The following is a 72,089-nucleotide window of genomic DNA, read 5'->3' as shown; positions in this document are numbered from 1 at the left end:
GGTTTTGCAAAGCTCTGCAGCAGAGTATCCACACATCACAAATGATGTAACCTGACAGACATAAAGTGGAATTCAAGTGAAATACATGTACTGGTTAAAACAAAATCATCTCTGTCATGAATGGGAAAAACAAAACAGATGGAACTATGTACTTGGTCATGCATCAGAAGATTCTCAGGCTCTTGTAATATAGTGTAATTTAATAAAGGGGTAAGCCTTTCAATATTCAAAATGCAATAAAGTGAAAAATGTGATTTTGTAATCACGCTGGAATTTAGTATCAATAACTGCAAAATAAAGAGTCCATTGATGATATGACATTAGAGCTTAAGAAGAATGTACACATTGATTTATGAATGATTGAGTTGATATACACTTCAATTGTAGTGTCACCAGCATGCTGACACAGTGGCAAACCTTACTGACAATATTAGCATACTCCATGCTAAAAGGAAGATTATATTGTTAGTGAGTAGAGCTGTGGTTAAAAGAAAGGGCAGTGTCCTAAGGACTTGGATAGCCAGCTCTCCCCATCTACAAAAGTGCTCAGGAAGAGTTCCAAACAGGAATTCTTCACACGCTCTTTATTCCCTACCACTGCAAGATGAAGCAGTTTGGGGTAGTGGTTTTTCTGGAGTGGGTAGTCAGCATCTTCATGGCTGGAATGCTAAGGTTTGGTGTCACTGGGAACCTTCCAGGGGCAGGGAGCAGTGCACACAGTGATGGTTGGCAGCTGCAGGGGGAGGGTGTGCATGAGAAATTATTCACTGTTAGGCACAGATTAAGCAAGATATGGCTACAGGCTTTACAATTCTGCTGTTTCAGGCGATTTGTACAGAGGTGATTGTATGCAGATGCTCCTACCTAGGGATCGTTTCAGTACCTGACTAATTTCTGCTCTGTGTATTCTGCTTTATTGCTGGGCAAGCAAAGCCTGTACTGCCTGTACTGTACCAAACCCTTCTCAGCACAGAGTAACAATGCAGAATTGAGGGAGGATAAATGCATTTGAACTTATACTAAACCTCACAGACTCACTTCAGGTGCACCGGTGACAATTTTATCCAGCTCTTAATATACAAATATTTTCTGTGTTCTTTTCCTCTTGCAGTACTAAATACAAATAACAAAAGTCCTTTCTGTACTAGACAGTTTAATCACAGCAATATGGTCGGGATCCAGGAAGAGGAGGTCTGAGGTACCACAAGTCCTTGGGGATTTTTATTACTGGAAATGGGATCTTTGCCAGAATCTGCAAACTATTCTTCTAGAGAAGACAAGATAAAATGGCCTCTCAGCATAGGATTGTGCCAGACTTTTAATTTTCAGGAATCTGTTGGTGTTTTTTTTTTTCCTACTTAGAAGAAAATCAACTTAATTTGTACATCAGTTGAAAAAGAAATAAAAAAAGGAAGGGGGGGGGGGGTAAAACCAGTGACATTTTAAGCTGTAGAAACCTCTGTAGAAAACAAATTTCTCTTGGCAATCAAGATAGCTTAACAACCATACGCACATTGTCAAAGGAAAAAATTACATTTTTCCTTAACACAGATCATATACAGGTGACTGATTTCTCTTTCAAGTTCAGGCACAAAGGGGCTGTTTATTTATATTCAGAATCTGACCTAGCTCTTGAAGAGAGGAGGAATGGTGGCTAACAGGCTCTCAAAATGCTTCCTGGCAAGGAGCACAGGATAACAATCAGTGTAAGTATAAATAGCTCAGAATGGTGATAACAGGAGTGAAGTTGTTGCTCCAGATAATTTGCAATGCTTGCCCACTTAGATGCAATCAGAAAGGGGTTTTTTTACAGTACATATCAGTTTTAAAGCTGTTTTGGATACCTGCTACTTTTCCTCTGCTTGGGATGTGCTAGGAGTCTGTCTACAGAAACAGAAACCATCATCTTCTTCTTCCTTTAATTAGTACAAATAAAACTAAAATGCTCTTGCAGCATGCTCAGTTTTAGTGATCTACTGCTCAGCTGTGGCAGCTATATGTGTGTACTTGCAATATGCACCAATCCAGGTGGTTTGTGTCCTGCCCTGCATTCACACAGCGTTGTTTAACTTACAGAATCATGCAAAATCTGGATGTGCTCAGCGGAGTACAACTTATACCAAGAGGAAGGTAATGATGTGTAAAGAACTGCATAAGAATGTTCTTATAATGTTTTTTCCCCTCAAGGCTTTGTACTTCCAGTGGTGCTGCCCTGACAGGATGTTTGCCCAGCTTTGACTTGCCTTTGGAGTCTCCTTTTGGTTGTGTTCTTTGCTAAACTTGTGTAATTTGCTATGTTAAATTTTCTATGTTAGAAAAGAAACATTGTCCTTGGTTGGTCCCACTGCTGTTCATACACCTTGCCTTGCAGGATTGTGGGTTTTTTGGAGATTCATATACAGTACCCCCATAATGGCAGAGGAAGTGGTGGCTGTGTGAGTTAGTCTTACACAGAAGAGTGTAACTGGGTTCTTCAGCTCTAAATCCAGTATCACCCTATCTCTCTAACCTTTTGACAGTCCTACTGATTTGATAGGGATCGGGGCAGCAAGGATGTGAAACTGCTAATACTACTCAGCTGCATTCAAATAAATGTACAGTTGACAAATACTTTTTTTTTTAATGTTGGGAAACCTGATATTACCTTCATAAATAGATTGCACTGGTCAGTCTTCTAGTCTTGCTGGTCCCTGCATGCTTTATTCCTCTTCCAGAGCTAACAAAGCTGATAGACCTAAACTTTGGAAAGTATAGCATGACCTGGAAACCCCCTGTATTATCAAGTGAGATGAACAGATGTGCACCACTCAAGGAAATTGCAGAACTGTAAAGAGCAGGAGCCTTATTTCGAAGGGAGTCTTCACTAAGCTGTTTTCTGTTTGTGTGTTTAATGTTATGTGATCTAGGAGCCTAGGTTTCTCTTGGTTGACACCAAGACTTCTAAAACAAGCTTGTGATTTGCTGGTGCCCTGATCAATCTGAGTGACTTTGTGTGTTTCTGTCTGTCAGCTACACTGCAGGAATCTGTGTGCTCTTTGCAAAAAGCACCACAAAATGTTAGTATATCTAGCTAGAGGTGTCTTGAAAACTAGAGCTTTGCAGAGCATTTGTAGAAGGCTCTCTGAAGGCTGTTGTTCAAGCCAAATACTTGAAAATGCAGATTTCCTTCCCAGAACAGTGGAAACACACATGGCAAGGCAGCTTGTTGATGTCCTCTTGGAAAAAGTTACTGGGTAAGGGTTGGACGATGTAATGGATGTGTTTCTAAAGAAAGGCTGAAACAGGAAGGCTTCTGAGTACCACAAAATTAATCTTCAGGCACTTCTGAAGATTTGTATTTTCAATACAACTCTGCTGATGAAATAGGAACTACAGAAAAAACAAACAAATTTGAAGCCTAAGGCATGTGCAACTGGGCTGCTTTTTCCAGGCTGCTTCCTGACTTCGTTTTCTGGTAAAACTACTTACACCTTGTTTTTATCTTGCTAGATTAGAAGAACTTTCTGTCCTGAAGCACTTAATTAAATGCTGGTTTTACTGTTAGTTTAATACCATGTCTATTAGCAGTTTTAAGAATGGAGACAGAAGATTGAGCAACAACTCAAACTGAAAAAGTTTGTCACAGCTTACCAAGACACTGAAGAAAATAAGGCTTTTAGCTTAAGAAAACCTGAGAACACATTAAAATGCTTGATCTGTTTTTTTTTTTTTCTGTCACTGAAGGATTTCTTCATTTACAATTTCATCAGTGTAGTGCTGGATGAATCAGCCACAGATTTCCAGTGAACAAAAAGTAAAGGAATGTTCTTTATTGTTAAGACAGAATTAAACCCACCAGCAATAGAAGCTGAGAGAACTTAAAAGCAAGTGTGAGTTAAATGAATGTGTAGTGTAGTCTTGCTGATGAGACATAAAATGAAGGGCCTGACTGCTTATGGTTATTAACAATCCAATGGCTCTTTTTGTAGGGCAGGGCATAGTAGCCCCAGTGTCCTGGCCCATTTCCAAATATGTGTTCATTCTCCTTCAAATCTCCCTGAAGTATCAATTTGATATGGTATTCTCTCCTCTCTTTCCTCTCATAAACCAATATGTACTGGGGCTACTGTTTCCCAATCCAGGGGCAGAACTTGGGGATTCTCCAAAATAAATAAAGGCTAAAAGTTATTTTTGTTGTTATAGTGCAAGTACTTCCTGACATACCTTTCCCTTGCATCTGTGCAAGGAAGTGCAGTGATTTCAGTGCTCACCCCTCTGTGGGATCCCAGTATATTGGAGAAAGTTGATTTGCTCTGAATCACAGACTTTTGTTTGTTCATGCTCTCCTTTTCTGGCGGTTTGACAAATGATCTTGCTATGACCAACCTTCAATTCAGTATGAAATATTCTGTTTGTGTGTAGCAATATTCCTCCCTCCTTTCTTGCTGTATGGATATTTATTACTGATGAAAACCTCAGGATCTCTCCCTTAAACCTGGAGACTGGTATGTACAATTTTAGGATTTGTGTTGAGATGCAAGGAAAGTGTCTGTCTTGGTGTTGGTTTCTTCCCTGAGATGCAAGAAGATTTTTCTCTGTTTGTATCAGCCCAGTCACTTTTCCATCAGTGATCAGCAAGTGCTGGGAGAGCTCAGCAGGGATGTTCAGGGGTGCTGCATGTGGCATTTAGTCTGGGTGAGGATCTCTGCTGCTGGATTTGGTCACAGGGCCAAGGGGAACCCAGTGCTCTCTCTTTGTTTTGATTTTCTTCTTACACATGCCATCACAGAGGCATTACCAGCCTCTGTCATTGGCCCAGTTTTGGCCAGCAGCATGTCCATCTTCAGAGCCATCAGAGATTGGCTCTGGTGGAAGCTTCCAGGAGCTTTTCTGTGGCCCCTCTTCTACCCAAAACCAGGCCATGCAAAACCACTACAATATTAGGGGATGTTATCTTTGGTGCACTTGACAGCAGAGCTGGAGTGAAAGGATGAGTCCTTTCAAATGTGCATGTATATTAAAAATACTTAAATGTGTATAAAGATATACAGCTTTTGTGCATTTTTTGATGAGAATGTTGTCAGATCTGTTAGGCTGGGGCTGTCAGCTGATGAGCAACAGGATCTGTGTAAGAGCAGCATCAGCCTGGAATGTCAATGGAGACATCCTGGTCTCAGTTCAGTGATCTAAAAGTGCTCGGTGATATTTGAGGTGTCCCAGTGATGCAAGGATTGCCCATTAGGCTGCAGGTACAGCAGGCCTGCAGAAACTCAAACACTCCCAGCTGAGGCTGGGTGGAGGCCCCCAGGGCATCTCACATGGCACCAGCAGCTGTGCTGGGGCTATGCATTGAGCCTTTCACTCATGTCAGAGGCAACATTTCTAATGACTTCCCTGGGACCCTGTTTTCCTTTGTAATAAGAATTAAACAGTGCCAAATTAAATCTCACCATTTTCTTGTAACAGCTTCTGAAAGCTGCTCATCCTGGGATTATTCCTGCATGCTGCTGACTGTATTGGAAGAGGTATATGAGAAATCCCCTGAGCCTTTCATTGTTTTCACAATTTGTTTCATGAGTTGTTTCTTTTAATGCAATAACCTAACTTCAAATTGTATCAAAGAATAAGTAAAGAAAATCTCTGAGAAAAAATGTGGAAGATGATACAACACTGTCATGTTCTTGTTTTTAATAGCTTTGAAAATATATTGTTGGGCTTTCAGAATTGCTGTACTCAGTAAGCAGCAAACACAATTAAAGCCAAAATATACTGCATCACAACATGTACTAAATTAATTTATCTTGACAAATTTCACATAGTTTAAATAATTCATACTGTACTTTTATTAAAATCTGAAAGGAAAAGTAATGAATTCTTGGTTGCATGGTGTCTTACTGTAAACCTCTTACATTATTAAAATTATAAATGTAATCACTTGAAACAGTTGCTTTTTTTTCCCTCCCAAATAAAACTGTTTGAGGTGACTTTTTGTAGAGAATTATGATATGAGAAAAGTTAGAGGTAAAAGGAAGTGCTTAAATGTGATATTGCACAGATCCCAGTGCAAGGCCAGGGCAGTCAGTATTGTCTCCATTCTGCACAAATCAGGGACTGGAGATGTGAAAGGGGTTAAAGGACTTGCAAACAGCCATCCACAAAAACAGTGGCACAAGTGGAAACAAGACTTTAACATCTATGTTCTTTTTCAAATTCATTTTCTTCCCTGCACCAGCACCCCTACATTCCTGTGCAATGATTTTTTGTCAGTACACAATATTTCTTTCCATTAGGATTTCTCTGTGGCTTTGTCTCCAGTGACTGTTGACCACCATTGTACATGCTTGTGATGAATGTCTTCATCCTGCTTTTTAATCTAGTTCTAGTTTATGGTTCTTGGAAAAAAAAATAGGTATTTCCTGTGAGAAGAGATTTGAGCTCTCTGGCTGCATGAAAACTTTACCCTCTCCTCTGTACAGTCTCCTGAGCATAAGGATGGGAACAGAAGATCATAACCTCAGATGCAATAGAAAGCAGCTGAAGAAAATGATTCTTAACAAAGAAAAGGTTGGTTTTGTGGAAATTCTAACAGACTGATACAATATTAGCTGAAAGCATGTCTTATAGCAACAAAACTGCTCCTGAAGACTGCGTTTGACACCCATCATTGAGCTTAGATTTGCTGAAAAATTCTTTCTTCCTAGAAGTTCTCTTTTCCTATTTGAAGAGTGGGATTGTGAAATAGCTGAACCATAATCATCATCATAACTATAATGTAAACCATTTTTCCCTCCTAACCTCTTCTGAGAGCTGTTTTTTTGAAAGCTTGTTCTGGATGGGAGGGCAGGCTGTGTTCCCTCTGCATTCCTGGTGCTGCTGTGGTTCTGCTCCTTCCCAAGGCCCTTCTCAGTAGTTTAGCATGAGGGGGGTTTTGCTGTTCACTGTGACAGCACAGTCTGCTGACCTTCCAAATGACATTGTCCTCACTCTGTTTCCTCTCACCATGTCCCAGTTCCTTTGTCTTCTCCCCATTTAGTTTGGAGGTGATGATTTTAGCCTCATTACAAACCCATTACAGGATCCAGTGTCACTGGCAGGAATTCAAGAAAGGCTCCATAATGCAATAGTTGGCCATTTGCAGAGGAGTGTCATAAAGACATGCTTCCCCAAAGACCAGTGGGTTCCAGCCTCTTTAATGCTCTGTTCATTTTAATGGGTGCCAAATTCACATGCAGTGTTTAAACTATAATAATAACCTCCACATAAAACATGACTAAAAGATGTGTACACTGTAAAACGTTGCAGACTCTACATTCAACCATGTGAGCAAGCTTTGTTGTAGTTGTCCACTTAAATACAGAGTCTTTTGAGTGTTTTTTCCTGGTATTGCAGAGTTTTTGGAGGATTTTTGTGTCCTACAAGTATGTGTGAGGTTTTTCTTCTCATGTCCCTCCCGGAGAGGCTGACATTCATAGGACCCCTAAAAATCAGCTGGAATGTCTGATACTGACAGCATTCAGGCATTGTGATAAACCAAAATCTTGCTAAGGAGGTCACATCTGCAAGAGCTGACAGGCAATTTCAGACCCTGCAGATTGCAGGTAAGTGGGAAAACTTTTCAGATTTTGTTCTTATTAAGGAAACCAACTAAAAATAGCCTTTTGTCTATTCTTAGGATCTTGGTTGTATGCACAAACAGAGAAACATGAACTCATTTGTACAGATTCTCCTCTTGCTGTTGTTTTTGCTCAAAACTGTAGTGCTGCGGGTATAGCTGGATCAGCAGGCTGGCAGAAATGAGGTAATAATACCATTGGGGAAAAAAAAAAAAAAATCCAGAAGAATAGGATAGTCTTATTTTTCTCACTTTTTTAAACCAAACATCTTTCAGATTTCACCATATTTCAGATGTGTTTGGCTGCAATGAATTTTATTATCTTTATGCCACCCAAGTGAACTGACTGACCTTTGATCTTCCAAATGTGTCACCATTGACACAGGCAAGTCCAGGAGAGACAACCTGAGGTTGTTTACTTTCTACAGGTGCAGTGCCATAGCAGCTGACAGGCTGAACAATTTCTTCTTGAGGTCAGGAGTTGATGAAATTGTCTCCAGTCTGTGAACTTTCCTTAGATTTGTGTGATGGTGCCTCATCTCTGACTGTTAATCAGAATCTCATTAACTAGTTGATGTGTTGCATCTACATCCTTCTTCAACTTATTTTGTTGTTGTTGTTTTGTGGTTGTTTTTTTTTTTCCTTTAAACTCTCTGTTAATTTTCTTTCTTACAGTTGTAGGTAAGTTCAAATCGTATCCTGAATGTGTCTTTGGATGAGTTATAGCTTCTTCTTGAGAGACTTCTACTGTTTTAAATCACAGCAAGTCCATCTGGCTTTAAAAATGCCCATATAGTTTGCAACATGTGGACTAGATGATGATTTTCTTCTGGGATTGTAGACACCATCATTCATTGGCAAATTTTTAAAACTTGTAATATTCTCTTCTTAGCTGTGCTGAGAGGAGCCAATGAAGCATCCATTTATTCACTGTGGACGGGAACATGCAGTTAAAGCTGTATTCATGAGGTTTTCTTGGTTTGACCAAAAATTATCTAAATCCCAATTGTATCCCTTAAAGCTCTTCACACAAGACAAATCACTGAATCAGTGAAATGTTTGATGAATCATGAATTAGTGCTTTAAATGCAGGCAAAATTTTCCCTGGAAGGCAGGCATGGCTTGAGCAAGTGAATCAGAAGTAAATTACACCCAGCTTGGTTGGTTTGCAATCCCATATGGTAAAGATCTGAACAAAGCATCAGACTGGGAATAAGCCATCTAAACCATCTAAACCAGCCTTGTTTGAGCTTGGCTGGACTATTGTGGCTCATTGTTCCTCATGGCATGCTCTTCCTCACCTAGGCTTTTCTTGTGTTAGCTTTCAAGCACATGAATTATTACATATTTAGTTATGCAATCTCTTTTTATTTTATCTCTAGAGGATTTTTTGTACTGCATCCCCAGTCCATAAGGATTTGATCTTTTTTTACAAGTAGAATTCTTTCTCAACTGCAAGCAGGAACACCTAGCAACCATATCAGTCCCAGAAGTACCAATATTTTGGGTGTTTCTCAGAACATTAATAGAAAACTTAGTTAAATGTGAAAAGAAGTGAAGATGCTTTACTCTGCCTTATACAATAGATATATTTTCCTACTGTAACGTATCCTGGAACTGTTTCAGAAACAAATAACTTGTTCAAATGTTTGTTCAGCTAGAGGTTGTTCATGGCTGTGAATCACGCAAAGCATCATGCTGATAAAGTCAGTAGAGTTAGCAGCAGTTCTCTCAAAAAATCCTCCAGCTTTTATTCAACACTTCTATGAAGAATTTTTTCCATTCAGTCCTTCCTGGCTCTAATTAGCTTCTTCCCACTTATTTTCCACCAATCTTTTGTTAGTTAAAAATGAAATTATTCATTTTGATAAGCTGTTGCATGATTTTGAAGTACCTGTCTCTGACAAAAAGGCTATAAACTAATACATCAGATTTCTGTTTCAGTAGCAGATTAAATGTATTTTGTAGCATAGATTATTTCTGGAAAAATAATCTAGGGAGAAATCTACTATGTTACCCAATGTACCTGTTAAAGTACATTTCTTTTTCAAAAACAACTATGACCTCTTGATATATGTGCATTAGGAAAGTTAAAGTGAAACATAAGCCATTGGAATTAAATGCAGATTGCCTAAATGACATCAGTTCCTTCTCCCAACCCTCATTCAAAATTAAAGGGGCTTTTATTTATGTTAGAAATAGAAGTAAATTCAAATGTATTTGGTTTTCTTTGTATTAATTCTGAAGGAGAGCTTCCTCTTAGCAGTTTAACATTACTAGTTTTGAAAATTCTGTCAAAGAAATGAAAACATGACAAAATGCAGAGAATTTGAGTTATGCTACTTCATGATTTTCTATAGCTCATGCGTGTTCTCATAGTTTTCTGCTTCAAAAATAAAACAAGCCAGCTTGAAACATGTTCAAGCTTCACATAGCTCAAAAAGCTGGCTTTTTTTCCAAAAGCATCTGATTTCTATTGCTGATGATCTAAACAGAAGATAAATTTGACAGTCCTCTTTGCAGATAAAACGGGAAAGGTGAAGCCATGAAAAAGAATGATGGCAGCATCTGCTGCTGCAAAAATCACCAATGAGCTGAGAGCCAATCACATCCTGAACTCCCAATTGCCACAATAAATGTGGCAGCAATGTAGGCATGTGGGGAGCTGCTGAGGAGGAGGGAAACAATCTGCATGACAACAGGGAATGCAGGAATATTGCACTGGGAGATGTTATTTGTGTGCTTCCTTATCAATATATTCTCTTGATATCAAAGAAACCCTTCTCTGAAAGGGAGTGAATCCCACCCCGTGGCAATGGTTGTGTGGTGCCTGCATCACAGGATGTGCTCATTCACATGCAAGGGCTGGAGGCAGCACAGCTATCCCTGGCATTAGATCAGCAGTGTCCTGCAGCTCAGCAATAACGAGCTGCAGGGGACAACCATTTGTGCTCCTGTGGCCAGAGTGTATGTACAGCCTGCTCACACTTCAATTGAGGCAGAAAATATAAACAAATATTTTTAATAAGCTATGATTATCCAAATGTTGTCTGATCTGAAAAGAACAGACTGTACAGTTGCAAATTGGGATGTATTTGCCTTATAATAAAGACACAAAATAACAGCCAGGAAAACCAGTTTAGAAACTTTTGCTAGGTTTTGATGAACATCTTATCTGAAGAATATGATGGGGGAAATTTTTTGCATTCTCACTAGAGTTAGTCAGTAGGAAAAAGATCCTTGCCATATGAGGTTAGCCAAACTCCAGCTGGGCCAATAAACTCTTCCTCCAGGGGTACCCTCTAAGAGAAGTTTTGGGGATTTTTTGGCAGGAGTTGGGGAGCAAGCTAAATAAAGAGTGGAATGACACTTCTCCCTATTTACTCTTCCAAACTCCTGTATCCTGTGGTTTTGGCAATTCCAGAGCTACAGATAATGTTTGCTTTATTGATATAATAGGCCTTGGTGCAAATCTATTGTCTAGATTATGTGGAGATTTTTTTGGTTTTTGTTCTGTGGGTTTTTTTTTTTTTTTTTTTTTTTTTTTTTGTGTGTGTGTTTTTTTTTTTTAACTGGCCTATGACTTTGGCACACACAACATCCTGTGGCAAGGAAATCAACAATTAAATTATGCATTGTGTGAAAAAGTACTTCCTTTTGTTTGTTTTAAACCTGTTGCCTGATAATTTAATTTGGCGCCTGCTGGTGTTTTTATGCCTAAAGAATTAGTAAGAACCTTGAAACACCACAGAAATCTAGTGTAAAACAGGACATTAAAATATATTGACATGACCTATATATACCCAGCATTCAAATTCACTGTCAATGACTAGGCTTGCAATAAAAAGTATATTTTTATAGCATTTTATAGGAGTCTGTTGTGCTTGATTCTGTCCACTGTAATAAGGTCATATCTGTCTTCAGGATTATTAATGTGGCGTCTTTTAATGTCTTTCTTCTTTTTAATTTAGGATACATTGGCTCACACATCTGAAGCACGGGTCCATATTTTTTCAGAATGATTATAAAACATGTATAGTATCAGCTTTCCAGCTTTAGAAGAATACAAATGGCAAATTTAAGCACAATTTATTTGAAAATTCTAAGGTTGAGGAAGTTTATTTGCATTTCTAGTGGTTATCAGATTTTAGGTACCCAACTTGTGTAGTTAGGTTTTATACTGGTCTGGAATTTTCTGTCCTACTTGGCTTACCATTACATGTGTACAGGCAGAGGAACATTTGTGGGTATATTTGAGCAGGAGATTAATTTTGAGTCCTTTGCTGACCTTTGCTCTGCAAAATTTATTGACTGGAATCACACCAAGCTGGTCCTAAGTGCAGCCTGCTCCTGTGTCATGGACAATTTGGCATAGAGGAGCAAAACTCTGAATATATTGTTTTTCTTTAAAAAAACCCAAGATGCACATCCAGCCAGCATATTGCAAGTTGTCTCTGCAATATTTTGTTTGTTTGTTTTCTTAACAAATGTCGTCTTCTGATGGAAATGGATTTCATTCCGAGCCTTCACCCAGCAGTGCCAGGCTGAGGGCTGGGTGCAGACACACTCCTGTGCAGTCCCTGGGATGGAAACTCATCTGGCTTGGGCACAGTGTGTTCCCCAGGCTTCAGCCTTGGACCCTCTGGGCTCCTGAGACCAGACAAGTCCCTGACTTGGTCCCTGTGTGTGGGGGTTTGATGAGTGCATCCCTGGAAGATGAGCTTGACTTGAACAGGTATGACACATCAACCAATGTAATAATCTGGTTAATTAGTGAAAGCAGCTTAGTGAAGGGTGGTTTCTGAACATAAGCTGGAGCTGCACAGCCAAAAGTAGCCGGCTGAAGAAAGAGCTGCATTCAAAAGGCTCACAGTGAGTTTTCATTTAGCATTGCATGCAGTGCTAATATGATTTCAATTCCAAGAACTAGGAGATACATGCATACAATTTCCTTAACTTTAATTTGTCAGGGTAGTCCTGCCTACAAAATTTAGATGCAGAAATATGTGCTTGTGGAAATCAACTAACAAAGCACAGGCTCTGCCTTAAGAATGCTGCTTCTAATGTTACTTTGTCATAAATCCACAGCTGTAAAGCAGGAATTGCTCACCAGTTGTGGAGATGATAAATAGAGGTTATTATTGCTCAGTTGGCTAAACATTTTGGTAGAACATAGTAACAGCAGGCAAGGTCTGCCAACAGCCTTCCTGAGATGCACAGCCTTTCCATGATGGGTGTGCTGTGCACAGAGCAGCACTGCAAAAGCAGCTCAGAAGACCTGAATTTGTCCTTGCATTGTATTGCTGCTTATCAGAAACAGAGCTTGGCTTGGCAGGCAGAGCTCGTGGCAGTAACACATAAATGAGCCTGGAATTCACTGTCCATAACACCTGAGATGCACATTCCCTGCCATGATAGATCCTGTGGAGGGCTTGGGCTTTTTCCTTCTCCACGTGTGAGAGGAAATGTAAGTGATGGTGTTGGAGTGGAGCTCATGGAGATCATGTCAGCGGCTCAGGGCTAGCCCAGCAGGCTGTGTTCAGGGGAGCGTGGAGCAGGGCTTCCTTGCCTGCAGGCAGATGGGGTTGATATGCACACCCTGGCCAGGGAGCTGCAGCGCTATGAAAGGAAGCGCAGGGAGGCTCAAGGGGAGGGAGATCAGAGAAGTAAATAATCATGTGCAAAAGGCCTGCTGGCTCCCCATGAGCAGGGTGGAAACAAGAGGAATTGTTTTTTAGTGGCACAGGTAGGAAGTGTTTTGCTGCCACAGTGCTTAACCCTGTGCTGGCTGGAGCTTTCTCACTGAGCTGTAACAGAGAGGCTTGCTACTTTAGTTTTTTAAGATTTTCCAAGCTTTCTGATGTTAACATTCTTGTAGTGAACTTTCTCACACACTTTCTGTAAATAACTCGTTGTTTTGCATTCCTTTATAGAAGAAAAGAAAGTTGATAGACTGTTGGTTTGACCAGTGTCATTAGAGAGGTGGCACTGTCACCCACCAATCCGCTGTCACTTTTAGAAAACTATAAGTGTTGGAGTCAGAAAATAAACTTCCCTTTTTTCTTCATCTTAAGAACAGTGGTGTGAGCTTGTGCTCTTTCGTGTCCTATAGTGACAGAGACTGTTGCAGACCATCCTCTAATGTTGGTTGCTAACTGTAAATTTGGGTTAGCATTGGATTTTGCAGGAGATTTGTAAATTTCTAAACATATTTATTTCTTAGCTCAATATTAGGGAATAGAGCATTTCAGGGTGACTAATACCAAAAATCATCAATTCAGCTTTGTTTTCTTAGTGCCAAATAATTTCTAAACTGCAACATCTATCAGCTATATCCAGAAAGGTAGTGAAGAAATATCCAGTTGTTTTACCCACTATGAAACAAGTATTTTAAAATTAAAATTGCAATATTTCCTTTTTAAATATAGAAGTAGTTTTGGGTGAGAATATTTTATTTTATTCAAACTATTTCAACTTCTGGTATAAAAAATACTGATAAAATTGATGCAGGAAAAATCTTATTACAGGGATAAGCATGATGATGATGAGCAATATATTTAAAGATGTTGCTGGCAGCATGAAAGGAAGCCTTCTTTAGTCTCACATTGCATTGAAATTATTCCATTATAGTAAGAAAATTACATATATAAACATTAAAACAACCATATATAACAGATAATAAAATCTGGAACGTGACTTTGTATTTTTTACAGAGCTCGGAGAAATCCCCTTGTGGGATGTGCTATAACAGCTTGGGAACGGGGTCAGATTTGCCATGTGCATTCCCAAGGGTCCATGTTGATTGAAGGCCTGGCCAGCACTACCTGGGAGCAGCCAGCTCTCCCCTTCCAGAGCCTCAGAGTGCCCTGCTCCAGTGCCAGTGGGGTGTTCAGCACACACTCCTGTGAGAGGCATATTTGCAGCTTAAGGGAGTTCTTAGAAAAGTGGTAATCCTGGAGCATGAACAGCTTTTTGTAATAATTTCTGAGGGCTTTTCAACCTTTCATTCTTCACCGAAAATGCCTGTGGAGCTAAATAGAATATGATAACCAGTCTCTGAGATTTCTGAGTCGTCTTAGGGAATTGTGGCCTCAATTCCAATAACAGGAGCTCTGTTATCAACTTTTATGGGCCTGCATGCCTTCTATGGAATAGTTCCTTAAATTTAATAATACTAGAATGAAATGAAATAAAACATTCTCAATTGAATTCTTCTATTTTGGAGGGTAATTTTTATAGGCTCCTATTAAATTCTAGGCAACGTTTCAATGATGGAGGTTTATCTTGTCTTTCAATGATATTAGACATAAAAGATCTCAGGGGGTGTCTCTGATGAATAATGCTTGCTCTCTCCTGGTTCCAGAAGAAGGAGGAGTGCAGCAGAAAGGCACGTAATTACCTTGGTGCAGAGCCATGCTGCTGCCACAGAGCTCCTGGCAGGAGAGTTAATGGTGTTCCTTGGTGCTGTGCTGATAATCCAGCTCACACAGAACTGGGTGGGGTGCTTTAAGATGTCGTCAGATTATGCAAGATAGAAATGCTCTGAGATCTTACCAGCAGCTCTTTTTATGGAATCCTACTTGAAAGAATGAAGGATGCTGTGGTAGGAATGCCAGTGCCCAGGTACCGTGGTTTTAATAGGAGTACTACTGAATCACCAGCCTGTTTAATTAGACCTATAAAAGTTATTTAGCAAGGTGTGGATTGGGGCTTGGGGGAGGAATATCAAGAGCACAGCATGTCTGGAAAAGTGTCTATAAAAATCCATCTATAAAAGTCTCTTACTATGTGGTCTAATTAAGGTCTGGATAGAGCCCATGCATTGCTCTACAAAACAAACAGGTTGGTTTCTGTTTGACGCACTTTATTTTTATAACCTGATTACAAACTGAAAGAGTTTGTTAATTTAGCCTCAGTTTGGGTATACAGCAGAAAGCAGTGCTTGTCACTGGTTTGGATCAACCCTTCTCAAGGCATTCTTTGGAAATAAACACAAGCAAATCGAGTTGTATCAAATAACTGCTCTTTCAAACAGCTAATTTGCTTTTTCTTGTTGGTGTAAGGTTAGATTATAAACATATCAATGGTATCCAGCTTTTGCCTGCTGCCTGAGGAAAGTTAATGTATGCTCATGTCTGGAAGAGGGAAAATAATTTCTGAAATGTGGAAAAGTGTAGAAGCTTAATGGTGAAACTATACAAGAATATTTTGAGTTGTAACTGCATTGAAGGGAATTGTGGGATGGCCCAGCTGAGAATGGGAGAATGGTGACCCCATATTAGTGCTGTTCAGTGAACACTTGAGCAGGAATTTGCCACAATTATTGTGTTTGTCATTCTACTGCCACCACTTTCAAGCAGAGTCTTTACATAATGAAATTATTCAAAACTTTTGACAGTTTGTTGCTCTTCTTTAGGTCTTGTTTTCACTAGGGTATTTCTTAAGAATGGCCATAAGAAATGTTTGTTTTTTACAATAAGGGTGGTCAAACACTGGGGCAGAGCTTCGACAGGCTGTTCAACGACCCTCCTTGGAGCTGCTCTGAACTCACCTGCACTAAGCCCTGTAACAGATATAGTTACAGTCCAACAATGAAGTTAGTTCTGCTTTGAGGAAGATCTTTGTCTTCAGGGCCTCTTCCTACCTAAAATATTGTATTATTTTGTATAATAGGGCCAACCTCTATGGCCAGCCTATGAAGCATAAGCAGCTGATAAAAAGACACAGTATAGAGCAGCACTGATTTCTTGGAACATGGGTGGTGGCTGCAGTCAGTTCAGTCAGCTCCAAATAGAATAAGCAGTCTCTGGAGCTGTTTTGGTGTTGCAGTCCTTGTTCAGTGAGTTTTAAGGGTGATAAGGTGACACTGGCTGCACTGGCTCTCCTTGGTTCTCAAAGGAGTAACCAGCTCCATGGTGAACTCTCTGGTTGTGCCTAGTGTACAAAGTGTGAATAGCATCTCAAACACTATGAAACGTCAATAAAAGTACCTGATGTTATTGCAGAAATTCATTTGAAGTCAAGCAAGCCTAAATCTTACACAGCTGATCTGTGTTTTCCAGCACAGAGGGGCAGGTTATACTCAGCTGCTCTGTTGGCTTGTTTTAGTGTGTTCTCAGCTTTATCTCCTAAATTCATCTCCTTTGCTGCACTGCTCTTATCTGCTGAATAAAAGTCTGAAATATACATCTCAGTGAGGTACCAGATGTCTCAGTAGCTTCTCAGAGTGAATGAGAAATGCATTGTGCAGGTGGGAAACAGTACTTCTGTTTCATGGAATAGGGAAAAGAAATTGTAACTTAATCTATCTGTGACAGGCTTCAGAAAAAGTGGGGATCAGCGGGTGGTGGGTTACTGGGTGAGAACAAATTTACGGTCTAGGAAAAAATAATGCTGGTAGGATGTAGTAGGATTATTGAAAATGACAAGATACAAGGTTCTGCTGGATATTTTTTCATTATGGTGAATGCTGGCTCTGGTTAAAAAGATTGTCTATCTGGCTCTACATCAAAAACCTGGCATTTGCTTTTGCAAGCTTGTAAAATTCAAAAAAGAAGAAGAAAAAGCAAGGAAAAATGCCTCTACTTTTTTTTTGTTTGCTTGTCTTTCTCCCTTCTTCCAGCTTCTGGAATGGTTCTTTAGTGCACAAGAACTGTTCTACCCCAATCAAGTTTTTAAATCTGAGTCAGTGAAAGTCCTATCAGTCCTTTCCAGCAGCTGCCTTTTCACGTTTTTCCAGCTATTTCTCCAGCACAAGAAGAAGGTTTCTAATAGTGAGCTAATGCTGTTGCCACATGGTTTCCTGAATGCCTGGGAGGGCTGTGCAAGTTAGATTCTGACTGATGTTCGTGCTGGCATTTGGGATTGTTAAGGAGGAATTTAATGGAGCTATGCTGATTTATATATGTGAAGGTCTTTCATATGTCTAGTTTCTACTGTTTTATAGTTACTTTTTATTTTATTGCTGACCAGCAGCCAAAGTGATTTCCTTTCATCTTTTTCTGGCCGAAGTCTGAGACAAGTGTCAGGGTGGTGTGACAGGGACATGCCCATCCCAGGATGGACAGAGCCCTGGGGCTGTGCAGTGCCCACTGAGGGGTACCCAGGAGCAGAGGGCTCTCAGGGCATTGTCCCCAGCCTTGGGCACAGCAGGAGGAGCAGCAGTGTGGCACTGATGCTGTGGGCCAGAGGCAGAAGCTTCGGCTCTCCCCCAGACCAGGTTTGCTCTGGATGCTGTGGGAGGTTTCCCAGTCTGGTGATCCTCTTCTCTCCCCCCTCGGTTTAAACCTGTTTTAACTCCTTTGGCACCCACAGAGCCTGCCTCTGCCACGGAGAGAAGTGGCTAAAGAACTGGGCATTTCCAGCCCTATTTTCTCTTGTTATTTTTCCAACCTTCTGTTTAACCCTCCTTGCCAAAAGCAGTGTTTGGTGACTGGCAAACTAATTGGCCGGAGGAGGTGTCATCAAAAATTCATCTCAGATAATTAGACATTGAGCTATCATTATCCTTGAGGTTCAATTCATTTTTGTTTTCATTAGCTCTGTGCTTCCCTGTGGCAGATATGTCTGATAATTTCTGAGCACGGAGGGGGTCATGAGTGCTGGCATTTTTCAGACATGCTTCTCTTGCATGTCCTTGCTTACATAGCAGGAGTTGGGGGAAAGAGCTGTGTTGGTCAGGCTGCAAATTCAGGATTTTATCTGTTCTACAGGGCATCTTGTGTAAGGAGCAGAAGCTTCACTTAGGGTTTGATAGAGAGCTCACAAATTCAATGCCACATAGTTTGTGAAGCAGCATTTCTGTTTTTCCTGCATTTTAAAATAAATGTCATTTCAAACAGCTGTTGATAGTGTTGAGAAATCCAATTTGCATTTTCTGTCATTCTAATTACATAGTTATTAATTTCTAATACAATGGCAAATTAATGTTAGAGTGAGGTCCTCAAAATTTTATTGCTTTATGTGAAGCTGCACTTTTGGTTATGAGTCCTTACATATGAAAGGAATATAACAAGATTTCTGCTAGCAGAGCCTTAGCCCTTTAGTGCAGTGTTTTTAATGCAACATTGAAATTTGAAAAAAAAAATATTACTGGGAATTCCATAGTGAGGAATAATATGCCTTTGTCTCTAGTAGTAAAAAAATCAATTCTTTCAAAACTACTGTTCTATATTTTGCAATAACAAATAATTCTGAGTATTAGAGATAACAAAAAAAGGAATCTGTGTGATTTTTTTCATTGTTACGCATAATCAGAAATAATAAAATAAAAACCAAAACTATTTCCCCAAAATACACACTTAAAATTTTTCTTGAATTAACTGAAATAGTCATGGGAAAGTAATTTTAAAAGGGAAGCTGTAATTACTTGGCATGATTGAAAGAAAATTAATTTAGAATCAGTATCATCTTATAGAAAATAGAGAAGCTGATAAAAAATTCAGTATTTTAATTTGAGGAGTTTTCCTTGTAAGTATTTGTCATATTTTATTAGACACTTTATGTCCTGGAAATGTAATATTGTTGGACTGCATTTATGTATTTAAAATTTATAAATATTTGAATGTATCTTAAAAATGTATTCATATTTTCTGAACACCTGCACACTCAGCCTTTTCCAAAAAATTATATCACCTGTCTCTAGAAACCTAAAGCAGCCAGTCACAGTAATTATAAGCCCTGATGCCATTGATTAAAATGCTTCATGGCTTTTCTCTCTGGCTGTTGATTAGTTCCTGCTAAGAGAGGAGCTGCTCGTGCCTTAGAGATGTGGAATTGGCTGGGAGAGAGCAGTTAATTTACAGCCTGTCTGTACTCTGTATGTGCCTCTCACAAACTCCAGGTTGCATTTAGGATGCAGTGGGACACAAACAGGCTGTGGTCGGTCCCAGCCTGTGCTGGTGGAGAGCAGCTCAGGGTTTGCATTCTCCAGGAGGACTGGGGAGTGCTGCTAACAACGCCTGCCTGCAGCAGAGTAAAATAAACAACAGCCTGCAATAACTCCAGAGTTCCTGTTTGCTTTTCATCAAATCTAGTTTAGTTTCTTGGGTAGAGATGTCATTTATTGAAAGATTTTGGTGAGCACAGAGCTGGTAGGAAAGACAGGTGGGTTACTGTATTTGCTTTTTGTTTTGCAGGATAGCTAATCGGTTTTGGCTCATGACAAAATAAATCTGTGGCATCCCAGCATCTTTTTGCAGACTTTGAACACAGATTATGTGATTTTTAGATAGCTTTAGTGTAATTGGAAATTATTAGGTATTTTTAAGGATTAAAAGTAGGAACCCAGAGATTTGCTGTATTTCCATGTAACCTTTGGAAAACGTAAAGCTTTTTCCTCTAGGCTGTTTTTCTATCTATCTATCTATCTATCCATTAAAAGCAAGCTCAGCACCATGTTACACATCTCGGGTTCATCCTGCCTGTGGCTCATCCCCACTGGCTTTAGTGCTGATTCCTGCTGGCACACTCACTGCCTTGAGCTCTGCTCATGGGCACCAGCTGCAAACAAAGCTGAGGAAATGGGAGCTTTTTAAAGCTGTCTTTATTAAAATTACTTATCTTCCTGTTGTCTCTGGCTTTTACTTCTGAGTTATGAGCAACAGAACCACACACTGTGTAGGCACGTAGATTTCCCAGAGGTTGTATTTCATATTTTTCTATTTCACATTTTTCAAGGATATGTCCTTTTTGCCTTTTCTTTCTTTATTTTTTTTTAATAATAAATCTTCTAGGCTCTCTTCTCCATGATGAGCTGCTTTATCACATTACCCTGGGGGAATAGTATGTTCTTCTGTAGGCTTAAACTGGATGGAGAGATGAGTGAGGGTCACTCATTCTCCTCTTGACTAAGGAAGCAGAGTGACCCTTTTACTGGTGACTTGAACCTAGTCAAAATTTCATTCTAGTGTATTATCTAGATAGATTGATAATTTAAAATGTCAAGTTCTTTCATCAGTATTTTCATATATATTTGCAAGCCATCTAATGATGTGAAAATATTTTAAGGAATAACAAAGTGAACTACTGTGAGTATTTTCATTCTTATTAAAAAACCAGGTTGAAATTAATAAAAATCACCAAATAAGTAAAATCTCTCTTTTAAAAATGTGGTATCTTTGTGTCTTGAGAGAAAAGCAGCCTTTAGAGTAAAACAATATTGAAAAATTCATGGGCATGTTCAGTGTTAAATAGCATGGTGAAAGGACATGGAGACCTTCATCTTTCTTTGATAAAGTAAAGTATTTTTGAAATGAACATCTTATCAGATCAGAAAAGCTGGTAATATTGGCAGATCAGCACAAGTTGGTTATGTCAATCTGACATTTGATCGTAAGTAATGTACTTTTGGTAAGAAAGAAAGTCAAATTGAAGGACATCACAACTTTCATAGGCAGTGTTTCAAACTCAGAAAGATGGTATTTTACAAATATTTTCTTTTTCCATTTCAAGTACCAATTCTACTCTTAGATCCTCACAAAATAAATTCTGTACTTGCCTCAATCTCTTTCCTTGATCCAGACATTTGACTCTGTTAGCTCTGGAGAACATGGCACAAGAGAAGTTTGAGGTTTTTTTCCAAGACATTGCTGTAAAGAGTTTTGTATCCAAGCTGTTGAGTTGACTGCAAAACTTTTCCTAATTCATTATTTTAATGATCTGTGATTTAATTTTTTTTAAGAAAATCTTGTCTTTTATTCTAATCATCACTGGTTAAACTTTCATGTCTGATATCAATACATGTTGATTGATAAATGAGAGAGCCTCTTCTTAGACAGGAATTTCACCACTGTTTTCTTGCACTACAATCAAGTTTCCTATGCTGGTACACTCTGCATTTGGCTAAACAGCTGCCCTTGAAGGGTGCTATATATCTGTAAAATATAGATAATAATTTTTTTCTGTGCCTGGTTATGTCTTGTGCCCTGCTTGTCTCAGCTTCAGACCAAGTGTGTTGTGAAACAGGTCAGTGTGTTGTGGAATAGGTCAGACATGAGTTAATATATCAGGCAAAGCAGTCAGGCTCTATTAATTCTATCTAATCAGTGGCTAATTAATGGCTTTTGCCTTGCAGCATAGGTGAGGCAAAGCTTGCATTTGCCCACAGCACAGTGTACACACACTTTAACCTGCATCACAGCAGGTGAATTCAGTATGAATTCTTGTTTCATTGAGATTTCTACTGTAGAGTAGAATTGTGTCAGGCAGTGTGAAGCCTTGCCCTTTAACAAGAGGCAGTTTGTTTATGCTGCATTAATGGGCATTTGTAGTGGGCTCACTTATCAATTTATCTTGGACACAAAGAATAGGTACAGGATTTTGCAAATTATAAATTCAATGTACAGGTATCTCCAGCTCAGACCAATCTATTAGCTGACATTCTTGCTTCAATGACAGTGATTGGAACAGCTTTTAAAGCAGTTTATAGACATAAATCTTGAGGTTTAGAATGGCAGTCAGATACAGTCCAGAAGCCCTGTGAAATCAAGTTGCCTCTGAATTTTCTTCTACTACTGGGGAAAATGGTCTTTTTCTTGTACTTGCTTCAGGCTGAAAGCAAAAAGAATGGAAGGATAAACTCATATACTTTTCAACTTTAAAAGGATATTGTTCATTTTATTGTGCTTGTTTTCAGGTGTGCTGTATTGAACTGACTGCATTGCAAGACTGAACCTTTGAAAATGAGAATAATAACAAGTGACAAATGAGGTAGACTTTATAAATCCTTTTGTTTCTGCAGTTACCAGCCCCCATTGTGAATTTCAAAGGCACCTACAGCTGGTGTGCATCTTTAGGAGCTCACCATTTGCAGAGTGGGTGCTGTTTCCTTTTGCAGGACAGGTAGGGCTACAGCCCCAGGGCCAGAGGAGATCCATGGTTTGATTCTGCTGTGCCTTGGTACCCAAAGGAAGCCCCCAGGACTGGCTCCTGTGCCTGGTTGCATGCTGGAGCATCTTGCTGAGCTGGATTAGGGTGAGCAGACAGTTCCAGGCTCTTCCCAAAATCCCTAAGGAGCTTGCTTTAAATGGACTGTTAAAAAGCAGAAGTTGTGGTGAAAAGAACTTGTCTTTCTACCAGAACACATAATATTTGAGATGAAAAGACTACAAGGGGCCTCTGAAATGTTCCTAAACACTCTAAATTAGGTTAGTGGTATTAAAATTGTTTTGTATTGTGCTCCTCTTGTGTTGTGTCTCCCTCGAACAGGAAGATTTACGGTGCTTGATTGGATAGAAGAAGAGTAATTTGGTACTTATGAGTCACAGGCACCACAAAATCAGGATAAAGCATGAGAAATGTCTTACCAGTTATATTTGTCAGGGTCCCAATGGTTCTGACTGTATTTATATTCAAAATGTGGATAAACATGTATGGCATTGACTTTCTGTGGCATTCAGCAATGGCAAGGTTTAGGGGAGGATGAGATTAGAATATTTTCATTGGGACACTTCCTGAAGGTTGTTGGGAACCTTTAGCCCAGAATCTGGTGCTACTTCTTAATAAGTTGTAAGTACACACAAAATAGAGTAAACCCTGAAATTCAAGGTTTTTTTTTTTTTTTTTTCCCTCTCTCAGATAGAGTTTTACAGGAGACATAAAATATTTCCCTAGGCATTGCTGGACAGCCTGGTATGAGGTAGCAGCACTCAGATCATCTTTTCAAATATGGATATTGAAACAAAAAGAATAATTTTTGGAGAATATTTTCCACTGTCATCAAAATTTACCATATCATCAAAAAAAAATTAGTAGAATTCTACTCTTATCTGCTAATCCAGCCAAATAATTTAAAATGCATCTCATTCTTGCCAATGCTTTTATAACATATTAATTATTTTATTTTTCTACTTATCTTAGATACTGTATTCTTCTAAATAATGATCCTGGGGCTTTCAAGCTGGTTGGCACATTTTGTTTCCTTGGCTGATATTTGGGGTTTTTGCTTCTCCTTTTTGTGTCTTCCAGGCACTGCCTGCTGCTTCTCTGCTGTGAGCAGTTATCTCCCTCCTTTCAGCCATATGGCCTGGACACACAGGAGGGCAGGGCCCTTCCCCATGGCCATGGTGGGAAAGGGGAATCAATCAACCAAAACTGGGAAGGTGGAGATATTCCTCCCCCCATTTTCCTTAGTAGTAAGATGTAAACTTTGCCACCAACCTTTCCTCCTTTAAGAGAGATTAAACTGAATTAACTGGAATGAAAATTCACAGCCAGTTTGGTTCTGCCAGATGAATACTTGTATTTACTCAAGTAGCAAAAGAAAGCTCCTATAAAAAACAGGAGAGGAAGCAGACTGGATGGAAACAGGAGCAAGGTGTGAGAGAGGGGAAGCAGCAGATGTGGCAGAATACTTGGAGTCCAGCTGCATTGAAATCTTAGTGTAGGAACATCAGAAGTTCTTGATCTAAAAGGCAGAAGGTAACATCTACTGTAACTAGGGGTAGATACTTTTACCTGCTGCAGATCAAAATTACATTTATTTTGTAAAGAGAAATCATATCCCCCTCTCTGAGAAAAGTGGTATCTAATAGTTGTAACCTTTTTTAATAGAAAGAGTGAGGTTCTCGTACATGGAACAAATGATCTTGTGGCCATAAATTTAGTACCACTAACCTAATTTTTTGGTCGCAAATAATTTATTAAATTTAGGGTCTAACTATTACTGAGAACATGTGCTTGGCCTGAGCTAGATCACACTGATCTGCCAGACCTTGATCTATGTCAGCAGGTTTGCAGGGCTTGTTTGTGTTTCAGCATTCCTAAAGTTTGTTTTTGCTGTTTTCCTGTGTCCTGGCATTAGATTATGTCTGAAAGATATAGTGATCCCCTGAAATAGCATTCTCTACATGTACATTGTCTCTTTATGGATCTTCAGTTATTTTTAAGGTAAACCAAAATGGGATTGACAAGAATTTTTTTCTCCTTTCTATCTACATTTATTTGGTTTGGATAGGAAGATCTCTTAAGGAATAGATGCAATAATTTGGTAAATAACATGGAGGACTGGGAAAAGAGATTATTTTTAAAATCAAAAGCAATACATTTTTTTTATGGTAATGTCTGGCCTGGATATGAAATGAATCAGAGAACTGAAATACATACACAGAAAACTTGAAAATAAAGGTCTCATGCAATTAGCATCATAGAATCAAAGGAATTACTTGAGTTGGAAGAGACTTTAGAGTTATTAGTGAGATTAGTGGGAGCTATATTTATTTATCATTACATCTCTCAAATGACTACTGGATAGTGATTCTGTGAATTTGTATTTTAAAAATGGAAGAATGAGTCTGAGATAGGTGTCAATTTTTTTTTAAAGACAGAACTGAAGACCTGATCTGGGAAAAGAAGGTGATGGTTACATTATTTTTTTGTCCAGTTGGATAATAAATGTAAATACTATTCTTAAAGAAGGCCAGAGTCATTCCTGTTAAGCAGAACAGCTACGTACTCCATTTTTTGTCTCCCTTAGCCTACTATTTGCTATTTAGAAGGCATATTTAAGAGTAGTGGTGTTTCCATTCTTCTCAGAGAGCATTTAGCCTGTCTTAAAGGATAGTAAGAACAGAACTCAGAGGTATCCAGACCATGTGCAGCCCAGAAATCTCACCCTAAGAGAGCTCCTACCTATTCTGCAGCCCTGTGTTCCAAGATGCAGACCTGGTTCTGTAAGGAACTCCTGCAGATCCCAGCAGCAAATGAAATTCTCAGCACCCAGGAGGATGCCAGGATCTGTTTTTGCAGTCCCCAGCTCACAGCACATGAAGGTGTAAGTGTGCTTTGCAAGGACCTATTCTATTGTTTGCAGTACAGCAGAACTGTTTCTTTTGGATGGACATGAGTATTTGACTTGGAAGTCTTAACTCATTGCTCCTTTGGATATCAGGTTATTATGGGAGAAAACATGTCCTGCAGAGCTAGCAAGAGAGGGACAGTCCAGTGTCATCCTTTGGCCTACAAGCATAGTAATGCTTTCAGTTGAAATGATCAAACATATTCTATGTGTTGAGGATTTTTTTTCATCTGATTAAAAGCTAATGAGAAATATGAATACCAAATATGAGTTGTCACTTGAATCAGTAATTAATAATCACAGACTGAACTGTCTTTAAACAGCTAGTTCTAAATAATCTGAGTTGAAACGATGTCAGCTTTAAAAATCAGCCAGATTTGAAATGGATATCAAGGGTGCTTTCAAAAAGCCTATTGCAGGAGTAACTGTATAAGACAGAGCTAGGTGGATGCATTAATATTTGAGCTGTCAGATTTGCTATTCAATTTACATGTCAAGTGTCAATCTGATGGGCTATCTTGATAAATCCCTATAAACTATACTCCTACTTAGTGCAGAAACTTTCTTGTTTGACAGTTCACATTTAGAGTCTTCTAGAAAGGCTCTTTATCCTTTGTAACTATATACAAGGCTGTAGGCACAGAGTTTGTGGTGATTGGGAGTGGGGCCGAGCCTCATCCCCAGTGGGCACAGCTGTGAGCAGCAGGTGAGCAGCACTGACAGCAATGAGCCATGGAGTGCCCAGGGGCACTGACCAACCACCAAAGGGAGCAGAGGGCACACAGGTGCAGGGCATCAACAGGAGGGGATAAAAGGCTGGGCTGAAGAACGAGGAGGGCAGGTGCTTGTAGCTTTCTGGTTTTGTGTGCTGGTGCGGCTCTGTGTGTCGTGGCTGTCTCAACTGTGACAGAAGGTAATGTCCTAGGACACAGAAAATGTCCTTACACGTTTGTGTAAGGACAGACAGACTCCAGAAGTCACCAGGTGAGTGGTGATATGTGGTAATACCTCATCAGCCAGGGGTCTGGGCTAAGGGAGGACACACAATGGCACTATGTCCTGTGTTATGAACCCTTGCTCCTCTTAAGGGGATTATTTTCACTTCTGCTGCAACATTGGCTTTAATGGGAGTTTTCTCCATCAGCTGCAATGATTTTACTAGGCCCTAACAAAGGAGGTGTGTGGGCTTTAAGACATTTTACTTATCTTTTTATGTACTTTTATAATCATCACCTATAAGTGTGTCTGGGGTATTTTCTCTTTCCACCAAAGATTCTACCCAAATCTTGCACTGTTTCATAGAGGCACAATTATGTCCTCATAGTGAATTAAGTCCAGAGAAGTTACACTTCTCTCCACTGGTTGAAGCTGCAGGCATTGGAGCAATATTATCCTATCATTAGGTCATATTACCAGCAACATGAAGGACAGCTCTTTGTCCCAGATCAAAAGACTAAGGCTATACTTTGTACTTTTTTGTGTCATTCTGTCAGAATGTGAAAACTGAAATACTTCACCTTGCATTTAAAAAAAATTCTCTTTTTAATCTTAGAGTTGACATCCTTGTTAAACATTCATCTTCAGACAGCAACATCTCTTTCACTTAAATATTCTGCTGTGATGGGTTAAAGAGATAACAAAGAAAAAAAGAAAAGAGCATATATTTTAATATTTAGTATAAGTACTATGTCTTTTTTTTTGATTGATATTTTAGAATATCAAATAAATTACAAGGAAGTGTTTATTATTTTATGCAAGAAATTAGGTAATAAATTTCTGCTTACAAGTCAATATGTAGATTTGTACATGACACCATTTTTATTGCATCTTGTGAATTTATGGTTACTTTTTTTACTTGAATCCCAGGTAAGCTTCTAGACTAAGGAGTTTAATTATTACTACTGAATACTATTATAAGCAGAGATTATTATTGGAATAAAGTGTAGCTCATTTTCTTTTGTAGAAAAAAGGAGAGGTTTTGCTTGATAACAAGGGCAAGTTTAGTCCTCTCTTCTGTCAGAGAATTCCTAGTAGACTGAATCAGAAAGGAAGTGAAGGGAAACAGGGGGGTAGGGGGTGTAGAAATAAGGAAGAGCAGAGGGAGAGAGGAAGGAAAGACAGGAAAAAAGGAAGGGAAAAGGTAGAGAAAACAGGAAAAAATATTTAGGCACTGAAAGTCAAAATTGACATCTTAATCCTGACTAAATCCACAAGTTAAAGTTTCTCTATCCTCTATATGTGCATCTAGCCATGAAAATTGTTCTGCTTTGCTGAAAATTCCTTATATTTTACAATTCCTGCTTTCATGCATGTCCATGGCTGCCTTGCTTTAGCTCTGCTGTGACCTCTTGATGATGTTCTCATAGTGATGGTAATGGATTATGTGATGGGTGATTGTGTGATCAGGACATGTGTGACAGAAAATTTATACCCACAAACAGAGACAAGTGGGACTGTGGAACTGTTTGAACTTTAGATTCTCCTGAACCAAGCTGGGCCCAGACTGTTACTCTCAAAGGACAGCACATCAACCCCTATATTAATTCAGTCTCCTCCTGCCAGCTGGTTTTATGAACTACAGGAGATGATGGCATATCCTTAATATTCTTTGACAGTGCAATATTTTTACTTAGGCTGTCTATTCCAGAATGATGCTTCTCTGATAGAATGGCCAGTCAATCTCACAGCATGATAGAAAACAGATGTAAGATTAGGATGCAAAGTAGTTTTCCAGATACTTGGTCCCAGCATGCTGTACAACCCAGCCCTAGAGTTAACCAGGCAAGTGCTGACACATGTCTTATAGCAAAATATCACTCACAGCCACAGTTCAAAGGCCTTGCTACCCTCCAGGGCAATTAATACAGCATCACATTCAATGGTGCTTGAACCAAATCCATGGGACTCTCAGGGGAGGAATAGGGAAGCAATCTCAGGGCTCAGACATGAGCAGCACGCTGCTGCAGCTGAAGTTTCAGTCCCTAGGAACACAAATGTTCCTTGAGAATGCCTGTGTGACAACGCATTATAAAAAGCAGATTCTTCTGCCGTTAACATTTTTGACAACAGTCTCATTAGGTTCACTAAGTAAAAGTTCAGACTCTAGGTGTGGATCTCCACTTTTCAAAATATTTATCACAAAGGAAGTGCCAAGTGTTTGGAAACTGTCTTTTGAATGAGGAATTTAAAGACCATTTAGAACAAGTAAATAAGAGGTTTGTGCTGTACATATGCATTTTTTAAAATTAAGTGATATGTATATATGCAGTGATGGTGCTAGTAATAGTAACAGCCAACCATAACAACTTTTGCTTCAAGTACGTACCTGAAGTGATCACTTTTCATTTTAGAAATTATAGGAAAATTTGAATAGTAATGCCTGTATTATGCAGCATTTATCCAGCTAATGATGCCATTGAAAGTGCTGAGGCATCTCCTGGTGTAATTTAGTGCTTGGTGTGAATGGGATTTGATGGCCAGCCTGTACCTGGGCTGCCTGAAATTAACTGTGCCTATGATATAATTGTGTTGTGCTGTTGAGTGCAGGGAATAACAACAAGTGACTTTTAGCTCCTGATTTCTGTTCAGCAGCTGGCACTTCAGTTTCTGTTTGTTGATGTATGGATGATGTGCTCCCCCTGATCCTGCTGCACTGCTTGTGGCAGTTCACAAAGCAAGAGAAGCCACGTATGGAGGAGTTTTGCACTCTGCTGAATGTGAATATTGAACTGAATATTTTTATTGAGGCAGTTCCTGGGAATTCCCACACTGGTCATAACCAACAGAAACTAATAAGTAGTTCAAGTTCCATTGTAATTAAATGTAGCATATGAAAATGAGCAAATGAAAGAGTAAAAACTTAGTGCTTTTAATAGTTAAGAAAATTAATATTTTCATGATGATTCCATGTGCCATATTTTTTTCTTTAAGGAGAAGCTCTGCAATTCAGTAGGAGGCATGTGTACATTCTCTCCTGTAGATTAATGGTTTATGGCGATCATTTTATTATCAATGTGCATACCTGTATTTATTTTTAAATTCCACTTTAAATGGATAAAAAATTTGTGTATGAGAACAGTGACTCTCAGAAAGTATGTTTATTTGCTTATTTGTTTTGGTTTTTTTTATTTAAAAAAATTTTTACTTATGATCTGCAGTGTGATCATAAATAAATGAGATCTGAGTCTCCATATCTGTTTTTGTCCTCCATTAATTTCTCTTGGGTGAGTTTCAAAGTTCTCTAGTTCTCTTGTAAACAAGCATGATTTCTCACATTCCCATGTAGTTCTTATGGATGTGGACAAAGGTTGCTGTTTCAGAGTGCTAATTACAAGAGAGGTACTGGAGTTTCAGAAACCATATTCAGCAATAGAAGTGACATCACTTAGCCTTTCTAGGAAGGAAATGGTTGTGATATCAAATCATTTTTCAGACCAGTGTAACAATCTCTTGAACCCATATTGGTACTAGGAAGATCTGTCTTTACATTTGCAGATTATGTGATTTAAAGGTAGGAATATTACATAGAAATGAGTGCTTTGATGGTTCTAAATATTTTAAGGTGTCTTATTAGTGAGCATAGCTGAGGTTTTTGGCTAAAATATTTTCTCCTGGATTGTTTTTACCAGCAAATAGTTGCCTTCTTCCAGTGGGAAAGTTGGTTGCCATCTGTAGACCATCCTTCCTATAACCATTACTTTGATTATTTGTGCTGTCAGTTAGGCAAATTCATCCCTGCCTGGTCACTCTAAAACAATAGTTTGAGGATCTATTGTGAAGTACTTCCTTCTTAATCTTTCACTGTCAGAAGTTCAATGCAAAAAGACTTTTTATAATTAGTGGTTTGGAACAAGTAGTTGATGGGATAGAAATTGCTTAGAGAAAGTCTTTATGCAGTATTAAAGAATACTGAGATAGAATATTTTTGCCATTTATAGATCTTGTTATACATTCTAAGAAATCACTGTTTTTCTGAAGAAAGTAGCCTAAAATTATTTTTAAAAGTCATGTTTAAAAATTTAAAATGGAAATTTTTTCCTTTGTTCATGTATTGTCCTTCATTCCATGTAACTGATTTTGTTTAATGGGCCTCTGATGCCTCCCTTTTATATGATTTTCCTTTCATAGCTCATATTACTTTTATTGCCTCTCTCCAGATCAAAGGCATAGGACGAAAAGAAAAATGGTGACTAAGACTGATGTCTGCAATCTTTCACATTTTGGCATTATTTTTCTAAGTATTCTTACCTTGATTTAATGCAGCTTTTGCTAGTTATAATTTTAGGAGTCACTGTAGATAATTCTTCACCCTCCTGGATATCCCAACCTTTCATACATTTATGTTAATGCTTTGCAAACCACAGTGATAAAAATTGAAGCCAAATATATTTAGAGATTCTAAATGCATTTCAGTTGCTTCCTTTAAATTTTATTTGCCGTCTGGCTATACAAGCTAGTACAGTTTGCTGGTTTTTTTTGTTTTGTAATTTTGAAAGCTAGAGGCACGACTGTTTCTCTAAAAGAATGCCAAATTATCACATGGCTGCAGGCACTGATGATTTTAGGAAAAAACCACCAAACATTTTGAATAGTAACCCACCTCTGTATTTCACACATTGGGTTTTGAAGCCCAGTTCTTGGTGTCTGCAGTTCTCACAAGGAGTGGTTTTGTTTCCTTGTAGGTATTAGCATGAACTTCTCCACAGTGCTCTGATGTTTTGTCCTCCATCTCTTCCCATGCCAAACCTCTCCCCCACCCACAGGTTAGGCCTCCTTCAGTAGTGATGTCCTTACTAAAGCAAAGTTAGTAAAACTTGGGATAGTATAATTCTTTTTTTGGTAATGATTGCATAGCTGAATATCATCTTCCATTAATCTGTCAGTAATTATTCTTGTGTTTAAAAATAATAAGAGTAAGAGGATATTGAAAATTTTAATGGGCCTGGAAATGCAATTTAAAAGGGAAATTGTACATTGTTTAAATTATTTTTGAAGGTACAGCTCTGTTGAACAAAGCAGGGAGAAGTCCATGTGGGACATGGTTTAGAATTTATAAAATCCTGAAAACCCTGGTTGCTGTATTTTCCTCTAATTTTCAGCATACACATTGCCACGGGTACTAGTAGCAGCAAAAAAAATGGATAAATTTAAGTACTTCTGCAGCACTGCATCATTTTCCAAGAAATGTGAAAAACTTTCAGAAGTGTTATTTCAACAGCACAGTTCATTTCTGTAATTGGTCAGACTTCTGAAAAGTCATGGATTTGGTGTCTAGTAACAGCCTGAGCTATCTTCCAACTAAATAAAGCAACCTGTTCCAGGCTTGACCTCATTTTCATATATACATTAGAAAAGTCAGTGATTGTAAACACAGATGGTCCAACACATCATGTCATGCTGCTGCCCTTGTGTTGGAATGAGGCTAAATCTTGCATTGAGAATGAGGATTATTATGTCAAACGAAGCACTTAATTAAGAACAGATTTCAATATTTAATGACTACACAGTAGCTTATTAAAATATTTGCACTTGTGTTTACGATGTTTGCTGGATTAAATACCAATATATTTGTTAACTGTAGAACAACTTCCATTGCTCTTGCATCATTCTTGCATGAAATCCAAGTATTACTGCTGTGATGCTGCAGAGACTCCCAAGCCTAGAAAAGCAGATTTAGTCTTTGTGCATGTGGGATGGTGTCTGGAGAACTCAGCATGGGCTGGGAGGCAGGATACAGTGAGAGGGTACGGGGGAAGCTGAAAGGACAATTTGGTAACATTTCTGGTAGGAAGGCTACATTCCTGAATCACAAACAAAAATCTGGGTAAAATCTGTGTTTGCAGATTAGATTAATGCTTTTTTCACTATTTAGCGTTTGGAGGGTTAAGGGGGTCTGCAGAGATTCCCACAGTCACACAAAGATGTTCTCATGCTCACAATCTTCTGCGATTTCTTCTCTGAAATCATAGGTTGAAGCCGTGGGTGGTTTATCTTCCTGAGTTTAATGTATGAAACTTATGAAGTCTGTTATGTTTCAAATGGAAGGGCACAGTAGCAATTTAAATAGATATCATTTTAACTGAGGCTCTTGTAGAACCAACCAAATTTCTCCCTCATTTAAACTAGGGGCAAGAGACACATTTCCTCCTCCTGCAACACCTGTATTGTCTTGGTCCATGGTGAAGATCCCTTGCTGCATTCATGCCATTGGCTTGCTAAGTGATAAACATAAAGACCACAACATCTCTCCTTTCCAGGACAAAGATGTTTCAGTGTTCTTTTTCTAGAAGCTCATTTCAAAATTATAAACAAATATCTCATCACTCTTTTCCTTTGGGCCCTTTCCCTCCAGATGAAAGAAAAATTCCACCACTCAGTTCCCTAAACAATGCTTCTCCTGAGGAAGTCATTGTGGCGTCAAACTCTTACATATGGAATTGTGCACACATACTTAATGCTGTGGTCCTGGGAGAGATGTCAGCAATTTATATCTCCATCTGCAATAAGTTATGAGCACCTGCATCAGCTCAAGCGTGCAGAGTGTGCAAGCCCTGCTCCATCCTGCTGCCTCCCCATGCTGACATTTATGGGGCAGCCCAGTGCCTTTGGACACTGACATCAGGCTCTTGTCCATGGCCTCCCATGGGAAATGTGGGCAGGGGTGGGTCACCCTTTGGGGGAAAAATGTCATCTGTTGGTGATTAACTTGAAAAAAAACCAAAAAAGAAGCATAAATATTCATAGTCTGAATGAGTTCTTGCAGGCAGTCCAGAGAGAGCTCTGCACAGCATCATGGTTCCTCTGCTGCAGGTTTTGCATGCTATGATGGTAGGGCTGCTAGGTGGGGCCTCTATCAACAAACACAGCAATCACTTCACATGTGTATTTCTGGTTAAGTCTAAGTTCAAGTCTCATTTTAAACAATTTTAAATGAGATTGTAGCTTGTTGTCACCAAATGTTAAGCTATCATAAAATAAATATTTAAATTTCTGCAGCAAAGGTTAAAAGCTTGATGGAATGATAGTTTTGGACAGCAGGAAAATTTGAATGTTTATGAAATTCAGCAATACTTCTCATAGAGTTACACTCTTTAGAGCAGTTGTTTTCTCAGTTTATGTGGAATTAAATGTGGCTCTGTATATCTGATTCTTCCCTCTGTCTCATTTTCAAAGGAGTAAAAGACATTATGGTTTCTCATTGTCAAAGGAGTAAAAGATATTATTGCTGCTCAGTGCAAAATTCTAATTTTTTCATTTCCATGCTATCTTCCACACAGAAGTCTCAAAGACTGCTGATATTAGTGATGCAGCTTTGTAGCACCCTTGGAGACCAGTAGCATCATGATCAGTGTGTGAACAATAAGACAAGTCAGACAAAGAGAATTTGAATAACTAAGCAGACAAAAAAGCTTGTGGCATAGCCAGAAAGAGAATACAGGGCTGTTTTATTTAGAGGGGAACTGTTCATTTTTAATTTAATTTCTTAGCAGAAAATAACTCCCAAAGCAATACAATTTCGATCATTCTGAAATGATTTCTGAGTTTGACTAGGATTTATGAAGCAGTTTTAGATACAAGTTCAAAAAAGAGATGGGTTTGATTCCTAAGTGCTGAAATGCAAAGTTTTCACTGTGTAGAAGGTGAGGTGTCTCCCTCCAGCTGCCATAAGCAGGAGGGAAGGAGGGCTGTGGAACCCAGTGTGCCCCATGCTGCAGGGTGCAGGGAGAGGGGCTCATGCCTGCAGGGCTGCAAGTGGGTTCCTGACCAAAAAATGACAGGAATTTTATTAACTGAATGCAATTTTTAGTTTGTTAAATTATCTGCTTACAGTTTTGCTCCTAAACTTCACTCATATGTACTTTGCTATCCAGCTTGCCCTGGGTGCCTTGTCCCCTAGGAGCACATGCTGGGGTGCAGTGAGCTGGTTTGGTTACTATTGCTGAAAGAAAACAGCAATAACATTTTTGATTTATGTCCCCTGATTGGGCCAGATTGTTCTGTAATGTGTAAGTCACTGCTGTTTGTGAGTACATCTGTAAGCATGAGCCAGGTGTTACACCTCACCTGCAGCTGGACTGATACTTCTTCACCCCTTGGAATCTTGAGTAGTTTCTCAAAAACAGAGTTGAGGATAATTCTTTGTGGATGACAAAAACCAAGACATTTGGGAAATCAATTTGAGTTTAAAAGGAATGAGAGAAGGGCAGATTTGTCCTATCATGCTACAGATGTATGATGCATTATATAAGTTGTTGCACAACTGGAAGCAAACTCATGAAGTTTCGCTGTTGATTTATCCCTAACAGTGCAGGCAATCATTATAGTAATGAAATATTTCCTCTATTTATACCAGTTCTGTCATGAGATCTCAGCTTGATTTCCAGACCTTGCATATTAGTACAAAGTTACTGAGGTATGTAAGAATTACTTTGGAAATCTAATTATTTTTCCTGCTTAAATGGTAGAACACACTGCAGTGCTGAAACTTGGGAGCAGAGCAATTCATAGCAGATAATTTAAGAGATTGTTGCCCCTTTTTCTGTGCAAATATTTTAAGCATCTTTTGCTGCAATTTACTTGCCTAGTTTATCTTGTTATGTAGTTTTTTTCTGTGTGAACAAGTTCAGGCCGATTGATTTTTAACAATCTGCTCCATGTAGATGACATTCACATTGGTTTTTTTACCATGACTGTCTGGCAATCTGCTCTTTTCTAATTCTAATGCAGTGTTGTAAATGGTTCAGTACAGGGCCTTTGTTCTCTCAGGCTAAGGGAGAAAGAAAAAGTAGAAGATGAGTTAATCTTGGAAGTTTGATGTTAGTATTTCTTCCTGGTCCTTTCTTAAGAAAAAACATAGGACATATGGAGCTGGTGTTCAAATTTTCCTGGATCTTTATCTGGAGGAGGATATGATTTAAGCTTAGTAGCTTTCAGGAAACTTGAGGTTCCTTTCTCTGCTATCACAGTTGTGCCATCTGATTGCAAGTGCATTCATTCACATGACCCTGTCTGAAAGATCTGTCAGATCTTTCACTGGTTTATTGACTTCACCTGGGTGCCTGAACTTTGAAGGTGGGTATAATTTTCTTAATCTCTGCAGCCCCAGATCAGGAGCACAAGCTATTACATATAAGTGCCTTTTTAAAGGCTGCTTTTTTATTTTTGAGGAAAACTACATATTTTTAAGTGTCTTTTTCATTTCAGATGGAATAAAACCGCTTTCTTGGGCCTATAAGCAACCTGAAATGAATTCACTGTCCTTCTTTTTGTAGGATGTGTTTATATGTTTGCATTTGTCACAGCAGTTCCCTCTTCAATGCTTGAAGGAGTATTTGCACTTTTGTTTTTGTGGAGACAGTGCTGAACAGAAGTTAAAAATGACTAGCACTCAAGGGAGACAGCAGCAATAAAATCACAGGGTTCAGAGTAGCAGTATTATTTTGGCTAAGGAATTTGGAGAGAATTTAAGCTGTAAATTGTGCCTGAGGGCTGCTTCTTATGTCAGTTGAAATCTTGGAGAGGTAAAGAGGTAGTCACAAAAGTAACTGGAGAGGAAACATGAGAGAATTGTGAAGGATCTCAGAAGGAGCTTAGATGTTGGGTGAAATGGCTTTGGACAGTCAAGAAGCACATTTGGCAGGCATCAAAAGGAGGGGGCTGCATTTGTTGAACAGCAGTTCCAGAGATGTGTATCAGTTGTGTTAGAACCTGGTTGAGGTTCCACAGGACAAGTAAGCCCTGGGGAAAATACAAAAGCCACATTTTCCATGCTGGTTCTGAAGTCTTTTGGGGTGCAGAGGTTCACAGATTTGGAAATAGAGATGTTTTTTTGAGCGTTTTACTTGGAATCTCTTCTGGTGCAGGCAGAATCCCAGGGTGAATCACAGAGTTTATTTGACTAGCCCACAGAGACCAGATTAGTAGTTGGAGACAAAAAGGGATGAGTACTGTGTTTCTATCATTTTGATAACAACAGTGTTTGCCTTGCCTCATGTTGCTTACAATTTAAATACACTATCCAGAAAAGTTTTGTTTCCATTTTTACGGAACAAAAATAGATATCTGTGGATTTGCATTTGAAGTTCTTGTAGAAAAGTGTTGGCACAGCTGGGAACTAAACTTTGAGTTCCTCATTCCTAGACTAAAGACTATTCTCCCTGTGTTTACAGATCCTCCACTGATGCAGATAAATGTTATGGTATGAAATACAATTCAGCTGATTTACATCAATAGTGAACTGACCTTTTATAAAAAGCTAAAACTTCAGAGTTCCATTATCCACTTGAAATCTATTTTGATTTCTAAATACAAGGACTGTAATCCAGCAGAGAGAATGTCTTTTGCATATTAATATACATCTTGTTTCATTCTGTATCAGTTTTATCTTGTAATAAGGTTATACAGGGAGAAGGTTACATATTTTGTAGTCATACAACAGCCTGTTGGGTATTTAGATTTCACACTTGTGTCATACTAGGGTCTGTTGACCCTGTTAAGTTGGTTTCTTACAGAAAGACACCCTATATGTGATTCTGGGGTGGGCAAAGAAAATTAACTAAAACACCCTAAAATTAATTTCAGAACTATGCTCACTGAAGAGAATTGATAATGAAAAACACGGTGTGGAAAAAGAAAATAATGGAGAGGGATGATAGCATAATGACATTTAAGAAGAGGTGAGATTTGGATTTGATCTTTTTGGTGAAGAGCCAGTTGCTGTTATTTTTAATGATTCAAGAATATTGAGGTTCAGCTGTATGGGAGGTTCCTCCATTGTCTGCATCTTTGAGAAGACTGTAAATAAACCTGAAGTAGAGAGACTGACATGTACTTTGGAATCTTTTGTGGTATATGTAATTTATAATTTTAGAGTGGTAGCCAGAGAGGGATCTGACTGAATTGTGGGGTGGGAAAAGATTTTTTCCCCTTTTCTTTGATTATTAATAATGATTGCCAGCCATATGCCATTTCTGGTGAACTTTTGATTCTTTCTCTTCTGGGGGCAATATTTTTTGTGACATTTTGACATGTTTAGCTGATTCTTCACCTGACATTTCATTAACTCATTGATCTTGATTTTTTTTCTCTTACTGGGATGAAAACTGAGAGCAGCATGTTGGTGTGCATCTAGTGTGAGTGAGACCAGGTTTACATGCAGTGATAGATTCCTGCCTCCCACCAACCTACTGTTTCAAACATGCTAATGTGTCTTCTGGGATTCTGACACTGCAGTTAGAGTTTGGCTAATAATACAACCCATACACTCTTACCCTTGTGTCCATGCCTGATATTCTAGCACAAGCTCTTGCATGACAAAGTGGTAAACCTGACAGGAGAATTGATTTGGCTTCAAAGAATCTGGCAAACACCCCCACTTTGTTTTTCAGCTAAATCATTTCTAGTTTTGGCTTGTTGGATTGCTGCTACATCGTTATAATGCTCTGGAACATTATATTAACAAAGGGTAAGGAACAGGGAAGTGAGATTGTCATTATTGCACCCCAGAACTACTGTGAAAACTTTGTGAAAAGGGAGGAGATACCTTGAGATATTTTGCCTATATTGCTACTACTGGGTGCCAGGACAAGCCTGTGACTCTTCTTTAAACTAAGTGGGAAATGCTTCCCTGGTCTGAGAGCCTCAGAAATCTTCCTTCTTTCTGTTTTTAAAAGAATATTTGTCTAGTGTTGACCACTTTTATAATTATGTCTTAAGAGTGCTTTTTCTCTGAATCTGTTTTCTCCTTCACTGAGATTTTGCAGATGCCCTTTAACACATGATGCACTCAGGGAGCATGAAGAGCCTCTTTGTTGCAGAGAAAAACAATTAACCTGGCAGTGATGTTACATAGATTATGGGCAAAGTCAATCCTGACTGGAGTGCAGAGAACAAACTCAATTTCCGATGAGGGGAAAGAAGAATATTGTGTCCTTCTTACTGCTAAATATGATGGAAAATAGCAAAGATGTTTTGTTGTCCTTATAGATATTTAAAAGTAATGTAAATAAATCTTTATGTAAAGGTTTCTAGAGGTCTCTGCCTCTGTGATCCTCTTTTTTCCAGTGTCAGACTAAGATAGTTGAACTGATGATTCATAAATGCAGGAAAAGGTGCTGCAAAGAGGGAGGGAATAATCTTCTATCCATGTCTAGCAGCTGGGGCAAGAAATTATGGAGTTTTAATGTAGCAAAACATATTTAGACACAGAGTTGAGATAAACCTTCCTGAGGAGGACAGTGCATATCAGAATGGATTACTGGCAGGGATTGTCAAGACTCCATAACTCTGCAGAGGAAATCTTGAGGAATGCAAACTATAGATCTGTCAGGAATGCTACAGATATCATGGTTCTTCCTTGGGGAAGGGGTGTGGACTACAGGATTTCTCATGTCCACTAGAGACGGATTATTTTTTTTTAAACTGAAGAACTCTGTTTAACTGACTTTTTTCTCTTTTTCTTTTTTCCCCCTCTCAGCTGGGAGATAAGAGATTAAGAGGGTGGGGTTAAATAGATCCCAAGAAAAATCAGGTGGGAGGGGCCCTCATGGGGATCTGTTTGCCAACGAGTTTCAAGCAGGGTCATCTGTGAGCTCAGACATGGTTACCCAGGGTTTCAACCATGTGGGTCTTGAAAACCTCCGAGGATGAAGACACACAAGCAGCTGCTGTACCTCCTTCTCACAGGTGATTCCCACCTGATAAATATTCACCCTCTTCCTTGTCTAAGTGCAATTGCACCCCCTGCAAAGAGTGTTCAGCTCTAAAGGGCACTTCCTTCCTTTATAAAATTATACATGCCAATGAATACAAGATTTTTTCATAGATTTTGATTTTAATGTTCCTGTGGATCTGTTGAGGGGAACTGGAATGAAAATGATGTTTGTATTACTTGAAAAATCAAGGGAAAAAATCTATGGAGAAAACCAAAATAGAGGAACACAAGGTAAACAGGTACCTTGGGAATGACTGATGAGCTGAATGAGTTGGAAGAAATGAATGTAAAATAGGGCATCATAGCTATTTTTGTATCAAAGGGAGAATGATGCATATTTAAAAACAGAGGGTTTTATTATTTCTTATCCACAGTGCTTATTCTTCAGTTTGTTATAATTTTCTAATTGTTCTATAATAGGATTGTTATGAGCAGGTACTCTTGCTCATAAATGGATTAATCTGCTTCCCCTGAAGACAAGGAGACATTTCTATTGATTTCAGAGGGAAATGAATTAAGTCCATTTTCTTTAAACTTGGCACCAGTTGTCATCACTTGGAGCTATTCAGGGGAAGGTAAGTAGTAGAAAAGATGGGAATTAGGGTCTGATTGTGTTGCCCTAAATACGCTCTGGACCCGATCCAAATTAATTTCGTATTTGTGCAAACTGTCCAACATATTGTCCTTGTCCACTGACTTTTTTTCCCCTTGTTTGCTGCCATTCTGAACCATTTTATTTACTTTGCCTTCCCTCAAGCTCTGTGGGCCCTCACTTTGTGGCTTTGAGAGTCTGTGGCCCTCAAACTGGGGATGGAGTTCTCATTGTGCAATGGGTTTAACAAGGACCATATGTCCTCACGACGTTTCCCTGTCCAGACCAATCCTGTCCTTTGTTGTTTGGCTGATCTAGTTTCCTTCTTTAGCAGACTGCTGAGTTGCAAACATCCACGCCAAAGTTCCCATTCCAGTGGGCTCCACTGCTGGAGTCCTATTTTATCTAACAGCTGGCTGTACGTCATTGTAAAATTGTAAATGCTTAAAACTTTTGCTCCCGTTCCCAGGGGTTCCACCATTAAAATTATTTTGCATTCACTACCTGCCAACAGGGCCTGTAAGTGAGCCAGAAAAGCAGCAGATTAGGCATAACTATGAATTCTGAGTGGAACGGAGGGGTTGGAGATTGAATTTTTAGGTGAAAAAACGGGCCTTTCATGAGAAACAAAACTGAGTACAAAGTACTCTGTGGGGCCTTTATATTGAACTGTAGTTCACAATTAACACCTCTGCTGTTTTCTCACCATGGGAATAGAAATCCCCCCAAAAGTTCATTGTGTTAAGATTTGCCCTTCACATTTTGGAGATCTTCTTCCAGCCAGATTCTCTTATTTCTGTAGGCAGAATAAGTCATTGTGGCTTTCTGTTTAAAAAGAAGCTGGGTATTAACTGCACCAATCCAGTCCTTTCCCTGGGCTTGTAATCAATGGATGTAAAGTTTTAATCCTTTCAGTTTTACGGACCTGCAGAAATGAATAATGAGCAAAAAGCCTCTTGCATATTTTCACCTTTAAGTGCCCAACTTTCCAGTGTTGTGAACAGACCGATTGTGTGGAGCAGCAGATGCTGGGGTCTTTCATCCTTCATAACAAGGAAGGAAAAAAAGTCAATTACACATTTGCAACCTGGAAATGTTTTCTAAGGAGTGAAGCTGTCTTTCTATAATGAATATTTACAATATGATTCAGTTCTTAATTATCACGAGGAGCATCTCTCTTCCATTTTGCTTCTATAACCTATGCTTGTGGGAATGGCAATTTGATCTTTCTTGTGATGCCATTTGTTGTCAAATATGAGTTTGTGTTTCTAGCAACAGGCCATTTCTTTTAAATGATTCATCTGTTTTCCTTTCTCCTGTGATAACTTGGCCTGTGTGCTAATGATTGCCTGCTGATGTTGAAATGTAGTGTCACTGCTCATGTTTTGTTAAACTGAAATGATTGTTCTTTTCTTTTAGTGTTTATTTTTGTTTGACAGGTGGGGAGAGAGAACGCTTGCCATCTTTTATTTACTATTAAAGTTCACTTCACATTGTACTGTGTTGTCTTTGGAGCTGTATTATCTTAGGTGCTTGATATTGGAAAGCTGTTAAAAAAGAGATAATTGAATACTACTTCAGCTTTGTGTAGCTGAATAAGACCTGATACCAGTATATAAATGCAGAAAGGATATTTTGGTGGTAGATATAATGGAAGAACTAAAATAGTCAAAAACAGGAAGACCAAGGCCACTTGTCAGTTTAACCTTAAGAAATCATCCTTAGAGATGTGTTTAGAGCGGGAGTCACTCTGTAGAAGAGAACCTGAAAGGAAAACAACCCTAGCTAAGCAAAGGCAGGGCAACACTTTCACTCTTTGTTCATATTTGGGTTTTTTCCTCCTCTCATTCGTTAAGAGAATCCAGAAAAAAAAGTCCAACTCCTATTCCCTTTCTGATAATCAATGTATAAACCAGTAGCCAGTGCCATAAATAACAGCTGTATAACTGCTGAAATGTCTGGGAACTGAAATATGTGGTGATGTATGATAGAACATTAAGTGATGGCTTTAAAATATTATTTGGGATGCATTTTGTCTTTCTCAACATAATTCAGAAAGAAAGCAAGAAGGCAAATAATTGAAACAGGCTTTAAATGTGTTTGGCTTTTTCTTTGAGTGGAATTGAATTAGAAGTTTTATATATGTGCATGTATATATATTTTTCATGGTGTTTGACAATGTGAAGTTCTTGTGTTTAACATTCTGTATTGCCTGTAGTTTAAAATTCTTCAATCAAGTGAAGGAAAACATGCCAATATGATCATGCTGAAATATTAAACAAAATGGCATATTTCAACCAAATATAGATAGCAAGACATATAAAACATTTTAGCCTTATTGGTTGACATATTTATCTTCCTGTTCTTCCTACTTCACAATGCTTGACTTGAGCTGTATTCTAAATTGTGACGAAGCCCATCATTGAGATTTGGACATCTTGAAAAGAACTGGACCATGATACAGAAATAAAGAAAGTAAATTTGGTAATTCTTACTCAGAGCCAGTTTGAAAGATGAGGAGTATACACCTCTAACAGAATACTTGTGAAAAAGCCCAACCCTTGGAGCAAGAAAATTTCAGGAAAAGTCACGGAATTACTAACTTCAGAAATACAGAAAGCTCACAACTGAACCTATAAAAGACAAAAAAAAGGTCCAGTGTTTGTCTTTTAGGTAGTTGTTATTGAAAATTTTGCTTGATGAGACATTCAGAATAATTTGCCATGTTTTGGCACAGACAATTGTTCAATGTCTCTTGAACCATCCCTCACACTTTACTTGTAGACCCAGTGGTTGCAATTCTTGACCTGTACATGAATTAATTTCTTTTTGATTTTGTTGGCTCTGGAGAATTTCTCTTTCCACTCAAGAGACAGAAAGGATGATTGATCACAGGCAGCATTGCTGCTCCTCAGGTACATGATCATGTACTTATGTGTTTCATGTTCCCAGGTGGAAGGAATGGAAATTCTGGTAAAGTGACCTTCCTTGTGTCATCACAGTATTATTGATGACAGACATGTTTCTTTTATTTGCTTGCCTCTACCATTACTAAGTAATCTGTTGGTGTTGCAAATCCTTCCCCTGCCTGGTTCATGATATTCCACATTTTTATTATAAGCCTTAAGCTAACCTTTTTGCTCAAAACCCCAGACCATACCTAGTTTATTGAACAGGGATAATATAGCATGCTCTGTTATTTCTCAGATTTGGACTAACCATTAAAAAAAAAAATAATAGCAAAATGGAGGTTAAAATGCAACTTATTTTTTACTACATCTAGTAGAATTCATTCTTAAATATAAACCCATTCTTATGAATCACAAAGTTTTAAGCTTCTATTTTCTTTCTCTTCTATATAAATCTTAAAAGTGCATTCATATTTTTAGATGAGAAAAAGATAGATGCCCTTTATAAATTGCAGTCAGGGTGGCATTAAATATAAATAAACCTGGCAAGTACAAGTACCAAGATTAGTGTGACCTTTCACAACTTAAAATGCAGTTTTGTCCTTAACTTTGATCTACACTGATGATGTGTTATTAATAATAATCATGAGATTGTCTTTACCTTCAAGAGTGATTTTAAAACAATATGTTTTTATAGCATCTCATTTGGTGATTTCTGATTTTTTTAAATAGGGTTCAGTTACCACATTTTGCTTAAAAGCAGAGATAAGCAATTGTTTTGAAATCTGACCTTCAGAACAGTCACAACTGGGATTTTAAAGAAAAACACCCAAAACAGTGAATATTTTGATAAAATTGTGTACTGACAATGTTATACTGTCTGCTTACCCCATGCATTTTTAACAGTTAATAATATTGGAAGCCTTATGCAGTGGTAGGGTTTAGATGCTTAGTATGACTGTCCTCTTTGAACAGGATGGAGCCTCTCTGGTTATTTCATGTGAGATTTCATAGCTCTGTCATAATTATCAGCTGCATTTGGGTTTGAAATACTGACTTGTAGGTGAACTGTGTCACACCTCTTATGAGTTTTTATTCCGCTCAGAAAACATGGAATTCCAGATATGCTCTTTTTTTCCAAATCCTTTCAATGAGTCAGAGGTACAATTTTCTGCAAAAATTCCCAGAGAACAACATGATTAAAAAAAAATTTAATTACCTGGTATCTTATAAGTTTTTGTAACCTAAAAGTGGTTTGTAACTCTTAGAAAATAGGGGACATTTCAAGAATATACTGATGTATTTTCTTTTTCATGGCTCTTTTCATCGTCACTGCCGTGATACCTGAATGAAGGTTTCCACTCAGCAGTTCAAGGAGCTCTCCCCACATCCATGTGGAGGTCACTCATGGAGCTTACCTGGGAATGAATAATGCAGCCGGGAAAGAGCAGCAGCCTAAGAGCTGCAAATAAGGTATTTGAGCAGAGTGATCATCAGGTATAGCTGACCTCTGAACATATTTATTGCTGGATTGGTCCTTGATGGGGGAAAAGTGTCAGAAAAGGTGGATAATGTGGCATTGACACAGGGGATGAGTTATGAGCTATCCTTCATGACATTTTATTCCTAAGAGCTCTCCTTTTCCAGCTGTGGCAAGCAGTTGGTTTTAGTTTTTCTCTTCATCCTTTCAAAAACCTCAGCAGCTCCAAATCCTTAACCACAAACCAAAACGACAACAACAGAAAAAAATAGTCAAGACTGGAATGCACAGAAGAACCAGTTTTAACTCACTATTCTCCAAAAGCTCTGCTCTGGGTCTAACTTGCAGCTCCCTCTCTACCAAGTTCTCTGTCCCCCCCATGCAGATGGGCTCTGCAGGATGAGCAGACAGAAAGGGCAGTCCACAGATATCAAATCGACAGATATCGTTGGTTGATATAATTTGGCTCAGTTACACCAGGGCTGCTTTAGTTCACCTGAGAAGTCCTATATTTTCCAGGAAAAAAAGAAAAAAGAAAGATCTTGATTTCCTTCTTGGAAAGATCAGTGTAGGCTTGAAGAGATTTTACCCTGCATCATTGCTGTTCTTAAAGCCCTGAAGCAAACTTTATGTAGTGCAGTAGCAGTTTCATTTACTTGGTTGCCCTGAAAGAGAATTAGAGTCTACATTTCTGTCAGGTGAAAAAGACATGTCTGATGCTTTTTCAAGACTGGAAAATCAAGAAGGTAGATCAACCATGGAGCAGTAAGCGATGGCCTTAGAAGCAGTGCTTTTTGAAGTATGGCAGTGGTTTTAACATTTTTTTAATGCATTTCCCATAGTTTCTATGCCTTTAGTAAGAGTGTGGCCTTTCTTATTTTCTATAACAATAATACTTCAGGATGACTTTTGAAATAGGAATGGCTAAGCTTTTTACAAACACCTGTTAAATCTCACAGCACTGCTTGTCAGATTGAGGCAGATATTTGTGGATCTTGCGTATTAAAAGTATCTCCTTTGTACCTAACAGTAATAATGATGCTGTTTTGTGCCTGCTTCAGTCCTTTTGAGCAGAAGAGACAGTTCATTCATTGTTCAAGATGAACAAACCTACCGAACATGAAACCTATTCTTCAGCTTTATTCACAAGTATCTTATAAGCTGAGAAGAATCTTCTCAGTTTCAGTCTGCTCTTTTTCTTCCAGAGGCACAGGAGGAAATCAGATCAAGATATTTCATTTGGGAGTGTCACACTTTGGAAAATATCTTGTAGAAAGTTGTTTCAGGATTTTAATTCTGTAGAAATTTTCAGCTTCAAGTTTTTGGATGAGTCATGCAAACAGTTTTGGTGTAGTTAAAACTGGTGTCCAATCAGGTGTAATTTCTGTCACAGGTTTTCATGGAGGCTTTCAATGTAGTGCTGAGAATCATCAGGATGTACATGGTTAAAGGAGTTAAGATTCTTCTGATAGCCTTAATTCTGGCTCTTTTTTTTTTTTTTTAAGCATGACCTTAGGAAATTTCTCCAGTATTGTTGCTATACTTCTAACTATAGAGATTATATCCTATGAACTCTTTGGTTTCTGGAATTTGTACTCCATTCCTACCTCTCCAGAGCTTTGTGTTCCCTGCAGAGCTCCCATAAAGTTCCCTCTCAGCACATCACACCAACCCTTAGCCTGGAAGGCAAAGGAGAGTCAGCCCCTGGAATAATTTTGTTTTTAGCATGGGAGATGGGCAGGGGAAGCCAAGAGCTCCTGGCTGCTGCTGAGAATGGGCTGGGTGTGCAGACCTGTGGGTGACAAACTCACTGGAGTGAGGCAGAGCAGAACATTTTCTTCCTGGCCAACCTCATTGCTGTGACCCTGCTCCCTCACCAGCAGCTTATTTCCAGAAAATGTGAGCTGTAGCTGGCTGAACTCTATCACAGCAATTGGAGGAGATGCAATAGGTGTCAGGGTATCTTGGGTGTTATTTTCAGCAGAACTTTGAAATCTGAGGGTGAGGATCACATGAGATCTGTTGAGAATCTGCCTGTGCCTCAGAGCATCTCTGTCCCAGCAGATATCAGCCATGTGACACCCAGAACTGAGAGTCATGTGTGCTCTGTGCCTGAGATACTTTGTGGGTACTTACAGACAGATTTTTCCTATCATGAAGCTGATTCAATCAAAACATTACAAATTTCTAAATAGCCTCTAACAATAAGAGCTGTATGTAAAGTAGGACAATTATCAGATGGATTTTCAAGACATGCTGACAGTCTTCTCACTGATACTTTTTCCTTTTCAGCCCTGAGGTCATATTTTGTCTGTATGTTTTGCTGAGTGCCTTATAAGAACTCTATAAATAAAAAGTTATAACCATGTGTTTGCATTTTCCTTGATTAAAATGTGATGTAAATGTATTTAAAATGGCATGCAAATGATATGAAGGCTCCAGGCATATTTTTTTCCAGCAAGACCCTCTGCATTGTAAAGGTTGTTAACAAAGTAAGGAATTAAAAATAAAAAAAAAAGGGAGTAAAAAAAAGAGAAAAAATTAAGTCACTACTGGAAGCAAGAGGGCAATGAAGGACACCTTTTACAATTACAAAATGGATTTAGAAAGAGGAGGCAAGACATGTTGGTACAGAATTCACTCATTGCTGGTGACTGTCAGGAAGAATTAACTGTATCCCTGGGTCTTTTGCTGAGGCTTGCTTCAGCAGCCCATGCTATAATATACTCTATATTTTCTACTGCTTAGGGTTTATGTATTAGGATGGAATTAGCTGAAATATCTTTCTGAAAATCAGACTTAGTATTGAAGGAATTTATGGTTTCAATTCTTTCTTGTCTGGAGTTTGACATATCACAATTTGGTGGTACATGAAATTGTGATAGGAACCTTTATGATACAATTTTGACTCCAGGTTATAAAATAAGAGGAAAAAAATGTGCCTTAAAAATGTGATACACTATTCACAGGCCTGTTTTCAGAAAGGGGTTTAGCATTTCCCGGCTCTGCACCTTTTCTGCTTTATTGGTGTCATACTTGGGCTTTTTTGAAACCATGTGTTCTTGTTTTCTCTTCTGTGTGTGTGCATGCACGTATAAGGATGTGTGCATGCATAAATATGTCAGTTTGAACAACATGAAATGACTTTTCTTGAATCTCCAAACAATGGAAAACCAGGTATTGCTGAATTACAGCCTTTAGACAATTCCTTACTGGATTTATATCTCCATATAAAAACATGGTAGGATGAGATTCTTGGGTTCATTGTGCATGCTCTACACCTGCTTGCTTAGTTTAACTGCCTTTAGAGCTGCCTTTGGTCACTGACTTGGCATATATAAGGCATCAGGATCATATTAGTCAGCCTGTTTTGCAATAGTTTGCTGGAGGGAGGAATGGGGGCTGTGAATGAAATTGTCTAAAGGCACTTCCTTGTTAAAGAAGTCAAAACTTGCCTAAGCCTTCCTAGCTGGCACAGAAAATTCACAGCCACTCAATACCTGCTGAAGGAGTGTAAGTCTAAGTCAATTGTGGATAGGACAGCTGAAGGTCAGAATAAAATACTTAATCAGATAGTTTTATTTAAGCAAGAACAGAACTGTGATCCTGATTTTAACTTTTGCATATTCATTTATCTCACCACGAGTCTAAATATCTGTCATTGCAGCGGACTGTGAGTTTAAGAAAAGAAACACCTTTCCTTGGGCTGGAAGATTTTAAAAAGGAAGATGTGACCTTTGAGATATCCTTATTTTTGTCCACAACAAAAGGCTCAGCAGTTCTGGGATGCAACAGGGTAAGTCAGATGCAATGTGCTGCAGAGCTGATCAAATTCTGTGGCAACTGGATGCACAAGTTAAGAGCTGACTTGGCAGGTACTGTTCCCAAGGCAGCTAATTGTTTCCAGCAGCTTTTCTTTTACTTGCTCTTTTTTAAGGACAATTTTCCTGGGTGACAGAGAAGCCAATGCAAATATCCATAATGAGTACAGCTTTAGGTTTCATTCAGAACACGGGGCTTCCCTAACAGTGTGTGAAAACTCCAGACATTTCCCACAGCTCAGACTGAAGTGGAGTAAGAGCTGGCTTTGTACAAGAATAAATAAACCCCCATGAGAGAAAGCCAGGTTATGTGGCAGGTACCTTCTTGGGTCAGCCACCACTAAAATGAGAGAGATTAGGAGAAATTCCCTTTATGATTTAGTGTGGTATTTTACTTTTTCCCCTGAATGCTATCTTGATTAAATTAACTGGGGAAAACCTGCCAAGGTCTCTTAAGATGTATAAAATAAGGTACGCCAATAAAGTCAAAAGGTATGTTAGTAAAGTTCAACATGTTTGTACTAATAAAAGCAGTGATTCAAGAAACTCACACTTCTGTAGCCTTTGAATGAGAGAATTTGTTCACTAGGTGTGAGTGAGTCACATTGCATGCATGTCCAGACATTTCAGGGGTTTATGTGTATGAGGCTAATGTTGTCAGAGTGCTACTGAGCTCATAAGGAATGTAGAGGGAAAAAAAATTCTTTACTCCTTACCAAGCCTTGTATGTTTTTGAGAGGCAAGGAAATATGTAGCGGAATTCATCAGATATGACCAGTATATTTAAATTGCTTGCAGTGATAACAGAACGAGATATTAATAACAGATAAAGGAGTTCTTAGTTACATACTTAAAAGCTTATTTAGAGAGCCCAGATTAGATCATAGATCAACACAGCCTCCCTGCAAAAAGCACTCGTCTTACACATCGGGCTGCACACTGCAGCACTTAACTGAGACTTTGGTGAGATAAAGCTGTTTAGCTTTTAAGTCAACCTTGAGATGACTTTCCCTTTAAAAAAAACCCAAACCACTTTGATTATGTATTTGGTTTGCATGCTAAATAAGCTGCTCAGCTAAAAATATACCCCTGCAAGGAGCTTATGTCATCTCCCCGCAAATGTGTGACAGGGAGTGAAAGACAGGCAAGGCAGAAGAGGCAATGTAAGAACCCAAGTTTTAATTTTTGTCAGAATGAATTGGTAAATTTGTATTAAATTATCTAATGCCTAGATAACAAAGGCTTTAGCTTTTAGATGACAAATCTATGACAGCTAGAGGCCAGATCCACAGGTAACATGATCACGTGCATCTGGGGAACTTTGTTCATTCTGTGCTGTTTCACACCGCTTCCAGTGCTCATGTGTAAACCTCATGACCTTTCTGTTCCTTTTAAAAACCACAGCACAGTCAGGTATAAAACCTATGGCACCTGAGATTGACTCCTTCACCCCATTCCCACTGAGCACCTTCATAACCAGGTGCACACTGGGTGCTGTGGGCTGGATTTCCAGAGATCCGTGTGCAGTGGAGCTGCTGCTGCCCCTGTGCCCGCAGCTGGCACACGAGGAGCAGTGACAGGCCCAATAGATGTGCACTCCTTCCTGCCCTGTGTGAAAAGGACATGCCCTCCAGATAAATTCAAGCACTGGCAGACCTGACACCTTTCTCCTGAATTAACAGGAGGCAAAGCTCTGAAATGCCAGATTCCCAGTAAATTCTCTCAGCTTTTCATTAGTTCTCTGGTTGTAGATATTTACCCCAGGAGACCTTTAAGGGCCTTTTTATTGTTCTAAGGAACTTGTTGGAGTAATTTAAATAGATAGGAACACTGTGTTCTCTGGATGGGAGGTGAAGGAACCATGATAGGGCTATTATTTTACTCGAAGGTGGAGGTTGAAAAATAGGGAGTGTTTAAATTTAGAACTCTCCACCACTGAGCAGCTCTGCCCAAGGGCTGTGGAGAGCAAGGCACTTTTCAAAGACCTATTCTTTTTTTTTTTTTCTTTTGTAATCTCCTCAACTAAACATGGTTCAGAAATGGAAAAGGAAACCTCAACAATGCAGCCTAACCCCTGGGGAAGCAAAACTGATTAATGGACAATTTTATGGCTCATTTGTAAAAAGGGAAACTAGCAGAGTGCTCTGTTTACTTTGTCCATACGATTCATATCAGCGTTTACGGAAAAAACCAGAAGATGTTTGGATATCTTGAATACCTTGGGAAAACAAGCAAATAGCTTATGGACATCTGCAGTGAAGAGTACAAACTACTGGAGGATTTATTACAAACACTTCATGTACTACAATGGTCAGACTCATGTAGATTTTTTCTTTAGCCTCATATTCTTCCTGTCAATTTATTTCTGAAGATTAGTTTGGAGTTTAGGGATGAGTTTCCCTCTAAGAGGGGCAGTGTTTGCAGACCTACAGCCAGCCAGACCTACAGACTTACTGTTTTGGGGGTCAATGACACTTTGGAGTCTCTCTGTATCTCTTTGTATGTTTGAGCTGCCATGGTTTGATTTGCTGCACTGCTGACTAAGTCTGGAATTAGAGCAGCAGCAACAGGCAATTATGCATTTCTGAAACTCAACAAGTTGGTTTAAGAGGCTCTGGCTTCTTTATTCTGAATTTATTTTGATTCAGTTACCTATTTCACATGCCCTGTGTCTCCTCTCCCAAAAAAGAAGAAAAAAAAGGAAGAAAACAAATGGGAAGAGCTAGATTAGCTTTTGCCAAATTGTACACAGAGTGGCTGTCTTTGGCACTGAACTGACCATTGGATTGTTTTCAAATGTGTTATGGCTGTCATGAGATGTCAACTGACTGGGAATCACACACTGGGAAGAGTAAAAGGTGAAAGAGAAAAATCAGAAACAAAGAAGAGGTATTATACAAGGAGAGGTGAGCTGGGAGAATACTGGTGAAGTATCAAATACCTCCTAGATTTTGCCAAAAATAGCAAGCAAATTATGTAAACCACAGAGGAGAATAGTCTCTTTAAAGTACATAGAGATCTGCATGTGAATGCAGACACAAACATCCATTACACACATGTGGTGAGGCTCAAGGCAGTGCAAGTGCACTGGAGTGAAAAGCTGTATTGAAAAATTTGTGTTTAACAGCACTACCTCCTGCATCATGGATGTTAATGTTGGTTTAATGTTACACTTGTCAGATTTGTTTCTCTTTTGGAACGTGTATCTGAGTTACGTTTACTTTGATGAAAAGTTGCAGAGTGCCTCAAGGTAAAATGAAACCTGCCCACAGAAGCTTGACTCTTTATGGATAACTCTATTTTTGATAGGTTCTAATGGTAATTGGCATGTTTTCACTGAATAGTTGGGGTTGGAAGAGATGTCCAGAGACGTTCAACTCCTCTGCTCAAAGCAGGATCAGCTGCAGCAGGTTGCCCATGTGTGATCAGGATTTCTTATGTTTGAATGGAATTGTCTTCTGTTGAATTTGGGCCCACTGCCTTCTTTCCTGCCACCTGTTACTGGACAGTACTAAGGAGAACTTGGCCTGTCTTCTTAATCCTTCCCATCAGGTATTTATTTTTATTTGCCCTCCTTGTCCCATCCCCCCCATTGCATTCCCCCCAGCCCATCTCTCTGTCTCTTTCTCTAGTCCATATTCCATGTGTTGTCTGTGTGGATATTATGGGAGACTGTGTCAAAAGGTTTGCATGGTCAAGATAAGCAGTACCCACAGTTCTCCCTTCCTTCTCTGCTCTAGCAATGTGATAATAGAATGCTGTCAGGTTGGTCAGGAATTATTTCCCTTTCATAAATCCATCAGGTTTCTTTAGGGGCTATAGCTGCATTTTTGAAAGCAAACCAGGGAAACAAAGGAGGTGAGATTAAATCAGGAAGCTTTACGTGTAATGGTAAATTTTATCATATCGGATTCTCTACCCTAAGCTCAAAGTTGTAGTGTCATACACAGAATCTCCTGTGATAACATCCTACCCTAAGAGGATCTAAGGTATGTGTTATCTCTGATTTCATATCCAACACAACTGAGAGTTCATACCTGACTGACGGGTTTCCATATTGTGCTGTATTTCGGAGTGTTAAATGAACACCATCACTGAGATGCCCTAAATGTCTGTCTCTCCTTCTCTTTCATGACCTATGGTCTCCCTTGACCCTTCAGTGTAGGGGCTGCCCTACCAGTTAATACCTGTAGTATTTGCTTTCTTGTGAGGCCACCTTACCTCACCAGACCTCTTCACTTTTCATTTAGCCTACTTTGGTATATGTTTGTACAGTGAATTCCTAAGTCTCTTGGCAGACAATTGAATTGGTTAATTGAGTTTTGTTACTCTTTCATGCAACAATCACAGTTGCCTTCGAGGGATTGTCCTTGCCTGTTGTACAGTCTTGTACATTGTGGAGATTTTGGCACTGATAATTTGCTTTTGGCCAGACTGGATGTGTGTTATTTACTCCTATTTCTTCAGAGGTAATTATTCTAAGGTTGACTGTAGCATCAAACAAATATCCAAACCTACAAATGCTTCTGATCAGCTTTTAGCTGTCTGACAATGCTGGGCTTAGTGGCATGTGCGTGTTATTGGGAACAAGCCATTGAGCTCTGGAGGGGATTCAGAGCCAAAAGTCAGCAGCCTAAGTGGATTGGCCAGGAAACAGGAACTGAACATTTCTCCATTCAGCACTCTGTGTTGTGAGTGCCTGTGAAAAGCTGGCCCTCCATATTTCCATGGGCATTTTAATGCCTTGGGGTACCATTTCTCAGAAGAAAAGTACAGGAAATCTGTGCTTCTCATCATCTTTCATTGCTAGATATTGGAAGCATCTTGAGGACAAGATCTCCTGTTGTTTCTTCCTCATAAGGGACTTTTTGAAGGAAACACTATCTTGGAAAAACACGGACCCATGAACCACCTCAGCTATTGAAATAATTCAGTTTTAGAGGGTTTCTTGTGGGATACAGTATGCAAAGCTTGTTGAGCAAGATCCCTTCTGGGTGGCCTTTGTCCATCTCCCAGTGTTTTCATCACACATCTTTTACTGCAAAGAATAATTAAAGGCTTCACCTCAGAGGTTCATGAAGAGTGGAAGGAGTATTGCCTGAACGATGATGTGCCTGACACTTTTGTTCCTATCACTTTCCTGATAAGCTCAAGCTGTTAAACTCCAGCTAACCAATCAGGAGAACAATTTACTACCTCTGTGTCATTTTAAGTGGGCTGTCTGGCTGGAGCAGGATGTATTCAAATGAAAGTTAACAAAGTATGTTTTCTTTTGAGGATTTGTCTGCTGTAAAGAGCTTGAAGGGAACTTTTGAATGGGCATTCTCATCCCGTTACAGCTGAAATATCCATTGTACCTCCCACAGCTTCAATAACTGCAGTTATTTTCATTTCCAGCACATTTAGAAACAAACGATGTTGAATCTACTTTATTTGATGGGAGAGGTTCATAAAGAAATGGCAAAGGGCTTGCATTTTTAAAATATTTGGCCTTCAGATATCCTCCTCTTTGCAGATCCTTTAAGCCATGCTCAGGTGACCCTTACAGGCTGAGCAGCAAAACCCTGCTGGGAGAGAGGGGCCCAGAGCAGCCACAGCCTCCCTTGTGGTCCCTGCCAATCAATGTCTGCTCTTATTCCACAAAGAGGCTGGACTGTCTTGGCAGGGAAAGCTTCATGGGATCAGGTATAATCCCCTGAGGAAAACAATTGTATACAATAAGAACTTGAAAGCATGAAAGGAAAAGATTTTCAACTCCTCTAAGCAGAGCTTTATTGATAAAAACTGCATCTGCCACTTTTCTCTAGTTAGTTTTCTATTATGCGAAAAACTGTGGAAAGCAAGGCTTTTGCCATTCATAAATGAGCTTATCCTGTAATTGAAAATAAAGTTATTTGGCTGTGGACCGGATATAAGCTTGGTGGCTGAGTGCAAGGTATTTGTTTTCTTGTGCTGACTTCTCATATTTTCTCCTCCCCTTACTCCAATCCATCTGCAGAAATGTTTTCTTTTCTTGTTTCCTCAAAACTTGAATGTTGTAGATTCTGGGTGAAAGACTTAATTCAAAACCTTTTCTCCCATTCTTCTGTAGAAATTCAAGACTTACTGGTTCAGAGAATGTGGGTTCTTCTTGTCTTTCCTCTTTTTTTCCTTTCAGGATGATCATGTTGTTGAGTTTTAAAACTGAGTGTTAGCTAACAGTGACATGATGGTGAAATACCTATTTACCTTTTGTGTGACTGCAGCAGCTTGTTTCCTCTGATAGGGAATGTAGAAACCAAGCAAGCTACAAGTTTATGGGTTTTTTTCCCTTTGCTTATGAGAGCGCCCTTGAGGATATTCTTAAATATTTTTATAGGACAGCCAAATCCCCCAGGTAAATGTTACCTGTATAAAAGGAGCATTGAACTTGTGCTGCATGTACCTGAAATGTCTTTCTGTGTGACTGGGATGCCAATAGGAATTTCCCAGGCACCACTCAGGACTGCAGCTGAGAAAAAAAGGCACTAAACTGATCCTTTGTCTGCTCTGACTGCCTTGGAATTAACTTTATAGACCTTCATTTTCTTTCCTTCAAATCTCTGAGCTGGCTGTGCACAAGCAGGAGGAAGGCAGCAGCCTGGGCTGCTGTCTATGATGCAGGGGATGGGCAGGGCCAGAGTGCTGCTCTTGCCCCCATTCAGGGTAAGAATTGCACCTGCTTGTACCCTGCTTGTACCCTTGTACACTGCTCAGAGGTTTTGGGCAGCATCAAAGCTTGGGGGACCTTAGTGTTAGCTCATGTGTCTGCCTGACCTTTATTCAAAACATATTTTTTTAGCCCCATGTGTAGATTATCCTGGTTTAATTACTGGGCTTTTCAAATCTCCCTGGAAGGTAGAAAATGAAGCTGCATTTTGTCTCTCTCTAGCTATCAAAGCTTAAACTTAACATCTACTCCACATTCTTGCAGTCTTAAAATCCTACCTGCTTCCAAGGAGTCTAAATGAGTCTGGAGTGCAATTAAGCCAGTCTGTTTAATCTCAGCTGTGAAGAGAGAGTTCAGAAAGAATGATGTTTTTGACATCTGTCACTTGCACAATCACCTTCCAGTGCCAGCAGAAGAAATCCATTACCCTTTCTGATTAGACAGTGATTTTAACTAGCACAGTTACAGGGTGATATCAGCCACAGTGGCAGATATATATCCTGGAATGCTTTCCCAATCCTGCTGTGTTTATAACAGGGATAAAATCAAGACAATGTTATTTTTTTTATAGTCACATTTCTGGGAGGCAAAAAATCCTATTCTTTCCACAAGCAATATTTTGATATGCACGTTTAAATGATATTGAAATTACACCTATTAACTGCTAAAAGTAATAGGTGCACATTAGTATTGCAGAAAGAAAATACTACAACAGGCAAGAAGTGAAATAGAGCTGGGAAATTCAACACCATCAGTGAATGATTTGTAATGTTGGGGTTTTTTTGCTGATGATTATTTGTGATAAAAGAAGTTCCCAGCTTTTAAAAGAAAGAGCGCAGAATAGGATTATATCCTGTCATGTTGGTAACACCTCTTCAAACTCAGAGACAAATGAAACCCACATTTAAATTAACTATTTAATCTGAATAGTATTATTTAATCTAAATAAAGTAATAAGCTAAACTAGTAAATAAGTGTTTAATTTAAATAAATTAGTAACCCCACATTATTATAGTTATGAACGAGTTCTGAAAACTGGGGGACTGTAAAAACCCATGAGCTTCTATAAGCCATGGTCAAGTAAGTATGACTTTGTGATGAGACAAACCAGAGCTTCAAATCCAAAGATTCCTGAGCAGTGGAACATTTAAAACAGGAATCTGGCTATGGATCTGTGACTTGATTGTGTGTTCCAAAGGAGAAACCCCTTTCCTCAGAGGAAAAATAATGTAGAAGTTATAGAAAAGAAAATCAGAGGCCATCAATAGCTGTTTGAATGCAAGCATCCTCCACCACAAGGACATTTGTATGTCATGTGCCTGCCCCATGTCCCCCTCCTGTGCACAGGTGTGTATCTGACACATCTGACAAGGTGGATGCACTGATGTCCCCTAGCTGCGCTGTTATCTTTGTCTTACTCACCTGCACATTCAGACTTTGCTGGATGATAAAGGTGTTTGGATTGTTGGTAGAAAAGGTAAAAAGGAAAAGACTTTGGTCACTATGAAAAGTCAACCTTGGTTTGTGGGTATGGTGACCTAGGAAAATGATGTCCTAAGGATGTCTTGGAAAATGGACTTCCAGGTGACTTCTGGTCCACAAGTCATTAATCAGTTATCTATGCTTTTAGCTGACCATCACCATAAAATCAGATGATATCTGATCTGGAATGCACCAGGGTTTTTGCTTTTTAACTCCCAAAGCAATACCTGATAAGTCTATTGGAATGCAGAGTAATTTATGCTGGTTTGCAGCTGAATCTTTCCTGAAGACTTTCTAGAGCACTCAAATTGCACATGCACAAAGTCAGCTGATCTTTCATGAAAATACTGTGATAATGTTTGATTAGCTTTACATCTTTCAAGTATTATAAGAGTGCATAATTGCTTGTTTTCCTCGAGTGTCAGCAGCAGTCTTTTTAAGAGGGAAATGTAATAGAAAATTTGGCAGGAAAGCTTTTAAACTTGGTGGAACAAGGAGGCCAAACTCACCTTTTAGTATAGGAGTATGCTGTTGATATATTTCTTGGCTCTTCTTAGCCTAAACTACAGCTAAGGTCAAATCTTGAGCGGTCTGCAACAAATATAATGAAGCTTAGGGCCTTAGAAACTTAAGTATTGGTCTCAGGAGGAAAGGGCTGTACAGCACAGCTTGTTCATCTTTGAGTTCTGCTAAAAACTGGCTAAAAGTGAGATTTGAAGGGTTCCTTGTTAAATAGTGGAAATGTTGTTTTCTAGCTGTTGGTTTCTCCTGCCTTACCTCTGCTCTGAAATGTGCTGAAGTCCACAGAAGGATTCCTGTCACCTCAAATGAGTTTGGGATCGTGCCACATCAGCGAGGTGTGGGAAACAAAGGCTGTCTGTGCCTGGTACTCAGGAATGAGGATGAGACACCTGTAATGTGGGTCTTGTTCTCTCCTAGTTTTCATATCCTTTTCATACACTCATTCTTTATTTCCATGCAATTCATTGCATATCACTAAAGGCAGCTGCAGTTGTGCAAAGAGAGGCAGGAAAATGAGAGGAATTAGTGCCCCGGAGCAGTAAATGTGGATTAGGGCAGAGCAGAATCAGAGAGGGCTGGGAGCATTGTTTATGCTAAAAAGGCCATTTGCTGGTGCTCTCTGTGTTTCCCACTGTCAGGTGGCAGGGAGCCCAGTGCTGGCTGGCTGTGGCCCCAGTCAGAGCAGGGCTGCACAGAAGGTGGATGGGCTCCCTGTTGCACCGAGGGCAGGGCTATCTGCTGCCTACAGCCAGCATGGAAATGGCGCCAACCCCCAGGGACCACACTCCAGGGGAACTGCAACATTCACCAAACCCCCTTTTCCATAGCCAGCTGCCAACCTATGCTCCTTTTAAAGAGACTGGCTGTGTTGAACAAGGTGAATCTCACTATTCCCCTCACCCTCCTGGTTTGTACGTGCTCTGTGTTAAACCCACTGTGAGCAGGTTTCCTGTTCACTTGGTAAAACCGGGGCTGTGAGCACTGCCTGGCCAATTAATTTTTTGTGGTACCCAGGGAGCAACAAAGCCTGAGAAAGCATGTTTTTCTTTCTTCAATTACATTCATTGTGGTAGCAAGGACAAGGCAGGAATCACTAAAATAATTTGATCCAAAGTTGTTTTGGCAGAATGCTTCTGTGATGAACTGCACTGTGTTTACTACCAATGTGGGATGATGAGGGGCTGCAAATAAATGAGGAGTTGGAGCAAACAGGTGAGTCAAGCTTCCTTTATGTGCCATAAGGACAAAGAGGGGCAGTTTCACACCGAGCATCCATGGTGGAGAATCAGCCTCCCAGAAGTGCTGTCATTAGAAAGCATTGTTGAATGAAGGATGGTTTAAAACAGCTGGACAAGGCAGGAGGCAGGCTACTCCAGACACTAAGCAGGTGCAGAGGACAGCAGGAGGGTAACAGAATTGTTATAAAGCCTGCCATTAATGATATTTTTACTGGTAATTTTATTAGAGGAAAGGCTTTTTATTATTATTGTTTTTTCATTAGAAATAATAGTGCTTGTGTGTGAGGCATTTTTACATATTACACCACAGGACTAGATTTGCTCACAGAGTCTAAAAGAGCATATTGTGCAGTACCTTATATGTTTGGGGCCTTTAATTGCATCTTGTTTCCATCTCAGTGCAGTGTTTCTTATTTGGAAAAGCTGACTAATCTTTGTCATTTACCTACACAGTAAGTGATTTGAGTTTTCTAGATCTAGGACTGGGCTTTAGAAGGGAAAGAAATGTTGTGTGTGCCTTTTATTTTGTTTGTTTGCTGGGTAGTTCTGGGTGTTTGATTTTGGTTGTTTTGTATTCGTGGGTTTGTTTGGTTTTGTTGTTGTATTTTATTTTTTGTTTTGTTTTGTTCAAATGTTGTTTCAGGTGTCATTTTGGCAGAATAAAAGCTGCCAAGTAAAGGAAAAAAAAAGTCTGTGCCAAAGTCCTGTAGAGAATTCCTGCAGGATTAAAACAGTTATAAGAATCTCCTTCCTCCTCTTACATCCATGCATTTGGCCTCACAAATACACATTTCCCTCTACCAGCACTGACCAGTTTTTGAACAAATCTTCTTTGCTGAAATTTTGCAAATGACTACTGCACTCTTTGAAATGGCTGCTCCAAATACAGGTGTCTGCCATGCAGGACCTCACCAGATGGGTGGTTAAATGCCCTGCCTTTGCTGCAGCCTGCAAGCTGTTTTACATTGCATGAGAGAAGTCAAAAAGTCAATTAATATGCTGACCAAGACAAAATAGTTCTTTGCACCTATAGTCAATCCCAGTGTGGACTCTCTTACAAGAAAATTATTAATAATAAGTATGTTGTAGGCCTCATGTCATCTCTCTAGGAGATACTTAATCCTACAAGTTGGATCAAGAATCTAATTTGCTTTTAATCAGATGGGATATAGCTTTGTGTATGAGGAGGAACTGCTTAATCTTTTGCATTCTGGCGAGGAGGCTGGGAGTCCAAACACCATTGTGATTTGAGGACTCATTCAGTGCTAGTAGAAGTGAATAAATTCAGTATTCCAGGGACTTAGCGTGACTCCTGTGGTTTCTTTTGCCTGTCCTTTTAGAAAGTGTTTCACTTAGATGCTCAGAAACAATCTGGGCAGGGTGAGCAGTGTGAGAGGGAGCATTTCAGGGTCCCAGGGCAGCTGCTGTCCCAATGGCTGTGGTGTTCATGCTGTGGGCCGGCAGCTCTGCAATCCTACAACTGCAGCTTTGGGTGTGCAGGGGGTGTGCAGGGCCATCCCAGACACAGCTGGGCATCCCCTAAAGCACCTCCTGGGCTGCACTCAGCTGGAGCTCAGGGGGCCAGGAGTGCCCTGGCAGTGCCAGCTGCACCCAGAGGAGCCATGGGGGGAAGGTGTGACCTTCAGAGTCAGACAGGACTCCAGGTATGTGAGACTGCTGCTGATCAGCCTCAGCCCGGGTTCTCCTCGGTGTTTCAGTGTGCACCTTGGCAGCTGTGCTTGGTAAAATACAAAGTGAAATTGATCTCTGTATATGTTTTTCCCTCCAAAGATTGAGATGTGATTTTGTACTAAACACTGAAAAGCAAGCTGGGATCAATTCTGAGCCTTGACATCTTGGTTAAAGTGAGACTAAGCAATATATCTTATTTTTTCTTTTTTTCTAGGATCATTAGGAGAAGAGAATTTGGCCCATTAGACTTCATTTGCAATGCTGGGAGGTTGTGAAAATTCTACTTTTAAAAAGCTAGCTGCTATCTGTCATTTAATTTGAAGAGTCCCTGCAGCACTGAGATTCAGGTAAGAACCAATTAATGATTATGGTATTAATGAACTTTTCCAAATGCATATTTCATTTAGTTATAACAAGACAGTTATCTCTGATACACTGAATATCAAATCAGCTATCAAACTGGGAGAGAGATTAATTAGATAAATAAATAAATATACAATACTTTTACTTTAATATGAGAGTTTAAAAGTCAAGACTAACTTGTCATCCTGGGCAGATAATGTTTAAATAATCACTACTTACAGAATTGGTAGTCCAGGGTTTTTTATATCAGTTATAGTCTAAAATAGTGAAAGAACCATACTTGGTGATTCCTGTGGGGAACATGCCCAGGTGTAGACTGGAGGAAAATGCTGCCTTTACTTCCTTTGCTATGAGTAAATGCTGAGTAGGCTTGTAAGATAGAGGTTTTTGTCAAGATACATGTGCTGTATCAAAAATGTTCCAGCAATATAACAGAAATTACACTGAATGGATAAAGAATAGGATGTATGTTTTATTATTTCCCTCATAGCCCAATTTGGTGGAAGTGGATCCTCTCTTTCTGGTGAAATTATTTTTAATGAGCTTAATATAATTCCTTCTCTACATACAGCCATTTGTTCATAATCCTGGCCAGTGAATAAGAGAAAATTATGTATTCTTTGAATCATACCAGGCACAGCTATTTTCTAGCTTCTCAAGGGCATATTTATATTAATCCTAACAGCAGCCAGGCAAAAAGCCTGAGTGACAAAGCAGGCTCAAAGTGTCCTTTGTGTGTTAGGGCTGCTCACCCATGTCAGCTGGGTCTGGCGATGGCAACGCTCAGGAAAGACTGGACACTAAAGCAAAAGTTGTGTAGGCAAGAAGGCAGAATCATTTCCATGGATAACCTTGGGAAAAGGACAGGAGGAGAGATGAGCAGAGAAATGGGGCTCTGTAACCCCCAACAGGTCAGCCATTACAGCAGAAATGAACAAAGGGGATGCTGAGGAGGGCATGGCACATATCTCACACAGCAGTCACGCATCCCTGCCTCTCTGCTGAGGTGTCACATATTCAGCTGAGCTCTGGGTGTGCTACAGACATCAGTAGATGTCTCAGCAGTGCCCAGGAAACTATTCCCACACTGGGCCCTCTGATGGATTAAGGTCACACCATGTCTGCTGTGTCTGTGCAAAGACGCAGAGCAAGGTGAGGGGCTCACATCTGCCTTTCTCCCTATTCCACTCAGCAGCTCAGCCCTCAGAACACTGTAAATGTCCTCTCCTGCCAAGTGAACTTCACCCCTACACAAATAGCAGCACTCCTTGTGGCTTTCTGCTGCCAGCAGGGATCCAGGTCTGGCTTCTCACTAGGTTTCTGTGTCTTTGTGACACCTCAAAGTGCTCAGCCCTGCCCCACACCCAATCCCAGCTAAGACCTGTGATAATTTAGTCATAGTTTAGATTGATAGAAAAAGCAAAATGAACTTGGAAACCTGCAAACAATCTTGTTCCTTGATTTGAGAAAGCTATCACCCAGCAAAGCAAGGTGACAGCTGATTAGATGATGGGCACAAAGCTGTTAATGGGAATCAGCTGTTCTGTGGCAGGCAGTGCTTTAAGGGAATCCCCCTCGGTTGGTTCCTGAGCAATGCATGAGCTTCAGCTGGTATCTAACTGATATCTAACCTGCCTTTCTGGGCCTTGGTTTTCCCTACCTAAAATGGGGACAGTAACTCTTTCCTGCATCAGAGAGTTGCTGTTAGTACTTTGGATTCACAACAAGTAGAATTGAGACAGGTAGTAAGCAGATTTACATTATATTCTAAGAGGTAAGCATAGGAGACTTAACAACAGATTTCCTTTCAGAAAAGCAGCAGAACAAATAGAGATTTAACAGATATGGTTTAACAAAAGAATATTTCTTTCTCTCAGCTGACTGTTTTCCATTACGAGCTAAGCAGGTACAATTCAGAAAAATTTCCAGTGACTTGTATAAAGAAAAAAGTCATTAGCTGAGAATCTGATTGGTTTTTCAGTATAGATTTTATATTAGTTTTATGGCCTACATGGAAGAAACGAGATAAATAAATTGCTTCCTATTTTATTAATTTTGAAATATATAACTTAGTGTAAAGTTTGTTTATAACATTAATTGAGAGAGGTGATGAGGAATATTACTATCTAAATACTTATAACCAAAATGCACCAGCAAATCGCTGTCTTAAATGTGATGCAGCAGGTGGATCACTGGCCTTTGCAATGGCCCCTTTGAGCAGGCTCTGCAGGAGGTGTAATTGACAGGGAAAATGGGAAAAGTGTTCCTAGATGTTCAGTTTGTGGCTTATAGGGAAAGCATCAGGCTTGGCCCACATTTACGGTCTGACATGGCCCCTTATACTGGGACTGGGAAGACATCCCTGATTGCATTTGGTGAGGATACACAGGAAAAAAGGACACAGTGGTTTGAAAACAGAAGAACCTTGGCTAGCCCACAGGAAACTTGTGCTGGGGACACCTCAAGAACTGTCTCTGGGTTCAGGTTTTGGGTCCAAGGCTGGAGAAGGGGTAGGCTCTTCTGTCTCTTCTGCAGTGGTAAGCAGAAATCCAAAGCACAGAAGAGACAGAGCTGTTCTGCTCTAGGAGCAAGGAGAGAAGCAGAAAATGCTCAATGACAAATGTCAATTTTTGTGGACTCTTAAATCTCATATTCATTTACATTCAGTGCATTCATACTGTTTTCAGAAATTCCAAGATTGAGTGTGGAAGGCTCATAGAGTGGTCAGGGCTGTGCTTTTCTGTCTTTGTTTGCTTTCTTGTGATTATAAATGACCAAGCCACTTCCATTCTCTTTGAAATTAAAACTATTTTTGTCAAAGCAGACAACAGTGCTGCTTTTTATGCCACAGATGAAATTTTCTGTATCAATACCAATTCAGTAGGGATTCCTGCTTTAAAACAAGAAGCCCCTTGAAAATGTGCCTGCAATAAATAGCAAAATACCATTCTGTTCTTTTCAGCTAAAACACCACAATTGTTCTGGTTGCAACTTAAGAACAGCTTTCCTTGGTTGAAGATAATTACATTTCACTAATTGTTGTGAACACTGCTATGCTTTAGCGAGTTTCTGCTCAACAAAATACCTGGGAATAAGTAAGAGAACACCTGAAGGGGAAGATAGTTAATGGTGGGTTTCAGGTACTGGAAAATGCCTCTCTCATTTGGAAACAAAAGCTGAGCAAAATGTCTGGTAAACAGCATCAGTGGAGATTGGCATGAAGCAAGCAAAGGCCTGGCTCAGTGGACTGGCTACTGCCAATTAAATGGTTTCATGCACTGCCTACTTCAGGTAATGAGGTCTGGCTAAACCTTCAGGCCCTGGGCACCCGTTAGAAAAGACAAATATAGCTGGTAGGGAAAAAGAAATTCCATTGGGACATCTTTGATTTAAACAGAATCAAATGGCAAGCTGCCATGTCAGTGGTCTTTCATGGAATGCAAATAGGTCTGTCTAATGGAGAGAAAATGCACATCGCTCATTTTAGACTATAATTAGCTTTTAATTTAATCAAGTATTGGTACCAAAGCAGGCCTTGGAGAAAGATTTTGATATTAAAGCCTTCAAAGCTTCTTTGGAGAACTCTAAATGGTTTGTGTGGTAGTAAATCAAGTTGCAAAGTGGTACTATACAATGTGCATATCTTAGCTCTATCAGAGTCTATTATAAAACTTATAACAGGGAAGAAGTGGAATGCAGTCCTTTTATGAAAGAAAACACTGAGTCATACTGTGAATCGCTGTCTCAGGGAGACAATTTCTTTGAATGCTGGCTTTTAGTAGAGTAGTAAAAAGTACTACCAAGGACAGTGTGCAATTAAAGGTACTTCAATTTGCATTTAGGGGCTAGAGTTTATGGTATAGAATTATTAGTAAATAATGTCTAATTGCAACACAAGGGAAGCAAATATGAAATTAATAATGGATCTATCCTTTTTCATTATTATGGTCTTGTCTATGTGAGCAGATTTATTCAGTCTTATGTTCCACTCTGGCTGGACTTTGAAAAAGGAAGAGACATCTTTGGGTTATGGAGTATGTTGGATAATCTCCAAAATTATTTTCATCCCTGTCAGTATCCTGTCTTGTTCCTTAGGTACTCCAGCCCTGTCAAGCAGGGTGTAGCTGAATACAATGCAGCTGGAACTTCAGTTTCTGTGGAGAGCAGTCATCACTTAGAGATCTTTCCATTTCTAGAGTGTAGGCTGGGTTTCCTGTCCAGAGTGTCTCCCATCTTTGTCAGCAGCTGGTGTGTAAAGAACTCAGTGTTTTCTGATTGCTACTTGATAGTGAAAGCTGGGGACTTGGACCTGAGCCCTTGGAAATTAATAAAAAAACATTCTGCACTGGATCTTTTAGCGGATATTGAGTGTAGAACATGGAGAAGATCAGTATATTAATTTCATACCTGATTTTCAATTTAACATCCAAACTATAACTGGTATTATATAATCTGTATTATTTGATTTTTTAGTTGGTATTAAAAATGCACATACTCAGTTATGCATCTTAAATAATTCAAGCTCCCTTTAAATACTTTTTTTTTTTTTTTTTTTTTATGGTGGACAGAAAAGGCTTTTTTTACATTGAGTTTAGGAAAGAAAGAGGGCAAGAAAAATCCTATATTCCCTGGAAATGGTTCAGAAAAGTAACATTCTTTGATGATGAGATCTGAGCTGTGAAAGGGTGTTGCAATACAGAAGAGGTGATCTTCAGAAATAAATACATAAAAACTGCAGCAAATGAGGACTACTGTGAATCTTCATCCTTGGGTCTGGACCTCAGTTTAGGAGCTGATTCTGTTCTTGCAGAGCCCACTGATTTCAAGGGAAAGCTTTAACTGGCTAGCAAGGCAGACTCTAAAAGAATTTACAGCAGGGTCGAGCTGTAAATAAGACAAAACAAACTTCATTTATGAAAAGAATAAACTTATTTTTCATCACTGACAAAGGCTTATTGACTGAACAGTCTATGCACGTTTGCAGCTCCTGCTTGGGTTAATTGTGACTTAGCAGTTTGCCTGCAAGAGGTGTCAATTTAACATCATCTGGGATAATGTGCTAACTCAAATAGCTTCTGAGTAATTAGGAGATTGCTCATTAGTTTGCCGCTGTCCCTAGCAGAAACGTTACAGGCTCAGTTTCTTGGACACTGTGAGGAGTTGATTTCCTGCCCTGCATTGTTTTCTGCAAATTGTGGCTTATGAGAGCATGGGCTTTTACAGTAATCACAGCAAAAGTAAACATCTGAAATTAAGACAAAGAAAGTTTGGTTGTTAGGAAGAGAACCAGTCAAGCAGGAAATGCCAAGCAAAACAACATTCTTCAGGCACCTGATAGAAAAATGATTTTCCAAGCAGCCTGTTGGGTCCTGCTGACTGGGGTTTTCCTGCACCAAGTGCAGGGTTAGTGATCCTGGCTGAGGTGATTCTCATCTCATATAGAGCACAAATCTCAGACTTTATGTTTATTTTACACGGGTGTTACTCTTAGCTTGCACTGAAAGGCGAGGCAATCCTGAGGCTTGCCCACTGCTCTTGGACTCTCTGAGAACTGCCAGCAGCTGCACTGTGAAATGGGAGTGTTTCCATTTGAAATATGTGGTGTGCCATCTCAAATGTGGCCTTCCAGTTTGTTCTGAAATGTTTGTTCTACTAGTGTCTATATTAAATCATGTGGGAAACCGAAAGGATCTTGAAATACTTACCTGCATTCTTACACAATAAAAAATATTATATGATTTCTTTTAAAAACATGTTCCCACTGAAATCAATCAAAGGAGAGGTGAGCCAAGAAGGCTGCTAATTTTTATAGAATTATGAATTATTATGTGTAAAATCAGGGCTATTGTTTCCATTAATAGTAGGCCTATGAGATTTCTTCTGATGGGCAAAAACTTTCTTGAAAGAGGCATTAAAAAGAGTTGTTATCTAGTTTACTGTACTTGCAAAATTTTAGTTTGATGCCGTGTTCATTTCCTTGCTGCTAATGTGATTAAAATGACTTTCCCCTGCTGGTCATCATTTTAATTATGTTGCTCTCTCATTAAACTAGATGAGAGGAGCAATAAGCAGAATGCCAATAGAGAGCCCCTACTTTAGAGAAGCATGATCTGTACAGTGACCCTGGTGCCTCACCAAAGATCATCACTGAGGCTGCCTCAGAGCCTCTGCTCTGTAGCCACAACCTTGTGGCTGCCAAAAATGCGATCTGAAGGTTCCCTTGGCATCTGGCCTTATGAGATCACCTCACAGTCCAACTTGGCCAGCCCCTCAGGTGGCCTGTGCTTACAGAAGGGCAGGAATGGGGTTCGGCATCTTGTGGGAAATGGTTTTTACTTTTACATTTGTTTCTGTAGGGTCTACTTCTTCAATGATTAGCTACCATGGGAACTGAATTCACAAATCCCTGATCTGGGTGTAGCCGGGAACACCCCTGTCCTTCCATTTCTTCATCCTTACCTTCCTCTACCACCCTGACTTGACCAAATATAGATGCATTTATAGTGGTAGACCTTAAATTTCACATTGAATTCCCAGGGCTTAACTAGAAATCTTACTTGTTCTCCTTTCTTATATTTTACATGTATTTTAATTCCTGAAGTTTCAGATCAGCATATTTTTTCCTTTAATAAACACTTAAGTTTACGGCCTTTAATCTTTTTTTTTATTTAAAACCACAAATAAATGTACAACCTTTTATGAATTCAAATTAAAAATGAACTGTGATGAAAATGATTTACAGTCACTGTAGCTTAGCAGGGGAAATATACAACTCCTTTGCAGTACATCATATTCTGCTCCTTTAATTTATAAGCAAGCTGTAATGTAACATATTAATCATATGAAGAAAACGTAGCTTCAGTTTGAAATATTTGTTGTACCAGAGTTCCACGCACCTGCAAATTATTTATTCTTGAAAAAGAAAAGAAAGCATGTGCAGCACACGCTATTGCATCCACAAGAAAAATGGATATATTTAGAAAAATCCTGCAGTAAATAATCTTTATATTTTTTACCTTTTCCCTTCAACCACTTTCATCTTTCCTAAGCTCAGCTTGCCATGCTCTTTCAGATGTTCTCTCCCAGCTGGAAGTTAAAGGTGGCTGGGCAAAAGAGAGAAGGATGCACCCTCACCTGGTGTCACAGTTTCCTGTTCAAACTGGAAGATGCTCCTGTTACCCTACAGAGGAAAACATAAGGTTTAAAATATTAAAATATTTTTCAGCAACCATAGAGGTGGTTGCTATATTCCCAATTTGGGTCTTTCAACCAGGAAGACAGGCAAAAAGACTGGCAGGGTGAAAAACTGTGCTGAATAAATAACTCAGCAAATAGACATACTCACAGTAGTCTTTGTTATAGATCTGATTGATAGCAGTAGAAAAGAGGGTTTCTTTTTGGGGCAACAACACTTTTGCCAACACCTACAAACACTGCACAAAAGCAGCCTCTCACTCTTTTAAGCATTTGAATCTTGCAAGCAAGTGTAGGAGACTTGAAAGCAAGAAGTATTTGAGGCCTGATTTGCTTAAATTACAGACTTATTCACAAGGAGGAGGAGATCCAGGTGGGTTGCAGCCAACATTTCAGAGGGTGCTCTGGATCCCTGCTGCTAACTTGGGCTGTGGTTTCTCTCTTTCTGCTTTCTGAATAAACCTGTCTGGCTTGAGACACCAGAGTGCCTTCACATTATGGTGATGTTTCTCATGTTAAGTGCAAAATTATTTTGAAATGAGACTGTGGAGGAGGGAGAAATCATGATATAAATTTTGCCTTTTGCCTCCTTTCCCAACCTGAATGGGAGAGGTAGTTGGAAGATGATAAACAAAAAAGGGAGGAATGGGGAGTGAGAGGGCAGTGGCAAAACTCCCAGAGGGAATCACGAGTCTTGTTCTCACAAGTCAAAAGGCCTGCAATAATGAACCACTGGGGATAAATAAAAAGGAAAACATAAGTTGCAGGAAGCCAAATGCAGTGCCTTTGGGCATATAAGTTTGTGTAGAATGTGTGCAGGAACTTCTTTTAACTCTTTCATTCTGCACCATTGAAAGGGTAATATTGATCTCATGTATCCCCTGGTAGAGCAGATGCTTTTTTTCCTTTACTGAAATCTCAGAAACATGGCTGGTTCTTTAGCATGCCAGCTGGCAGGAGGTGTGGCAGAAACCAGTTGCTGTTGAAGATTTCCATCAGGCTTGGGTGTTACCATTTCTGTGGGGTCACCTCTGTCTACCAGGCTTTCTGCTGTGCCTAATTGTGGTTGTCTTAAAAAAGAGAGTAGCTGCTATCATGTAATTGAGTTGCTAAGAAATAGGTTTGATTTGCTTGACTGAACTTAATGCAGACCTGCTATTTGTCCCCATCAAGTCTGATAATTCCTTTTTCATATAAGCAATATGGCTGTGAGAGCAGAAGACTTGTGACTCTGGAGCCTTTAGGTTTAACACTGCCAGATGAAGACCCAAGGAAAGGGAATGGCTTCTTCTGTTCCCTGTAGCTAGGTTTATCCCCTTAGACCTTGGTGAAAAGTTAAACTTCTAAATGGGGTAGAGTACTGAGGAACTAAACAACTATTGTCTGTAAATAAAGCAAAAGGAGTCCTAGCTAGATTTTTGTGGAAAAGGCATTGGTGCAGTGGGCTTGAGACAAATGGGATGAGTTCACTTTGGCTCAGGGTGCTGTTAACACTGCCGTGCAGGTGTCTGGCCTGGCTTGGTGTCCTCACTCACCTGTGTGGGTGGTGACTGTGGAGAGGCTCCTCCTGCAGCAGCAGCAGCAGCAGCAGCAGCACCTGTGTGTGGTGCTCTTCAGGGCATGGTGCAGTTCGGCTTTGGTTTGCAGCCTGCAATCCAGCCCCACCCTGCTGCAGGACTGTGCCTTGAAAGCACCACCTGAGACTCAAGTCAGAGCTGGCTGGGGCCCAGCAGCTCCTGCCAAGTCTGAGAGGCTTCACTGCAAGGATGGGGAAGCAGGAAGAGAAAATGAAAGAGGAGGAGGGAAAGGGAAGAGCATAAAAAGTCTGGGTATGTTTGCACAAGCCTAATTCAGGGATTAGGCTAAGGATTCAGAGACCTGAGTCTGAATGCTTAATCTAAGAGATAGAATATGTTAAAACACAAACAAAACCCAAATCACTGCTGTCACCAGAAAGCCCACATTTCCTCAATGCTTTGGAGTGAGTAGTGTCTGGATCTGAGCAGTTACAATGTTTTTGCCTCTTCTCCTCTGTTGCCTCCTATTTTATAACATCCTCCACTGAATGCATCAATACTGATGGATTCAGTACATTCAAACATTTTGATCCAGAGCAATTTTTTTCAATATCTGGAGAAGTTTTCAAATTCACAGTGTTTTTTTCCCAGGGAAGACAAATTGAAATTGTGAAATCCTCTACAACACTAACTTCCATCCTCCACATAAAAGGAGGATAAAAGGCCCAAGATTTAAGTGATAACTTTGTTGTAGTGCTGGTGCCTTGAGAGGCTATCTAGAGCAGAGGCTAGACAGTGTTAAAGAAATAAAGTAGGTATTTATTAAAAAGGCCTTCAAAGAATGCACCTTGGGCAATACAAGAGCATGGCTGAGGCTACACCCAGGATGGACGACTGGTCACAAGTTTTCACACTTGTATAAGTTTTGGTCCATTTACATATTGGGGTTAATTGTCCAATTACAGCTTCAGGTTGTGAAGTCCCATCCTCCCAGCTTGCTCTCTTCAATTTGTTGTGTATGCTTTTTGGGCCTGAAGCTGCAACAGTGTTCTTGGACTGGAAAAGGATGGTTTTGTCTGACTAAACTGTGAAGAGAACTTGCTGACACTTTATGTGAAGTATGGAGTTATATACTAATGCAGTACAGAATCTGGAAAATACAAAAGCTAAAACTTAAGGCATCCGTGTAAGACACAAAATTCTAGTATTAAAACAGTTTATTTATTAGCAAGCTCTTGTAATGAACCAAGCACATCAGATGTGGGCAAAACTCTACTGAGCAGGCACAAACTGAAATAATAATGAAGCTAGGCAAATAGCTTGACATTCAAATTACTGGCTAGACCAGCTTTTAGTGTTGCTTTGGCTCAATCTCTAAATAGAACAAGGTAGGCTTGAACCTTTACTTCAACTTTTCTCAAGGAAAGTTGGAGACACCTATTAGAAATGGCTGATGAAACTAATTCTGACTCAATTCAAAGTTCTTGTTGCTGAAATCACTGTTTTAGCAAAATGTAGCTTTTTAAGTAAATTGAGAAGAACTCATAGAAAAGCTTGATTTTGGAGATTCCTCTATTTTAGCCCTCCCATACCCCTCTCCTTTACAGGTGCCTGTGTAGGTTCAGGTGCCCACTGACTCCAGCTGCCCTGGGCTGAGCAGTGCCCTTTGTGCTGTCTCTGATCAGCGCTTCCACCATGGTTTCACTTCAGATCCATGCTGTCACTGTTGTGAGGGTTCAGAGGGGTTTTGCCAGCTCTTTGTGCTGCTGCCTCCTTTACAGCACTTGGCTCAATGAAGAATATTGCTTGTTGACTTTGTCTAATTTGTTGGGGAGTGTTGGTGTGTTGTTAATTGGCAAACAAACCACTGCAAGTTAGCATATGTTTGTAGTTTTTTCTATTAGTGCTCTTCCCACAATAGCAATTTAGATCCCTCCTAAAGACCTCCAGAAATGATGACAGAATAGCTCATAATTTTCTTTGGTGGTTCTAAAAGCTAATCATGTCCAGTTCTGTCTTATTTTTCATTTGTTGTATGATATTTTAGGCTTTATTTTAACTTATCAATATTCATCTAAATTTCAAAACAGGCTTGAATATTGGTTGGTTTTTGGTTCCTTGTGTTTTCTTTCTTTTTTTTTTAGAAAAGGAGTGTTTGTACTTCGTGATCAGAGAGGCTTTGGAGAAACAGGTATTTCCCTCTTCTCTTTCCTCAACCTGAGTTGATGAACTTCATGTCTTTCTTCTCAGCATTTCAGTTGTGGATTGGTCCTGTGCTGGCTGACTAAGGAAGTCAAAAGGTGTCTGTTACTGCTCCCTGGCAATACTGTGTATGATAGGTACATATTTGAAAAGCAAGGAGTAAACTGTGAATAAGGCCAGATTCTGACTCATTTTCTGATGTTGAATAGTCTTTAGTCTTTGGGCTTCAATAGGGCTTCTTCCTTGAGTAAGCATTACTCATGGTGATTAAAGGCTCAATTTTCATGCCCTGTGTTATGTAATTAAACTATGCAAATAATTCAACTATCCAAGACAATGCAGATTGTGAATGGAATAGTCAATTGTGCATTTCACAACTTTGGAACCTTCAGAATACATAGCTTATTTGCTGAAGAAATAAATGGAACAATTTGAAATAATGAATACATTTAGGACTCTAGGACTCTGACAATTTCTTTGTGAATGGTAATGGACAATTGGTTATGAATAAATTATTTTCCTATTTCCAGGACATCCCTTCTTCAATCTTTGTAGCTTGTGGGCTTTGCAGAAGAGCTTATCAGCTATCTGCTGCAGACTCCATCCCACTCAGTAAATCACAGCCTGGCTCTTCCCTGCTGCCTTTTCATGGACAGATGATTCCAGCCTCTTTCACTTCCCAGCTGTAGAGATTACTTAAATACTTATCCATAGCACCTTGCCATGTGTGAGCACTGTTTACACCATCCTGAGGGATTGTTTTCCTTCAGTCAGTGACAGTCACATGTGCCTGCTGGGCACTGGAAATCCTGTTCATTACTGGCTGCTCAGAGTTGTGCTAACCAGCCAGGACTAAACGAAAAATATTGAAATTTACTGAATTACTTGTTTCGTGCAATATTGTCTGCAAGCAAGTGATTGTCTGATAGCAGCTCATGATAGCAGCTGCATGCTATAAGTTTTTGTGATAATCTTGTGTAGTTACTGGGGGTGGGAGACTGAAAGCATAATGGTACAAACACACTTTTTCTTTAAATACTGCTTTGAGAAAAGTTGTGTGGTCAGTGGAGCTTTGAAACGACTCAGAAAATGCAGGGCAGTTGATTGAAGGATTCATATTGACTTTACTGGGATTTGGATCAGACCTGCCAATGTGAATCAAGAATTTACAGGAGCCTGAGCAGCAGTGTGCAGGAATTTAGTGCAGATCCTTTCAGATTTCTGGGTTAATTAACTGGGCAGATCATTGTCTTGAGTAATGCTCAGGGTCAGACAGGAGTAAATTTCTCCCAC

This window comes from Melozone crissalis, unplaced genomic scaffold (assembly GCF_028551555.1).
Source record: "Melozone crissalis strain CALT ecotype California unplaced genomic scaffold, PUWL_Pcris_2 ptg000034l_1, whole genome shotgun sequence".
Classification (NCBI taxonomy): Eukaryota; Metazoa; Chordata; class Aves; order Passeriformes; family Passerellidae; genus Melozone; species Melozone crissalis.
This window is presented reverse-complemented; position numbering follows the sequence as displayed.